The sequence below is a fragment of the Nymphaea colorata genome, chromosome 5 (genome assembly GCF_008831285.2).
Source record: "Nymphaea colorata isolate Beijing-Zhang1983 chromosome 5, ASM883128v2, whole genome shotgun sequence".
NCBI classification, from domain to species: domain Eukaryota; kingdom Viridiplantae; phylum Streptophyta; class Magnoliopsida; order Nymphaeales; family Nymphaeaceae; genus Nymphaea; species Nymphaea colorata.
In genome coordinates, this window is record NC_045142.1 from 9967745 (window position 1) to 10039833 (window position 72089).

The 72089-nt window shown below is 35.4% G+C and overlaps 3 protein-coding genes and 1 long non-coding RNA gene across 4 annotated transcripts; all 4 read right to left on the reverse strand.

Moving 5' to 3' along the window:
- Positions 1 to 2856: 2856 nt before the first annotated feature.
- Positions 2857 to 6019, reverse strand: LOC126410056 (uncharacterized). Its single transcript, XR_007573346.1, has 2 exons — positions 3892 to 6019; positions 2857 to 3118 (listed from the first exon to the last, which is right to left on the reverse strand). It is a non-coding gene; the product is annotated as an uncharacterized LOC126410056 (long non-coding RNA).
- Positions 6020 to 20600: 14581 nt separating this feature from the next.
- On the reverse strand, positions 20601 to 26185 carry LOC116254672 (uncharacterized protein At2g39795, mitochondrial). The gene is made up of 3 exons (XM_031630209.2): positions 25951 to 26185; positions 25251 to 25594; positions 20601 to 21220 (listed from the first exon to the last, which is right to left on the reverse strand). The coding sequence occupies exons 1-3, from the start codon at positions 26092 to 26094 to the stop codon at positions 21049 to 21051; spliced, it is 660 nt and encodes a 219-aa protein (XP_031486069.1). The 5' UTR covers positions 26095 to 26185; the 3' UTR covers positions 20601 to 21048.
- An 8139-nt stretch (positions 26186 to 34324) lies between these two features.
- On the reverse strand, positions 34325 to 38756 carry LOC116254460 (uncharacterized). Its single transcript, XM_031629857.2, has 6 exons — positions 38554 to 38756; positions 37133 to 37637; positions 35625 to 35967; positions 35149 to 35247; positions 34646 to 34766; positions 34325 to 34509 (listed from the first exon to the last, which is right to left on the reverse strand). Exons 1-6 carry the CDS (start codon positions 38729 to 38731, stop codon positions 34325 to 34327), a joined length of 1431 nt encoding a protein of 476 aa, XP_031485717.2. The 5' UTR covers positions 38732 to 38756.
- Positions 38757 to 45750: 6994 nt separating this feature from the next.
- LOC116254893 (uncharacterized) lies at positions 45751 to 55779 on the reverse strand. Its single transcript, XM_031630529.2, has 6 exons — positions 55540 to 55779; positions 49187 to 49691; positions 46962 to 47304; positions 46400 to 46498; positions 46149 to 46269; positions 45751 to 46017 (listed from the first exon to the last, which is right to left on the reverse strand). The coding sequence occupies exons 1-6, from the start codon at positions 55718 to 55720 to the stop codon at positions 45833 to 45835; spliced, it is 1434 nt and encodes a 477-aa protein (XP_031486389.1). The 5' UTR covers positions 55721 to 55779; the 3' UTR covers positions 45751 to 45832.
- Between the last annotated feature and the right edge of the window lie 16310 nt (positions 55780 to 72089).

Genomic DNA, 72089 nt, shown 5'->3' on the forward strand with positions numbered 1-72089 from the left:
TGTTGTAAGAAAACCCTAATTCCCTCAACTTTCCTTGTGGAAATGATGAAACCACTTAAAGAGCATTTGCAGCATTCAGTTCTTAGAGCACATAGTCTCTTGTTGTAAAATAAATATTGTGATCATAAATCTTGTTTATAGTTCATCCCGTCAAACACTGGACACAATGATACCACCATTTTTTGAAGCAAGAACATATTTTCCAAAAATGTGTTATAGAAGCATATGTTTCAAAAATAGAATGATTTTCCCAAATGATCTCCCAAGAATATTGCCCCAATCTTAAACTAAATGCAACAACAAACAACAATGGCAGTATGTTGAGAATCAGACAAGGATTACCAACATGGCAGAGGCTTACTCCACACTGGTACTGTGCCAACCACGTATAGAAAAATTGAAATAAACCGAACAACATCCATTGGCTGATGAGTTTTTTTTTTTTTTTGTGTTTTAAATTTTGCTACACAAAAACCTGTCGCAAATGGTGCATTCTGTAACTAGAAATTATGGTGAACGATTTGTGGTCGCGAAATACACAATTTGTGACACATTTTAGTATTGCTAAAATTCAAATTTACCATCTAACATAGACATTGGCTGCCCAGTTAGAAACCAGATCAAGAAGTCAGGGTCAAAAACCAAACCCATCAAATGTTTCTATTCAAAGTGTATTTTCCTTTTTAGTCTAACCTTACCAAAGAATAGGTTGGGGTTGATTGTTTTTTGGGTTTTAATAGTGTTTTTATAATAAACAAAAGATGAATGGTTTTCATATCATCAACTTTTTTATAATAAAAAAAAAAAACAACAATTTTCAACTTGACTCAAAGCATGTTTTATTTCAAAATAGTTTTTATAAATATATTAGAATGTTTACATCTTATTTAAAATAATTTTGTAACAAAAATTAAAGGGTCAGGATATAAGTGTTTGGTTTTTACCAATTTCTCTCTCTCTCTCTCTCTCTCTCTCTCTCTATATATATATATATATATATATATATATCTATATATATATATATATATATATAGAGAGAGAGAGAGAGAGAGAGAGAGGGGTCAAACTTGTGGACCAGTGGTAAAAAGTTACTTTGTTTTTTTGTTTGGTTGCTCACTGTAGAGGCATCAAAGGAGGGGAGGAATGTACGGATTCCAACCTGGATGCATGTTATAAAAGGGCCAGGCAAAGCAGCACGATTCACCAGAACTTGGTCTCTAGCCAAATTGCCACTTTGCCGATAAAGCTTTACTGTTCAAACAAAGGAACTCTTGAGAATCATCAGAGCATGACATTGATTCTTGAACTCCAAAAAGGGGAGGGAAAAAACAAAGGCTGTGATGCCCCAGCGCTCACTCGTACTTGGCATCAACTTCTCCAAACTCTCATGTCTAATACCTCTCACTTGCCAAACTACTGCCCCTACACCTCTCTCTCTCTCTCTCTCTCTCTCTCTCTCTCTCTCTATATATATATATATATATATATATATATATATATATATATATATATATATATATATATATATATATATATATCAAAGATAGTGTACCAAAGGAGTAAAAAAAGAACAAAGATGAGAAAAGATAACTTGAGATACGCCTTAAAAGCAAATCTTTTAGCAAAATATATGCATTTAACCACTCTCTCTCTCCTTATAGTTTATAGACAGTGGTACCAAGAAAGAGGAAATTTGCTACAAGATCTTACACGGGGAAAGAGAGGGAACATTCATGAAGAAAAGGGAGAAAAAATTGCTATAGCAATCTAAGCAGAAAAGCTCACTCTCTCTCTCCCTCGTTTATAGGTTACACGCAGTGAGCATTTCCATGTCGATTGTCGAGGATACCAAGTAAAGAAAGAGGAAAATTCTGTAACATATCAGGTAGGCCGGAACACCCAAAACGAACAAATTAAGCGACAAAAACTCGTTATCAAGATACGAGCAAGAGGAAAGGATAACAGAGACAGAAACGAAAACTTGGTACAACGATCTGCTGATCACCACCCTCCCTCTCTCGCTCTCTCAGATACAAAACAGGGAACTAAGTAGAGTTCTCGCAACCCATCTTCCTTGTTAGCCAACAAAACTGCAAGATTTCAGTTCGTTTCATTAGAAGACGGAAAGCAGAATCAGCAAAGAGACGCATTCCTGTCTTGAAATTTGAAACAAACAACGAGATCCTGTCTCACACTCCACTTCACAAGGCTTCGCCTGGTCCAATTGACAAGACCCTACAACGACAGATACAGATAGAGAGAGAGGGAGAGAGGCTACTATAACACTAAACTCAGGCTGCCAACCCTTATAGGGTTCTACAACAAAAGAAGAGCCAAAAGGCTCGAGTAGCCAATAGGGCATGTTGGAAGGATCCCCCCTCATATATACGACCAACGTGTACCTCACCATTAATATATGCAGTCCTCTTCATCTTTACGAACTTTATCACTGCAAAAGCCAGCATTCAATGCCGAAAGATTACTATAAGAGAGAGAGAGAGAGAGAGAATCCCATGTTACAAGAAATGATCACGAAAAAGATCCCAAGGGACACAAAAAACGGACGAACGTTATATTAGTCTGCATTCTTTAACGTGTTGCAGGAAGAAAAAAGGGTGACGGTGTTGCACCTCATGAAATGAGCCCGCAACAGACAATTCCGCAACGTTCATAACCATTCCCATCAAGACAAAAAAACACAGGGAAAAGAAAAAAAAGAGAATGGGGACCGCCCAACCATGGAAGATCCAAAATCTATAATCAGTGATGATTGTTATCGATATCATCTACTTAAATCGAGAACTTCATTGTCTTTCTCCCTTTGTTCTGTTTGTGTTTAATCAGAAAGCTCATTCCTTAGTTTGAACTGAGAAACTTCACACTTTTCTGCATTATAACATGCTCTGATATTGCCATGATACTTCTATAAAGCATTTTTTCCCCTTTTCTAGTTACATTGAAGACCCATCAACTTTGGTTGCTAAAGAACAAGTTACCCTTTTCTCCCGCTAAAGATCTTTTCCTTCAAGATAAAACCATGGAAAAAAAAGAGGCAGAGTTGTCTTGAAATCCCTCGTGTTCATCCAAACTTGTTGCGAAACTGTTCTTGTATTGTGGCCTACAAGAAAAGAAGAGGGGAAAATAAAAAATCAGAATGACTCTCTTCACTTACAAAAATTTCACACTTGTAACTCTTAATGATTCTCTGGTTTGACGTTGTTGGTGGTAAAGCTTTGTTTATTTTTCTTTGTTGAGAAGTCCATGCACTCCATTAAAAGCAGAAAGAAATGACGGAAAAGCAGTTTTATTCCTGCTTATACATGCCAAGGCTCTACTTATAATAAGGCATGAACTACAAACTGTTATATATATATATATATATATATATATAAAAGCAATGAGCCATGGATGCCCACGGATCTCGGAAATATTAAAATGGGAAGCCGTAAAGAATTGGGGAGACGCGGAGGGTGATTTAAGCAAATAAAAAAATGAGTTCCAACAAGTCTTTTCAGGCATCGGGAGGCACAAAAGATGGAGTGGCAAAAAATTGTTTAATGGTAAGACCAAGTACGATCCCACAGCTTCGAATTCTCATACTGGAGAATTTTATTTTAATTAAATGTGAGCCAAAAAAGAAGAGAGAGAAGTTCTGGTTTGTCTCTCTCTCTCACTCCCTCTCTCACAGTGGGGCAAGCAGACTCTGAGAGGGAGACGATGCATGGTGTTTTCGAATCTAAAGACAAAAACTCTTACTCTGGTGTATTTCCGTAGAACACAATCTGAAAATTTGGGGAGGAAAGGTCATGAAATCATCATCATGATCATGTTCATAAAACTCGGTTTTGAAGATGAACACGGATAGAGAGAGAGAGAAAAGGTAATCTTCACCTGTCTGATCTTCCTTAATGCGAAGCTTTTCACGCTACTTCTATTCACAAAATGATCTGTTTGTACGATGGTATCATCATCATCTTGTTCATGTTAGTCGGTTTTGAAGATGAACACGAAGATATATATATATATATATATATATATATATAGAAAGAGAGAGATCCCTTCTAAGACATGTTGAGAGAAATGAAAGAGGTGAAACTGAGGAGAGAAGGGAGGAAGGGAGCTCCCTTCAGTCCAAGTATGGGGAGCATAGGGTGAAATTTATCTCCCGCTTCATTCACACAATCACCAAGTAGTGCACCATTATTGTTTCCCTTCATGATTTCACTTGTTGCTAACTTACTCGGCATTTGAATGAATGAGTCGGCAGATAATTCAACCCTACTGCCATCCATTAATGGACTGAAGAGAGCTCCCTTCATTTTTCTGTTTCCTTATGTTTCTCTCTCAAGACAGAAATGTCATCATCTTCTTGGACAGACATTAAAAATTGTATTCCTTCCTATCCAAACCATGAAAAGCAAGCAGGGTTAAACAAAGAAAAGCTTGCAGATCCCTCAACGTTGACTGCAAAATCAGAGATAAACTCAAAATAAAACAATCAGTAGGTTGATCCTATCAGAGATTTTCACTTTCATCGCCTAGACAAAGGCCCCAAAAGCAAACTGAAACTATGCAGAGAAAACTTCAAGCAGACACAAGTATAAAGAAAGGAAACAGCATTAGACCATGTAAGAAGACGCAGACGAGATGCACATTATCCGTTTCGGCATGCAAGAAAAAGAGAACAGCATTGAACACAATTGGAAGCTTCAAAAGCAACTGACACAAAACAAGATCTTCACACCACATAGCCATTAACGAATATAGCCATTAACGAATAGTACATTTGAATCCTGGTTCTGAAAATCAGACAATACGATCAGAATTCATGAAGAGAAGACCAGTGACTGTATATACAAAACACGACCTTTCATGGCTTCAGCAGCCCAGCTAACCAATAACCTTGAAGCCCAATAGTCACATCTTCTCCCAAAATCACCTAAAGCACAGTAGTTCTGTAGCATCCAACCTAATGAGACAAGAATATCAGACTATCTATTCTAGATATACCCACTACTGCAATTGTAACATCTGTTTTTTCCCATGTCCAGATCATGAAAAGATCCCTTCATTTCCATGTATATCCTTTTCAGGCAACGACTAACATTGAAACCATAGAATACCACAACAACAGTTTTCATGCTAGAGAGAGAGAGAGAGAGAGAGAGAGACGCTATACTTGAAACGTCCCTACTCCCTACCATGGAGTAAGTTTCTTCTTCTTTCTCAATAACAGAAATGGTACCATCATCAACCCATCGCCAATATATGATCAAGATCTTTTGCATCATACTAGAACTAGAGAATAAGAACCCTAACAGGCCATCTCAAGGATCAGATTCCACTATGTAACGATGGACCTGCAATTCGAAAACAAATCCACCGTTCCATAAAAACTTCAGCACTCATGAAGAGAAAAGGCACACGTTTAAATTGTCATTTTCTAAGTGAAAACCAGAGCTACGTGAATCCCACCCCTTCAACAAACAAATAAACAAAAAAAAAAAAAACAAAGCAAATAAATAAACAAACTAGTGGCAGAAGGCACCAAACTTCAAAATAACAAGCAAGGTCAAATACCATCAAAGGCCTCGGAGAACAAACGAGATGGAAGAGGCCGGACTACAAGTAACAGAAAGAAAGGAAGAAACCCCACATTTTCACCATCACCTGGCTCACAACTCCTTTCCCTCCCACTGAAACCCTAGATCTTCATGGGCGCCATGGTTCTTCTATATATGGAAGCGCTGATGCAGGAAGGGTAACAGCATCCGCCCACAAGGGAAGAGAAGAAAATGGGAGCAAAACAGGCAATTACATAACGGAGCTAAAAGGGGAAGGAGCAAATAAATCGAAAAAAGAGGAGAGAGCCCCCATTCCTGCAATTATCCGCGGAAAAGGGGTAAACAAACGAGGTGTAAACAGTCGTTGAGTCGTTTTCACATGGAAATCAGGGTGAGTTTTTCCACAGACAGAAAGTGACAGAAGAAAAAGTATCAAAGGAAAGAGAGAGAGAGAGAGAGAGAGAGAGAGGCTGATGTAAGAGCACAAGAACTGTTGGTGCTGCTGTAAAGCCGAATAAATAAGAAAAGGGGCGGGGAGAAGCCATTTGCATTCAAAAACACTTACATAAACGGAGGGAGCTTGTCAGTCTAGCAGATATAGAACTGCCAGTGTTCACATAAATACTTATACATCTATAATACATACACAGAGCGAGAGAAGTAGCAGATGCAGAATTTTTTGGAACTATTTGTTTAGAAAAAAAATCCAATAAGAAATGGATGTTCAACTTGCTTTAAGTACTGTTTTTGGGGATTATTTAATTGTATACTTGTTTTCTATTCTTCATGTGGCCCAAAAATGGAAAAACTAGAAAAAAACTAAAGAATAATAATAGAGGGGAGGCAAGGGAGGGTGGAGGGAGGACCTAAGACTGACAGAAGCAGTGGCCGTTCGCCATTTAAGACAAAACCCTCTGTGCTGTCTCTCAGTTAAGTGTGTTAAGTTGTGACGTGATTGGTGTGCCTGCATGACCAAATTGCCCTCCCCCACTGTATCAAGAAGCAGTAAAAAAAATATTGATATATTATTATAAGAAAAGAATCATTCCTTTCCCTTGGTGTCCCATCTAGCTAGGTCTTGTATTGTATAAAAATCATATTAACGATGCTACTACATGTTAGGGAATGTTACTTCTATGCAACATGTTTGTCTTCCTAATTCTTTAACTGGTGCATTCAAATTTGACTTCAGATTAGTCGGTTTTCAGCAATAAATAGAAGTGGGTAATGGTTAGAATCCAGGATTAAAGGTCTTCTTATGTTTTTAAGTAACTTGGGTCCTTTTATGGAGTTGCAATCAAGCATTTAAATCAAAGACAGAATTACCATTAAAAGCAATCCATTCCTTCATTAGAAAAGAGAAGAGGTAATAGCATAAACTTTATTGTTGGGAAAATGTCAAGCAGGAGAACTTGGTAGCAGCAACTATTTGAGAATAAAACGTCTAGAAGTATCAGTTCATGTTGAGGATTAAATGTGTTTGGCCAAGAAAACTTCTGTTCATGTTGGATTGTTGAAATGCAAAAACTACATTATGCGTTACTGATGCAATAAGTACATGAAAATAACCCATACTTTGATTGTCACATCAGCGTCAGATGGGAGGAAAAACTAACTGCTCTCATTCTTCTTAGCGTTTACCTTTAATATAGCATCACACTCATATAACCGTGCAACACTATTAAATCAACATATTAATTATAACAACAAAAAGAAATATATTTTGTCTGCATATATGCCTCCAGATGAAACAAGGGCCATTAACAAAATCTGCAAACACATAATTTTTTTCATCTTATAAGAAACTCCCGAACATGTGGTCCTCCTTAGCTGCACTTCTTATAAATCAACATTATTCTCTGCTCATTTCAGCTAATTTTTAAAGATTCCATAGATCAAACGTGAGAAAGCCATATATAATAGATATTGTGGTCCTTCTTCTTTTAAGTATAACCAACATCCAAGCTTCTACATCAATTTGAATATTGAAATTACTTTGTGAGCTAAACCAGTTTCATTTTAGGACTAGTTTTTCAAATACTTTCAACCTCTTACGATAAGAAAATAAGAAAGTGAAAGACAAGAAAACAGCCTTAAAATGAGTTTGATTGAACTCCTGATAAGATATATATATATATATAAATATAAATATATATATATATATATATATATATATATATATATATATATATATATATATATATATATATATATATATATATATATCGAGAGAGAGAGAGAGAGAGAGAGAGAGAGAGAGAGAGAGATGGGTAGGTCCCAAACGCTTGTGTGGTAGACCCAATAAAGAATCACCTTAACTATTAACCTTTTGATGATGGATGGTTTAGGAAAAAATAAAAAAAAAGGTAGGATATTTAGTAATATTAATTTTTCTCATGGTTTTTCCTCTTAATCACTCATCTGAAAAAGGTAAACTTCCAAGATGATTTCTTGGTCTAACATCTAAAGGTTTGATACTAACAATTTATATATTTGTGTGTGTGTGTATATATATATATACTAATTCTGAAAAAATACAGGCCAGGTGGATTTTCAAGTTTCCTTTCTTACTAAGGTCCATCAACTCTAAAGGCAAGGAAGAGGGCCGTGAAAAGCGAAAAAAAGTCCGAACGAGAATGGGTAATAATAAAAAAAAAAGATATTTAAAGAACCAGTTAAAAAACGAGACTGGTTTGAATCCATCGCCCATATAGATATAAAAGATCATTAGACATTGCTGCTGCCCAATTAGGTCAATGACATAAAACTTGGCAGCCGGCCATTCGTGGTCTGCCATTATCTTCCACGACTCTGAAGTTCGATCAACATAGCAATGCTACTGTGTGTCACAAATTTACCAGATCCATTAATAATGGAAGTTCTGCATGCAATTTCCATGAATAATACTTAATATCCATCCGAAATCTAACTACCCATTTGATGTTCACGTGGTTCACCATGCGCCGTCTGTTGAAAGGAGAAAGAAGCAGTTCACTTCTACTGCCCGAGTATTCTGCAGGGTTGCATTATTGTGCCTCTGATAGGATGATGATGATGTTGGAATATGGCCATGAGATTTGGGACACGTACTGTCACCTTCACGCTCCCTCCCGCAGATCCATGGCGGACTGCCCTTCACGGACATTCACAAACGGCCGGACAGAAGCAAACTCAGCAGTACAATTATCACTGACTGTTAGTCATCGGCCCCTTTCCAGTACCTTTTGCCTTGATGACAGTGACAGAATGCCATCTAAAAATTGAAATTTTGCCGGGAAATTTCTGTATCGGTATATATTGGAAAGTGTAATATATGTGCCTGTCCTTGCCGAGAAATAAATATAATGGCTTCACTCGATCTGATGTATCTTTTCCTGAGATAAAATCATGTGTTACTAGCCACATTTTGATGCATTTGTCATGTTTCTTACACAATAGAATGATTTTAACACTATTTGGCCTGAGTGGTGAGCAAGTTATTAGTTTGATTTTTGTAGATGTTACTTTTCTCAACTATAAATGATGAACTATAAATGATGACATGCACTCGGAGACAAGGGAAAAGAAAGAGAGCTTCAACCTTCCACTTGCAGTGAGATGCCTTCCTGCTCACCCAAACAAAATGATATAAACAGCTTGTTTTTCATCAGATTAATGTTAACCACAAGATATTTCGCTTGGATGATTTGGGCAGACTGGAGCTGTCGGTCCACCACTCTAATGCACTGAATGGATATCAACCAAGTATGTATATGTATTTATCAAATTACATTAACCATCTTTTTTCTTAATGGCTTTGGTGCGAAAAATAAGAAGCAGATAAAATTTGGAGGACACCATTCAATCATTCTATATGTATTATATATCGCAAACTGCACCGATCCAACCATGGTTACAATCTTTTGAACCTCTGGGGAGAAGCGGGTCCTCCCCTACTTGAGCAAAGAAAAGAAGCGTATCTGTCTCTCTTTCTTTAGTATGAAACATTTCAAGGTCAGCAGGGTCCACCTTTTAGTCATAGCTTTGCTGTACTCAAAGTTTTTGAAGAATTTTATTTCAGAAAATGTTTGATGGATGAGACTAAAGTTGCTCGTACATTTGACTCATGCATGAGCTAGCCATGATTTTTGTTAGAGAAATGTTATAATTAACCGTTGTTTTTCATTTTCCCTTCTTTTTGAAACACCAATTTGGCTAAACTATTAAGACCTTGATTCAATGACGAGAGCAAGAACGACGGCACGTAATTTTAACAGAATTTTAGTTTGAGATCAAAGTGTTTCTTGTTTAATGTTTATTTAGAAGAAACCACTTAGTGTAAAACCACCATGATCATACTCCTATGTGTTCAAGGTTTTAATATTACTGTGGGGTCAAGGTAGACCTACTGTATATTCTTCAACTCGAGCATTGCAGTTGCTGGTGTTTGCATTCAAGAGAAATAATACTTCAAAGCATGACAATGATCACAAGATTTGAATCTCGACCTTTTAAATACGAATCACCTTACTGTGTAGTGGCGCTGCGTTCTTTGAGGCAATTTGAGATCAAAATTAATCTTTTTGGTGTTGTCATTCATACATGGCCTTATGATTGCATAAGCTATATGTGCGATGGTGGATGTTTGATTCTACACGGCAGATTAATTTGCATATCAACAAACTTCGTATCTACAAAGAAAAACAGGACGGATAGTTTATGATCAGGAATCCATGAGCTTATAAATTTTTGGGACCAATGCGTTGAAGCCTTACAGCAGATCTAGTTCACATGAAAAAAAAAGGCAACTCAGTTCTTCTTCAAAATCCATGGAAGATGCAAAGTTTCATCTCTCTCTCTCTCTCTCTTTTGACAGTAAGGGCATAACATAGCTGGTGGTTGAATTGGAGGAGGGAAATCCCTGCAAGTAGTTTAGACTCGGGAGAGTTTCTTACCATTAAATAGCACATGAATCATTTAAACAACACTTCTAAAAGTACCAAAAAAAGAAAAATATAGAGACTTTGAATCTTTGTTGAAACCTATGAACTTAAAATCCAAGAATCTAAAATCCCAAAATCTCAGGTCACCTTGAATCTGAAATGCAAGATATGCAAGCACAACTTTAATCTATTCAATGTCCAACTTTGTAGACGGCTTCGAAAGGGTCAGACTCAGACTATTTTCCAGCTTTATCAGATTAAGAGTCGCAGACACTTTTCCCAAGCTATCAAACGCCCCTATATCCCACCATTTGTCTCAAACACTAGCTTGTCTGCTTCCTCTATTGGTGGTTAAACTTTAATAGGTTAAAAAAAGGTTCTTGGTACTTCGGAAATGAAACTATTAAAATTAGAAAGCATTAAAATATAATAAGTACATGTTAGGGGTAGAATATAAATACTGACACACATCTGCACGCATCATTGGCGACACATGATGAAAATCATACACCCATGTTACACACACTTAGAGATGTGATTTGGTCATGAGTGTGTGCTACTAGGGTTTTCTTTCTCTTTTTTTTTTCTTTTTTTGTCTCTTTCTTTATTTTTCTTATAATTATTTTTCTGTTTCTCATGCACAAATTTTTTATTCTAATATAGTTATTTTAATTATTTAAATTCCATTCTTAACACCTTTATAGTCCTAAATCCACAATTTGTAAAAAAGAAGAACGAAGCCCCCACCCCCTAGGAAAGCCTCCTAATAGACTAGAGTCCCTATGCATTCAGTTCCATGTCGCACTCTACCTCCATAAGGCACAAGCGAATAATTCTCATAGAATCGAACTTACAATGTACTGTTAATGCGCCACTAATCTGTCTGTCTAGCTAAGCTATGCCTCTCGGGGTTAAACCTCTAGATCATATATCACTCTAACATTCTTAAAACAATGTTTTGCAAAATGGCTACCCCATCGTTTGGACCATCATGCACTAATCTCTTCTTTAATTGTTAATGTGTAGTAGTCTCCTCTTAGTGGGCCTAGGCATCAGGCCCGGCTGCAGCCCATGATTGCGGCCCAGGCCTGGCACAATAAAAACTATATTTTTACTTACAATATAAAATAATATATAAACATAATTAATCATAATACATATATATCAACAAAAATAATATAAAAGACATTATCGAGCTGAATTGGGCCAACTTGAGCGGGCCCGACAACTTATTGGACTGTTATGGTGCTTAAGTCGGGCCTAAGTTGGGCCAGGTATTGGGTACCTGTTAGTTACACAGCCTGAAGCATAGACTAACGTATTAGACTAACAAGAGGAATTAACCTTCAACTAATAGCTTGTGTGAAAAGGAAACACTGTTGCAGACGCGTTTATGTAACTACAAAAGGAAAGGAACAATTAGTTTACACATGTTAAGTTCTGATCAAACAATACTCAGCACTCACCATTAAAATAATAAAAAACCAATTTAAAAATCTCAAACAAAGAGTCGCAGTTTTTCAATGGTATCCATCCTAGTAAAGAGAAACCGTGATTTTTTGTGCAGATTTTGAGCATTTTGATGAAATAGCCCTTACTTTATCCATAAAAGAATAATATTTATTTCTCTACAGCTTCGAGATTCAACATTTAAAACTTGTGGTTAAGGCCTTTTACATAAAGCCAACAATATGGACTTTTTGATGTAAATGCATTCTCTTTTTTATGCAAGTTAAATAAAATAAATTAATGATGCATCCTTTTCAGAATGACAAAATTTTAATATATATATATATATATATATATATTACAAGAACAACGTGATCTTTGCATTGATTCCTAGATCGTTAGATATGAAGACCATATTGATATTGTTAGTTCCAAGAAAAATGCTTGACAGAAGAATATTGATTTCTATTAATGAAAGCCAGCAGAAACACCTTTTGGCAATATGTGTAGATTTGTTTATCTTTTGTTAAATGTTACACTTGACAATTAGGACCCTTTTCTCCGCTAACAAAATTTCAATGATTTTTTTAAATAGATTTGAAATATCTTCAAAATAGTTTTTATGCCTATCTACATGGCAAATATATAAATGATTTTCTCATAAGATTTCTTTCAATTAGAGCTACTTAGCTGAAAGAATAACCCAAAAGTATATGCACGTTAGTAAGCACTTTAAAAATATAATATAACCTCCCTCCCTCTCTCTCTCTCTTCGCGGGTTGGGAAGGAGGCAAATATTGGGTGTGTCTCCGCTTCGATCCCGGTAGGGATTAAGCATTGAGAGTTAGAGCCGAGAGGTTTTTCCTCTCGTTCTCGTGATAAGGTTTGTTGGTTGTGTGCGTGTACACACACAGTAGGATTTCTTCAGCCAACCAACGGACCATAAACATGTAAGCTGATGTGTAGGGGTGAACAACTTGTCGAGCTACTCAAGAGCTGAACTTGTTAAAGCTCGGCTCGTGAACGAATTGAGTCATTTGCTTAACGAGTCGAGCTCAAGTTCATGAGTCGACTCATTCAAAACGAGTTGAGTTTGAGCTCAACACTTAATTGCAGAGTCGAGCTCGAGTTCAACGCATAACCATGAATATCAATTCTATTCAAATGAATTTGTCGAACCTTAATCGAGTCGAGCTCAAGCTGAACATTCTATTCAAACGAGCTTGTTGAGCCATAATCTAGTCGAGTTCAAGCTCAATGCGTAACGATGAATATCAATTCTATTCAAACGAGTTTGTCGAGCCTTAATTGAGTCAAACTCGAGCTCAACACGTAACTGCCGAATCGAGCTCGAGCTGCTTCCGTCGAGCTATTCTCGAGCTTGATTAGAGTTGAGCTCGAGGTTCCATTAATAGAGCTAAGCTTAAACTGACTGAACTCTGGCTCAACTCGGCTCGTGTTCACAACTACTGATGTGCGAGGACGGAACATCTGGATGACTTGAAAATCATAAATTCTATTTCTTATCCTAAGGAAAGCAAAATGCTACATTGATCAAGTGTTGACACTATCTTTCTTGTAAAATTTATTTACAAATTTGTCATGCAAGTAAATATGAGGCACCTTTTAAACGTCCATGACAAATGTATAGATTGATGACATGAAAGAATTAATTATATTATGTGCATAAAAAATGTTAATAGTGGAATCGTTTTATCAAAACTGCCATTGCTTCAACTTGAGAGAGAGAGAGAGAGAGAGAGAGAGAGGTCACACATCATAGGTCAAATACTAAAAGACTCCCCAAAGTTCAAACAGAAAGAGCTAGTTTTTGTGCATCCTATTCATGTGGATATGAACCCAAGATTTCTTGGGAGGAAGCATATATCAAATTTGGGTCTTAGTTTTAAATGTATAAACATGTTTTCTAAAGCATAAATGTTTTGCAGCGCTTACAAAAATACTGAATTTTTTGTTAGTGAAAAGTCCAAGATTTCTAGAAACAATTAGCTTGAATCAACGCATACTACATATGCTTAAAAATCTTTTCGCATGCGTTTATTTATGTCCTCAATCTAATCCCAATATGCTAATTCACTTATCACTATTTATTTTACTACAAAAAATGTATTCGTTCAATTTATTTTAATAAAAACTTATTTTTTTTCCAGTTTTTTTTTGGTGGGGGTGGGGGAGAAGGAGAGGAGTGTGGGGTGTTTGTGTTGGGGGAAGGAGGTACCCAAGAAGCAGAAGCTTTTCCAAAGCTCTACCTCCACGATTCAAGGTTTGCTTTGAGATTTAAGTACTACCATTTGCAACTCAAGGGAGTAGGAGTGAACAACTTCTCAGGAACGAGTTTGAGCCGAGTCACTTGCTTAATGAGTCGAGCTCGAGTTCATGAGTCGACTCGAGTCTTAATCGAGTTTGTCGAGCCTTAATCAAGTCGATATATTCAAACGAGTTTACGAGTTTGTGGAGCCTTAATCGAGTCGAGCTCGAGTTTAACATGTAACAATGAATATCAAATCTATTCAAACGAGTTTGTTGAACCTTAGTCAAGTCGAGCTTGAGCTTAACATGTAACGATGAATATCAATTTTATTCAAACGAGATTGTCGAGCCTTAATTGAGTCGAGTGCGAGCTCAAACTCAACACGTAACTGCCGAACCGAGCTCGAGTTGCTTCTATCGAGCTATTCTCGAACTCAAGCTTAGTGGAGCTTGAGGTTTTATTAGTCGAGCCGAGTTCGAGCTGACTGAACTCAGGTTCAACTCGGCTCGTGTACACCTTACAAGGGAGTAGCACACATGAAAATCGTACTGACAACACAGTGTTTACATGCCATCAACTTAACTAGCCATGCGCTGCAAAACCATGGTTAGATGGTGTATTCTTACAGCCGCAGATATTTATGTGTACACTGAAAATGCATGTCTTCCCAATTAACAAGCTGAGATCCCTCAATTCATGCATTTAGAACATGAAAACAAATACTTTTCCAATTCCTTGAAATTGATACGTTATACGGATTTCGTGATATCATGATACCTATAGCTAAGCAAGAATATATGATCTACAACTAGTTTTCTACTAAAAAATGGCATTGAAGTTACATAAGATAATGGATTGGTGCTTACAGAAAGAACAATGGATGAGTTAGAATTATCCAATAAAGTTGATAAAGACTAGTGCGTATGAGGATGCACTCAATAAAAAAGTACCGCTTCACCAAATAGCTATGTGCCACCACATTTAAAAAGAGTGCATATATGAGCTGAAATCTTCAGGCTTTACTGATGCTCTGGCCTTTCACATAAGCAGGCCACCAAATAGCTTCTTCTCAAGCATTCATATGTGCCACCACATTTAAAAACAGTATACATAAATTATATATATATATATATATATATATATATAGAGAGAGAGAGAGAGAGAAAGAGAGTCACCCACTTTGCTTATAGGGATCGTTCAATACATTATGATAGATGATTAAGAGAAAAATCAAGTATTAGCTCAAACATTATTCTCTTTGTTTTTTTTCTTATGTCATATATATATATATATATATATATATATATATATATATATATATATATATATATATATATATATATATATATATATATATAAAAGGTTGGGCTAAATAATCTTTAGAATTGATTCATAATAACACTTACAATAATGGTACCAACAAAAGCGAGCATACTGCATTGGCTTTCCGAAACAATAAAAGCAATTCCTGTTTTAGGAAAACTTTTCTTTGAAATTTAAGCAGCCAAATGGAAAATCACAAGTTTGAAATTTGAACTTGTTTGTTGTTCGTTTAAAACTGTCTCAAAGATTAAGATAGATCCATAAAAACCTATATATAAAATTCTATCAATCTAACATAAATTTTGGGGCAGAATGCCAAACGCCCTCCTTAAGACATATGAATGCCCCTATATGAAAATGGAATTTAAAATCCCTAGTTTTGTCAAATCTAAGATTTGGTTTGTTAGAACTTCCATTTATTTTTATTTCATGAATATGAAGTCGAAACCTCCCAACCTGTATCTATAAATTCTTAAAATTAAAACAAAACGAATAGTTTAAACTCATAATCTAAAAATCTAAATTTAGACAAAGTCATCAATTTTATAAGGTGGGGTCCCATGATAAGCTAAAATCCAGTCCTTCCCCTAACTTTCAAATATTATTTACTTAAAATATTATATTTACCTGGTTTTATCCAATTATAGTACTTTTTAAATTAAAAATCCTTTTCTAGTCAGAAACCGTGGCAACTTGGTCATTTGAGAAAAAAAGATGGGGAGATTTTACGTATACGGCCGGGTGGGGATGCACAATCCCCGATTTTGGCTCTCAGATTCCGAAAAAATCGCCACGGACTACGAGACGAGCGATGAGTTGGACGGCCGTACTCTTGAGGGGAGAGAGCACCAAATTCGAAGGGTCGCAGCGATTACTCGGTAAAGATCGGGGCAGTCAAAAGTACCGGCAGCTGGGCCACCAGATTTCTTTTTAGCAAAGTTTACATTTATACCCTCAAGAGAAAAAAGCAAACTTAGGTTGCAAGAACGACCCTGCGACAGGGTAAAGTTGACAATTTCCGTTATAGACCTGTCCTTCCCGTTCACAAGTTGCAGGTCTCCCTCACTTTTATACGACTTTCAATTTGAATCAGTAACGTATCGGTTTACCTACCGATACGGTTTGTCAGTTCTTGCATGTATCAGTCTTACCGTGTTATTTTTTTTATTTTTTGAATTTAAAATCTGATTTAAAGTAATAGTTCCATCGTGGCATTTAGTCCAATTACGAATTCAATTATTTGTTTTTACGTTTTCTATATTCTTTATTTATAGGACTCAAGTTAGGTACGCATTTGCAAGGATCAAGGTAATTTTGGCGTTACAACATTTCACATGTGACGGTAAAACATATGAAATGTTATGAATTAATTGATATATTTAGAAGTGCTAAAGTGACATTGAGCTTTTCTCATTATCCACCAATTACACAATACGATTTGGAGGAAGTGTTTCTGAATTAAGATATATATTTAAAGTGTCGATGTGATCATGCTTCAAGTGCAGACTTAATTTCCTTCCAAATGCATTTTTCAAAAAAAAAAAAAATTATGAAGTTTGACATCATCCAACTTAAGAAATGTTTTAGGTAATTTGCGTTAAAATCAGATATGTATAATCACAACATTTTCTATCTCTTTTCTTTTCCTCTCTCTCTCAACCTTTTACATGAAAAAAAAACCAGTCTACAATTTGTATACATACCACAAGCGTGCTATGGGCTGCCCAATAGTTAAACAGGTCTCAATTTTTTTTTCACATTATTTTCTTTTGGCTCTCTAGATCTCCCTCTAATCGGTCTTCATCTAAGTGACATGGATACGGCAAAATTGCCATCGTACTCGTGTCGACAGGCCGACATATAGACATGGATACGACAATACACGACACAACTTAAAAAGTATTATTTTTGAATTTTTTTGTATTAATTTTAAAGATTTACACATTATTTTTTCGTATTAATTATCCAAAATGAATTTTGCACATGTATTGCATTTTTTTCACTTTTTTTTATTAATTTTGCAGATTTTGTATAGAATTTTACACACAATATATTTAGTTACATATCTTTTGTTGTATCCTCGTATCCTCAATTTATGAAATTATCGTGCCCAAACCCTTCCCTACACCAGTATCCATGTAACTTAGGTCTCCTTTCTCTGTCCCCAGTGAATGGTGCCTGAGCTCTCTTTCTCTTCCTTTTAAAAATTTATATGTAAATTTAAAAATTTTAGTTTAATATATATAAAATTTTTTAAAAATTTCTATTTTGGCTTTGTTAAAATTTTGAAACTATAGTTTAATCACTGCGACAAAAAATTCTTGGCTCTGCCTTTACTTTTGATATGGTTTATTTAGATATTTTTTATTGTTTATTTGGACCTGTGAAGGCATGAACCCTCAATGTGGATCTCAAATCCATGCTATGTAGATTTGAAGTCGTGGCCCCGGCCTTAGAACCGTGGACCTGAGATCCGTTTTGATCTAAGATTATCATGGACCTGATCTCAAGTCCGTGGTAATCAAACGCAACCTGAGAGTTCCTGCCAGTGAGGACAATGTGCAGGAGAAAATTGTCCATGTCCATGAAACCTCCACTTCATGCAATCGCTCGAGGAGCTAGATAACTTCAAAACATTGTTAAGATATGTTTCATTAGATAAGTCTTGTCTAGAGGTACCATCAATAAGTAGGTCATCAAACAATCACATATTGATAATGCATCTTTACATGGTTTCACTTATGAAGAATTGTATTTTGGATCGTCCACTTGGACAACTTGTTCATGAAGATCCAAATTTCCCAACTTATGCATGCAACTAAGAAGATTCTTGTCCGGCTTAAAGCAGGCAACAAGTACATGATTTTTCACTGAGCTCATACTTGCTCAATATGAGGTTTGTTGGGGCCAAGATGTATCGATACATCTCTTTTTGTGTTTCAAAGAGTTCTCGTTACATGGGTAACATGTCTACATGATATCATCGTAAGTAGGTCTGCGCATCGGGCCGCTTATTTCTCTCCGGTAACTACCCGAGCTTGGACTGGGTTGGTCCGCTACACGGCGCGACTATTAATGGGGTCGGGCCGAGCCAGATCATAAGAAATAATTCAAAGAAATACATGTGATCACTCAGATGAAAAATCAAGGAAAGGAGTTTGCATAAAGGATTTTGAAGCCCTTCATTCATGGATTGGAGGGTTGTCACAGTTAATTCTTAGGAAAGCCACTACTGATTTCTTTGAAATGTTTCACATTTCATTGTTTCTATAGTTCATTTCAATCTGATTATACGCCTCTCTTTCTGTAGAATAGCTGCACGGTTGAGCACTTTCACGATCTTATGAACTAGTCTTCTCCTGTCATCTTTGCATTAGCATGTGTTCTAGATTCTAGCCATATCTAGAGGTTGCAACACCATTCAATACCTCAGCCTTCCCTGTTTGACACGTTTGTAAGACAACCAGAATAGGTAGGTGAAAATTTCAGTTTCTCCAACACATAATGGACACTTATAACCAGAGCACTTGATCAGCATCTCCACAACGAAAACAATTTTGATGGTTCTTATTTCTGCTCTTTCTGATGTCATTCCTGTTGCATACTGCCTAGAAGCTGTAACATTGAAATGACTAGTTGCCTTAGTGGCAGGTTTCTTCCTTTTATCCTTAGAACTAGGCAGTCTGTACAGCCTTTTCAGACTTTTATTTATTCCCTTGGATCCCTTGGTTATCGCTAGACTTGACCTGTCTTTCTCTGTAACAATTCATGCAGGTGCATTTTGATTCTATGCAAGGTGAGACGAGGTTACAGTCTTCCAGATTTCTGAAAGCCGACAGAGAGCAAAGGCAGCTCTCCCTGTGCGTGTGTGTGACAAAGAGCAGAGGAGGGAACAATGATTGAGGAAGACGTCACTCATTTCGGCTATGACCAATTATGAAGGAACTGCTTAACTCTACATGGTAACAACCCACGGTCATGGGACAACGATTGTGGAAAAATTGACTGTTCACTACTTGGCTTGCCATCTGGTTGGTGCAGAATGATCTAATTTTTCAAGAAAATAACTGGACCCTATGTGACCATCTTTCGGTATTATGTTGATGTATCAACGCCTTGTGGCGAGAGATGTTCTGATTCCTAGCAGTCAGGGTGTCTTCAGATCTTCTGTTTATGGCCTTTCGTTTCTGTTTATGAGCTCTGGTTCTAGATGATAGTCACTGTATGGTTGAGCTCTGTTTTCTTGTTCTAACTTCCTGTTAGGAGTATGTTTTACTAATGTTGAAATGAGGAACCCTCTCTCTCTCTCTCTCCCTCTCTCCCTCTCAGTCTCTCTCTCTCTCACTGAGATGAGATACATGGAGACAAGATCGCACAAAAAGGAATACGCAAATAAAGATGTTCCGAAGACATTTGACGACAAGTTGATGCATAAGAAACAACATTTCCGCCTTGCCTGGTTATAACCTGATATACATCAAACGAATGAATTCATATGGAAATAACGTTAGGGCAAATTCCGGAGCAAACAAAGATCTCCTGCTCTAGAGATTCTGCCAAATTAAATCGTACGCAGAATAAGCTTAGAAAGACATAACTGTCTTAACTTAAAAGCAGGGAAATATCCAATTTTCTAACTTAAAAAATTTAAGTGTTCTCTTAACAGTTGGATTGGCAGCCAGCGGTTTGGTCCTGAGCAATTGGATTGTCGACATTTGCTGGGATGTGTGCATGTTCACCTGCAGAATGGCTTGTATTGATAAAAAAATACTGCTTTTATTGATCCAATTAACAATAAAAAACCATTTGGTTAGGATGCTTTCCTAGCATTTCAAAAAAGTATAAATGGCCCATGAAGGGTTATAGGCAAACTGGTAAGTAACTCCATCCTGCTAAAACCCGAGACTTCTTGGTTATAATAGTTGCAAACTAACCAAAAAAGGCAGCTATCTTATGCAGCTCTTTTCAGGATTTGATGTACTCTTGACCGCAGCCGACAGTCTTTAGCATCCTACATTGTTGTACCCACATGCTTGTCCGCTCAAGCAGCAATGAAAACTGAGATTGGAGGTGTAAATGCCATCTGTTTCTACCATATCTACTAGAATAGTAGAATGAAAATTAAAATTGTTAAAACCGACAGCACCAAATCTACCAGGTATTCTCATGATACATGACAAGCCAAAGTGTAGTCCGGGATAAATGTGACACATTACGTGAAAGCATTGATCTGATGGAAGCAGTTCTAGGTAGAAAGAAGCTTCAAAGCAATGGATGTTGATGATGACACCAAAGGTTTAAGCAATTCTGTGCTAGTAGCAATATTGGCATATCCTTGTGGAGTGGGACTTCCAATATCCAAGGTGAAGGGCATATGCTGCTGCGAGAGAAAAATGAGTAGGCAGAGTATGCACCAAAACTTCCTTCTCAATATGCAAGGTCTCAGCTCAAGAAAAGCCTCAAGGAGAAGCAGTCTGTGAAAATGTAACTGCCCAAAATGTACAACTGAAAGTTGAGTTCAAGATGTGCTGCGTTTGTTGATGAAGGTGCCAACAGTTTTAAACCAGCGCATTAGACGCCGATGATCTTTGACATAGAGCCACGATTGGAGAAAAGAGAAGAGGCTCTCATTTACACCACGTTTCTCGATGTAGTTGTGAAACACATCACGTAAATTTTCATCTAAATCCCTGAAACGTGTAGCAATTTGATAGATGAGATTCAAAAGCAGTTGACAATTGACATCCCACAACAGGAAAAACACAATGGTTTAAACCAACGAGCAATTCAGTAAAAAAGAAAGGTTGAAATTTGCCTACTTTCCAAAATGGTAATAAAGTAATGTCACTGTTCGGTAAATGGTTAGCTAAGTGCCATAATCCCTTTCAATGAGATATGTGGTACACCTAGAATAAAAAAAAAGCTTGGGCATCAAGAAGGTTATTACATCTGTAAAGACAAAAATAACAGTCCTGATAGTATTGATACAAGAACCTGCTCGACCAAGTCACATTTGATTCTCCGTTTCCATGCCGGGAGCAGGAAGAGGATGGGTGCTTGATAAGTTGGGTAAGTCCTCAAAGAAGGCAATTTTTCAAGCAAATGCTAATGTAGGAATAAAAGAGAAGCCTACAACTACAAATTTTATTAAGAGAACAATCCTTTCACACACATAATGGATATCAAGCATCACATATTATGGATACACCATATTCTAAAGGCTTAAAATAATTTAAATAAAACAACCAAAAGATAAACTCCACCAAAGTATAACAACCAACCTCACTTGTCCAAACCGGAAGTTGGGCACAGGTTGTTTAAGACCCTAAAAAGAATAATTGAGACTAGTTGGTCTGTGTCGGTCCAAGTCAATTGATTATACACAAATAAATTCATACACTTACAGAGATATTTGTATGAAAATATATACAGAAAAATATTTATCTGTGCAAAGAATGAGCCTATACATTTATAGCTCAAAGATTACTCAGACGACCAACAATTAAAATGACTAATTGACTAGTCTGACCAACAAGCTGCCAGTTTGAAACACAAGTCACTCAATAGCTCACTCAACCGACTTGTCAGGCTAGTAGATATTTTGACAACCAACTATAAATTGCTTGATGTGAGACACGAGTTTCACTTAAAGTAACATAGATATATAAATGCACATTGATTTATTTGAAAATGCACAAGCAGATGGGTTCTACTCATTTGTAGCATCTCTACCTAGGGCTATAGGTAAGAAAAGTTAAACTTTGGCTTGTATTAAAATTTACAAAAACTAGATCCAGGCTCAGAAATATGTCTGGTTAAAATACACAAGTTTGTTGAAAGCTATGCCAGTTTGTTTAGGAGTCTCTCCTCTCTCTACTTAGGAGAAGCAGCCAGCCCAATAGGTAAGTTCTTTACCTTGAATGTATCTGACAGGTTCAAGCACCTGTCAATCCAATAAGCACACAGCCCAGCCCACCAAACTAATGTTCACAGGATTGGTAAAGCTTGGGCAGAAACTGGCATTTTTCTTTTTTAAAAAAATTATGGAGCCTATTTGGCCAAGGCCCAAGGCTACACTTGGATGGCAGTTTTAAAACGTTAAGAGCTGAGCATGCAGCTACACAAGAATGGACCAATCTGTGTGTGTATGCATGCGTATTTACTCATTACCTAAAATATTAGAACATAAATATTATCTCAAGTTTCTCATCTTAAATAACAATTTTAATCACTAAAACAAATGTTTCATATAATAAAAATAAGTTGAAATTGTAACTACATATAAAGGGAACATGGACTACTAGTCTCAAAGCATAATCAGGAGTCAAAGTCTATTTTAATTCATTAAACTGCATCATTTACAGTCAACATGATGTTACAGCAGCTATTAATTGATTTAGGTCTCAATTACAGTCAACCTAACAGTCATTAAGTGATGAGGTTTCCCAGAAGCATTGTCACAGAAAACACGTTTTTTTTTTTTAAAAAAAGTGCATATAACATGCAAAAAATAAGTCAGTTGTATAAAACGGCAATTAGACATGCTTTTTTTTTTAAAAAAGACACCATAAAAAAAAACGTGAAAAAAACACATATTACACGCGTTTTTTCATACTTTTTATTAATTTTTATTTTTTATAATTTCCAGGATTTATTAAATGTTTTAAATTTTTTAAAAATTTGAGATTTTTCCGAGATATTCAACTTTGCCATATTATACCCGAGAAATTCCTCGCCGTATAATATCTGCACACGATATATGTGACAATACCAAGAAGTTAATGAGAATGACAAATGGAGTTGCTAGGGTGGCTAAGCATATGGATAGATGTAAAGATGTTAACACTAGTTAGACTGTTAAAAGATGATCAGAATGAGAGCTTAGCTTGTTAGGGTGCTTAAAGCAGTGTTGTACGTATCGTACGATAGGGGGCCGTATCATACGAAACGTATCGGCGCGTTTCAAAAATGCGATACGACACACCACCTGTATCATACAGTTACGATACAGGCACCGTATCGTATGATGCAGCTACGATACATTACGATACGGTTACAATACATTATTATACAAGTACAATACGATAATTTTCCTGTTTTTTTATTATTTTTTGAGAATTTTTTTATATTTTTTCTGATTATTTTTTTTAAATACGATGCAGTTACAATACGTTACGATATTTTACGATACAACATATCTTAAAGCCAGACTGATACAGCTTACGATACGCTTTTTACAGCATTGGCTTAAAGTATGAAAGTCCATAGATCCTTTGATGTGTCTCCTATATCAAACAACTTTAAGTTAAAATAAAATTTTGGGATCTAATCAAGCTCTTTGACATCCCTAAACCTTAAAGATATATCATACATTTGCTTATCAGCGTGAGGATTCATTGATCATGAAATTGGTTCTTCACCTAAAGAGGACAATCCCATCAACCCATTCTATCTACCCATTTCCCAACTCTTCGATTTTATGTTTCCTCTTCCACCATCTTCATGTCTCCGTTTCTTTGAAGGCCCATCTACTGTTCCAATATGGAGCAGATTTGAATATGATTACTATATTGGTGATGTACAGAGCAAGTGCCCAGCTGACCTCAGCTTCTCTGAGCTGACATCCAGGAAAGAAAATTGCACAAATAGCAAGATTGTTGGAAAGGACCACAGAACTGTCTTCTTGATTCACTGAAAAAGGTGGTGGAACAGAAAATGAGAAAAGAGTGCTATATGAGGTTAGACATGAATATTTGAGGTGCACGCCAAACTGTTCAGATTTGAGTAACATGCTTGATGTTTGCCTTGTCTTGTTTTTCATTACAATTACAAATGTAATATTTCTTTCGGATAAAAGATATTTGGTTATTTTCCTTGTTGAGCAGTTGATGGAAGTCATTACTGACATATCAGTTATCGAACAGATACACCACCAAAAGCTTTCAACAGGGGAGTTCTATGCACTACTGAATTGCAATACATTTGGATAAGAAGAGTATTGGTGGTATAAAGAAGCTATCCCCAGTAGGGGTCCATACTCCATAGCTGTTTCACATTGATATAGCAGCAGACACAACGATCTAACCATTTTTATGAAGTATAAAGCTTAAAGTATGAATGCATAGAGGAGCGTGGAACGGCAGTTAAAATGGAGTATTTCACATGAAATAGGCTTCATATTTATGGAGCATAAGATTAAGGGTACAATGGTGTCTACAGTTTCCAAACATCAGAAGCCACATTTATATGTGGTAAATTTGAATACTTCTTAAAAGCTCATCTTTCATTTTGGGATTAACGGAACGTTCTCACCAGTAGCTTAAGCGGAGCTCCATACAAGCTGGTGTGGGCAGTTGCCCACGCCAGCAACGAAATTTTTATTTATTTTTACATAGATTTCTTACAATTATTTACTTACTTATATATGTTGTGCCCCTTCAAAAATAAAATTTCTATAAGAGTGCCCCATAGCCAAAAAATTCTCCCTCCGCCACTTCACACCATTTCACATTTTCCCATTTCGCCAAACTGAAATTATTACTACGAGCAATTCTTACGTGGAATACTATATAGCAGCAATTTATATTTTCGTTTTCCCTCCACATACTCTAATTTCCAAGCTGGCTATCGTCTTGTTGACACAAGAAAACCTCATTGATAGTTCAGATCTCAACAACATAAGAAACTAAACAAACAGAACATGGATGAAAGGAAACGTACTGGAAACTTGGTCCTTGATAACATGAAGGTATACAAACAGCCTGTGCAGTCGGCACCTTCTCCTTCTTCCTGATTGACACAGCCTGAATACCCATTGCATCCGGATAGAGGCTACAGAGAAAATGCAACACTTCGTCGTTCCCAGGTTTTTCGATATCCACGTGCAAGAACAATTGGCTTATATCATCCCCACCGGCTTCCTCCTGTGCATCTTCAGGGACTAAGTTGGCCAAACGCATAACAGAGATACGAATCTCTTCCTGCTCATATGTCCTCCTTAAAACAGGCCCATCATTATCCAATGCACCTTTCACTATAGTGTATGGAGTAGGGGGGTTAATTTTCTGCAATTCAAAAAACCAAAGAGCCAAGATCAAAATTCCATTTCTTCCTTCCAGAGACAGACATGGTTTGCAGATTCAGCAACACCAACTAAAGATATCGTCCTAAAGAGCAGTTGGGCAGTCGAAATTCCTGATTTTTGGAACTCAAATACTAGCTAGTCATCACTAAGTAAATTAAATGCACAGCAAAAACCATAAAGCTGAAAGGAATCACCCCCCAACAATAATAGAAACATATCAACCCATCAATGAATTCAGCAAACAGTTAGATGTTTGTACTAATTATTATAAATGGTAGCAAAGCGACGAAAAAATAGGAAAGAAAATGTAAAGAAAACCCCTTTCTTCTGGCTTACCGGAGGAGGACTCATCTTGGACACTTCGAAGTAGTGGTCCTTGAGGGATCGCAGAACGAGAGAATCCACGGCGGAGGAAGAGGCGGCGGTGGATAGTCCCCTCCTTGCTAACGCCCACTGACAGGCTACGATCCTCTTCAACATCTCTCTCTCTCTCGCTCTGTGTCTCTGTGGGAAACGGTTTGGCCTTGGGCAATCGAGCGAGGGAGGGAAACCACATTCAGGGGCATTTCTGTCTGCTGTGGAAAAGCGAAGACGGCCAATCGGGTCTATCAAACGGGCCTCGTGTCTACAGACTCGCGCCAGATACCGATTCGAATCCCAAGAAGTAAAAAGCGGTTCGCAAATCGAATGGAGAAACGGACCGTTTGGTGAATCGGCTGATTCGTCGACTCAACTGAATATGTTTCGAATTCTCAATGAATAATATAAAAACCCTTTTTGATATATAAAAATTAATAAAAAAAGAAAAACATTAAAGCGTTCAAACGATGATTAAAAAATGACATGTGAAACTACGAAAGAGAGGAGAAGTATTTCATTCAACAGAGAAAAAACTCTCATTCAATTCAATCCCTTGACTGACACGGTATAAGGTGTGCTTTGGTGTCTTTAATGCCGGACTTCAACTTACATATATCGGTGACTATTGTTTTTAGTGATTATTTTTTTTAATATTATGAGTTAACACCCTAAGATTCAAAAAGGATAACTAACACCAATCCCCTCAAAAACGAACAGTTGGTTTCCATGAGAGTGGTTGTTATGTAGAGACCAGTAATGGCAATGTAGAAGAGTCTTCTAATAGGAAAGTGACTGGTGGATCGAAAAAATTCATGACTTAAGAGAACACACTGAGACGCAACTGGGTTTAGTGAGGAAGACTCGCATGGCTAGGCCCAACACCCAAGTCCATTTTCCATTTCTCGTGTGCATGTATCTATGCATGCTTAACGCATTCTGACTTGATGAGTAGAAGGATCCCACGACCACAAACTATGACTGGGATTTCTCTCGTATACAACATAAGATCAAAATAATTAGTCACATCTTCGAGGGGTTGGTAGGAGGCTGATTGGCAGTTAGTCTTACTTTGAATTCTCATAGCGGCAACTCTCTATACTGTAAGAAAACCAAAAGAAATACCGATATACAAATTGAAGCATAGCAGGTGCATCACCAAAAGACAAGGAAAGTTAGGAGGCGTCGGGAAATGAGATTAACCATTCACTTATATTGCTCATAAAAAAAAGAAAGTCATAAACAATGTAAGTTGTACATTTCATTTCTTGGGATTGCTGTGATTTGATTGTTTTTAAAATTCATTTAAAGAATTGGAAGAAAGATAAATGGGGATTGGAAACAAGATCAGGTACTTTGAATTTCTTGAAATATGGACGAAATGAAAGTTCAACTCTTTTATTAAAAGAGTGTGCTTTGTGGAGCTTCTAACAGTCTGATCGATTTATTTATATTCCTTTGCTGTGCATGGAGAAGTAACAACACGTACATATGGAGGACATCATTCATCCCTAGACAATGTCCCACAGATTTACATGGAAGCACAAGACTGAACAAAGCAATTTCATATCAAACAACACCCTTTTCACTTCAGAACTCGAAATCTGAGAAGAAATGAGGAAACTGGTGCTTAGTTCTTCTTGGAGGCTGCCTTCTTGGGCGGGGTGGGCGTCTTTGGTGCAGGGTCGTGGCGAGCATTGGCCGATGGATCAGCATAGTCGTTGATGGTCACCACCCGTCGATCCACCTGTTCTTCCTCCATTGACCACCCTCCTGCAATGCACCTTTTGCAGTTATGTGCTCGACCCCGAGTATTGGGAGACTGAGTCCCACTCGCCAAGCCAAATTTTTTTCTTCAAGGGACACTAATTCACATATTTTTATACATGAAGACACACTTACATATATAACAAACAAAGTAAATATTAGAAGAACTGAATGTAAGAATGAAAGAAAATTGAAGGGCTGGTGTGTGGGCAACTGCCCACACCAGTCTATATGTTAATGTTACTGCTCCCGCCCGTCTGTTTAATTGATTGATAGGTGGACAGAGCACCATAACTGCATTTTCTTTGAATATATGGTTTTGGATACCGATCAGTAGAATATTATTGGGTATTTAATATCAGGTACCATTCAAACAAGGACACAGTCAAGTGGGGCCCGCATGAACCCTGGATCTACCTTAAAAACCTTTTTTTTTAAATAAAAAAAAATTACATGTAAATTTTTGAAAATTGTATAAAATTTTTGAAAAATGATATTTCGATTGTGTAAAAATTTAGAAATTTTAATTTTGTTTCTCCGATGAAAAAATTTCAAATCCACCCCTACATTTAAATAGAATAAAAGTGTTTGATGACCAGGAAGTCCATATGTTTGATGATCAGGAATCTTTATTCTAGATTCTTTTTAGTTTCGCATTTATTTGTTCGTGAAACTAAAAAGTCTGCCCATCTATAACAACCGTTGAGATTGTAACTGCTTATAACTTCAGGATGTTGATGTTAATTTCATTTTGGTTCCATCTCAAGAGAGTTTTTTTAGAAAACGAAAGAGTTGTCTCCAGATGAAAACCAGGATTTCACGAAACTGGGTTTTCTGTGTAGATAAACACGCAAAAAAGCATGATATTTGAAAGTCAAAATATCGTTTTGACCGTGAACCCAAACAGGGCCCTAATGTTTTAAAAAAACCCATATTTTTTAAAAAAAAAATTGCGAAGTCAAGGTATTATCTTATCTGTTATGCTGATCAATCAACTGCCTTTGTGATTAGTGTCAACAGGCTGCCAGCTGCTTCTTCTTGCTTGATTGCCATATACAAATCTTTTTGCATGAACGGGAGTTTCACAATCCACCATCCGAAAGAGGCTCGAAAGTTTCCCTATTATAGGTCTTCGACTGTACTTTTAGGACTTGGGTATCAAAATAGATTGTGCCACTTATGTATAATCTAGGGATGTCAATATATTCGATTTGAATAAAATATATGACCCATCTAATCTAAAAAAATCGGATATAAAAAAAAGTTTAATATCCGATTAAGAAATCGGATCAGATTCATATTTAATAAATGGCATCCGATCGAATTTGGATTCGGATATACATAAATTCGATTAGATTAGGATGTAGATCCAGATCGGATTCATTTTTCGACAAGTATCTAATGCTGTTAAATTTTGAAAATTGGCAAAATCCAGTTCAAAATTTGGATTCGGATCCAGATATAAATATAAAAATCAGATTTGGATCGGGTTCAGATTGTAAAATCGGATTTTGGATTCGGATTTGGATGTGACTTTTCTTTATTCGAATTCGAATCCAAATATGTGAATATCTGAAAAAGCAGATATGATTAAAATATATCCGATCTGAATCCGATCGATTGACATCCCTCCCCATTCTAACCAACCATGCTATGTCCCTTGAGACAACAATGCTTTAAACATATTTCAATTAGCAATTTTATGCAAATGTATGCTATTATACTACAAACTTATGCATGTGTTCAAAGAGTATAATGTGGTTTTTGTTATCAAATTAGAGGCACACTTCGAGAAAGATCTTTTTGAGGATTTGATGCAGCAGCTTTTGACGTTCTCGATAACTAATTCGTGAAAAAAAGTTCATAAATCATGTGGTTGAATCTTAATAAATGATCCCCAACAAGGCTTTGCGAGTTCATGAATTAATAAAGCTCTAGCGCAGCGATCTTAGCTTCAAGAAATGAGGATATATCTAGAGACCAACTACCCCGATGCCGTTTGCTCCTCTAATAAACTTAAAGAAAATAAGATTCAAGTAATGAAGTTTAAGGAGAACCTGAAGAGAAAGCTGGAAGAAGCATGGTCTGAAATAGGAGCAGAAGGACGAGTAGAGAGAGGAAATGCTTCTGTTCCATGATGAAGATGGTGGTGAGGATGATGACGATGCCTGCAGCGGACCTCGATCACGGCCTACCAAGCTACTTTAGATTTCGACCTTCCATGGTTCATCATTATGCCTCATTTATAGAGTTTGGACACCAAGCCACATATCACAAGGCTGTTCACAGATAAGCTGTCGTTGACATATATATATATATATATATATATACACACACAAACACACACACACACATATAAACTAGACCCCTTACTTTTATGTTAAAAAATATAGTAAATAAAATGTGAACATTCAAACGTGTTTATAAACAGTAATTCAATGAAAATCATGTTTTATTTCAAGTTACTTTTGTAACAAAGATTTTGATTTGTCTACTACCAAAATTTTGGATGCTATAAGAGCCGTTCATTATTTTTGCTGTTGAAAAAAAAACCATGATTAAAGTAAAAAAAATGACTACCTTAATACATGTTTCTCATCAAATCACTCTTAAAATCATATACGTAAGGTTGTCTGAAAAAACACTTTAATAATGATTTTTAGTAGGTTTGATTTTGTCTCTTACTTCAGTGGTCTGGTATTTACCAATATATATATATATATATATAACTTCACTTCTCTAGATCATGGCAGTCACTAAAGAATTAGGAGTGCGGCCGACAGCTATAATTTAAGGTTCCTATATAATGTACACTAAAACATGCCAAAATATGTCTAATCGTATAAATACATGTAAAATATATGTAACATATACAAAAATGATAAGTTAAGACCATCAATATTTTTAGAGCTTTTTAAAATCTGACTTAATGATTGGTCTGCAGAAGTTTTTTTTGAGTGTTATGAACTTTAACATTTTGCATCGATCTATATGTATGGACTTATACAAAGCAGATTTAATTGCGATTGAAAGAGAAAATGTACTAGAGGGAGACATTATTGACCGGTTTGTCTTATATGGAGTTCTACATTTCTTATACCATACTGTTATCGAGGCGAATGTGATAGGGTAGAGCTAGAAATTTTTTATGAAAAGGGCCGAATTAAAGTTTTAAAATTTTGATATCATTTTTCAAATTTTTTATATAAAACAAGTGAAATTTTCTAAAATTTACGTGTAATTTTTTTTTTTTTAATTTTGAGGTGAGGCTAGGGCCCATGCGGAAAAACCCCCTGGCTCCGCCCCTAAGTAGAGCGAAATATTTGATTAAGTGAAATCTTACAGTGGAAAATATGGAATTATATGTGCAACAAGGTCAATACATCTGGTCTATGTAGGGTTTGATTAGAGGACTGGCAGGGTACTGTTTTGGATCTTTAATATTAGACCCGAGTCTTGATTAGTATATGGAGTTATTCAGTGCCAGAACAACTAAACTTACATGTTTTTCTTTTACTTTATATTTTTAGTCAGACATGGATATGGCTCTTGTTACAAAAATCCATGTAAAAATTAGATCTAGATCGTAATAGAATCACAACCTGCCCAGGGATCCATATCCAAATTTAGCAAGACCTATCATCCTTTGGCACGTTGGGGACACATCGCGTGTATATACACCTGTTCCTTGAGGAGCTAGTTCGGATTATAGTCACAAAAAACTTTATCGTGTTTCAAATGGCGAGTTTTTTTTTTGGATATAATACAGTGAACTTGAAAAAAAAGAAAAAAATAAGGCAATTTTTTGTAAATTAAAAGGTTAAAAAAAAAATATAGTAACACAAACATAAAAAAATAAGTTGATTAAAAAACTTGAAAAAAATAGAAAAAATACGAAAAAATGTGTTTTAATGTTTCTTCCTAGTTTTAAATGGCTAATTTATTTATTGCATTTTTTTTCGTGTTTTTGCAAAAAAAAAAAAGCTACGTTTTTTTTTTTTACTATGGTCTGAATTAAATAAATGCCTTATCTTCAAACCCATGTAATAATTCAACTATGTCGATATAAAATTAGGCTTTTCCTATTTTTTGTTTTTTAATATTGAAGTTTATTCAAATCCAATTTCATATGAATTTAACTGATTCAAGTCATACGCTCGTGCCACCATTATCCTAATTGGGCCAATCCCCTCTAAGTCTACGAGTTTGTGATCATCCACTTTTTGTGACATTCATGGTTCCCATGTCATCTATTTCAAAATGTTATTTGTCGATGATGTGTCGGTGGGACTATTTTACATGCAAATAATAAATTTTAAGTAGAGAAAAGCTAATTATGTTTGCAAAATATATGCTTCATCTTGCAAATTTCTTCATACCCAGCTTTTGAATGGTGTAAGAAAATTAAAGCTTCAAAAACTGGTAGAAATATGGAACTACGTGCTTACCAAGGTATATCAACATATTTGACTTGGATCAGGAATCGTTTCGAAAAATCAGATATATATAAAAAAATTCATATCTGACTAAGAAATCAGATTGGATTCATATTCAAGAAATGACTCGAATTCGGAGATACACAAATATCCGATCAGATTCAGATACAAAATTATTTTTCAACAAATATCTATATCTAATGTTCTTACATTTCAAAATTGGGCAAATTCGGTTCAAAATTCTTAGTTGGATTCAAATATGAGTATAGAAATCAAATTTGGATTGTGAAATCAGATTTCAGATTTAGATTCGGATATGATTTTTTGTTAATTTGTATTTGAATTTACAAGTATATATATATAAAAAAAAAACAGATATGGTTATGGGTATATTTGATTTGAATATGATGCATTGACATCCCGAATTGCTTTCATTATTCTTTTGGAATCATATGGTGTTTGAAATTGAATTCGATTTATAGGGCATAATTGTGTTTCAAGTTGTATTTGCCGGCTTATAGTTAAACAATCGATGAATTTTTTCTATATAAAATGTCTTTAAATTGAAGTTGGAGACTTTTCTGGCCAGTTTGCTTATCAGTGCAGCTGATTTACCTTGCACAACCTTTCCCAATGATAAAAAAAAATGTTTTCAATTTTAAAAATTAAACAAGAACTAAAAACTTAAGAATCGGAAAAAGAGAAAAAAATCAAAATAACACAAAATAACAAGACCCAATAGCACTATGCTAATTTTCAGGGAAGTTAGAAGACGAAAGAGAGATTATCTTTTACTTTTGCCGTTTACTTCCAGTTAAGGTCTAAAACAAGTATTAGGAAAACGTATTGTAAAATTCATTTTTAAATGTGCAGAAGAATTTCATGGGCTTTTTTTTTTTGGTAAGTGAAGCACTTGCCACACTTTTCTCGAAGCACTTTAAAAAAAAAAAATGCAGGTTGTAATTTTCTACATCATTTTTTCTGACAAAAGAAAGAAAAAAAACAAAAGGAGAACACGAGCTTGAACGAAATTTAGTTTAGGGTAAAAATTTGAGGATTCAATTTGAATTTTCAACTGATTTCGGTGATTCGCGAAAGAATTGCCCGACTTTTTTTATAAACCTTGAATCGGCTCTTGCCGATTTTAATCAGCATTCGTTCTCACAACAATCGGCAATTGCCCACACAGACCCACAAAAAACACTTAGTTTAATAATGACACAACTTTTCTCATTTTCGTATTGATGTCCCTTAAAAATTTAAAAATTATTAATACCCTTTAAGCTACAAAATTTTAGCTCCTGGCTAGATTTTGATAAGCACTCTCATTGTAGACAAAAATTAAGTATTATAGCCACATGTAAGCATGCACCAGCCAGCCCCATAAACTTTCTTTATTTCCATGTTAATGCCTCAAATATTTGTTATGTGTATTGGTGCCCCTTAAAGTGTGAAAATTTTTGAAGAAGTGTCTCTTGAGTCTTGACCCAAATACTAACTCCGCTGCGATCGAGTTTTGCGTAGCCAGATGTTCACATATTCGGATTCAAATACATACAACGCAAAATATCTGAATCTAATTGATATCTAAATCTGAATCCGAAGTTTGAACGGAAGTGTAAGAGCAATTAATATATAATATTTATTTAGAATTAAATGATTTGAATCTGATCGGAATTTACGGATATCGGAATCTGAATCTGATCCAATTTCTTAATCAGATACTAATTTCATTTTCATATCCGATTTTTTTTTGGACTGGGTTAGTCATAGATCTTCCCCAACAAAATTTTCTTCTTTGCAACCGGTGCACATCATCCAAATTGTACTCGAACCATGTCCTGGTAAGTACATCTATGCACGCCCAAGAATAACAATTGGCATGCCTTTGTGTTTGTTGCCCTTTTATGATTTTTTTTCATACTAGTGATTAGAGAATTACCAGATGCAAAAAATGAGAAATATTAGATTTTGCATGTAAAAAAATGCAATATGCTTTGAATAACTTTCATTTTTATTAATTGATTCGTTACACATCATGATCATGATTTGATCAAAAGAATTTAGTAAAATCAACGAAACGTTATATATATATATATATGCATGGAGCCGAGATGCTATCTTCTTCATAGAGAGATTCCATTGATTCATCAAACATCTTTGAGAGTTGACAAAAATGTTCTAACAATATCAAGAAATTCTTCCGGTCGCTCTTCATGGGGCAAGTGACCACACTTCTTCATCACTTTCAAGTGTGAACCAGGCATGGCTAGAGATAGACGTTTAGCGTTCCATGCAGGAACAAGGCGGTCATGATCACCGGTAATAATCAACACTGGTTTTCAATGAAAACAATGAATCAGTTTTTGAACTATCTTGAAGCATGAACTCATTCCTAAAAGAATAAGTGAACTAATTAAAAAAAAAAAAACTTTGAAAAATACTAAGAAAATCGACATGCATATTGTTACCTGGACATGCAATCTCAGAAAGCCTTCTCTTGCATGGTGCCATTTTCTTAGGCTTCGTACTGGTAAACAATGCTATGATATATTCCAAAACCGCCTTTTCCCAATCCTTGGCTCTTAATGGCTGCAAATAAAGAAATAATATCATCAAACTGTTGGTTAATCCAAAAGAAAATGTTCACTTATATTAGAAAATATTGTGATAGCGGTGTACCGGCACATTAATGTTAACAAATAAAAACAGTAAATCAATTAAATGTATACTACTTCATATTATGTATTTTTAAAAATTAGTAACTAAATATAACACACCAAACTTCATCCTTTTCTTTTCGAGCTAATGTTATTAAGCATTAGCTCAGTACATTAACCACTGCTAGTCGAATTTAATGTCACTCATAACGTTGCACAAACAATTAGATATTAATCAAAGTTCTACATATATAATTACTCAAAGAATAATGAAATTAAGTAAAGGATCATATGTTTTAGGTAGATATACTCACTTTTAGATAACCATAAATATCATCCTCCGTGACTTTGCTTGCATCATACCAAGAACTCCTAATGGATGTTTCGCAAAATCTGTCAAATATGAACCTTAACTGCAACCACATTCAAGAAAAAGCCTTAGCAGTCAAACCCATCAAATATTTCATGCAAGATAAAAAAGAAGGATCGATCCATTACAATTCTAAAGCATTGGGAAAAACTCATAGAAAGAGAAAGCATGTATTATTAAAAAAAAAATTGTTTAAAACATTAAAAACTGATCAGCCTAATAAAACATAAAAAAATATGTTTTCCTTTTTTAACGCCAAAAGCGAAAAGAACATGTTTTATTCACGTTTTTTACAATTTCTAGTCTCTTACCGTTACAAAATCTGGCCGTTTAAACCCCGAAAAAGATATTTGTGGCTACTTATAAAAAACTTTGAGCCGATCAGTGGCCTTCAATGGTCTGCTAAACTTTTAAACTCACCGTAAGAATGCCGAAGTAAGAACGCAGAATTTCTGAAAGGAGGTTCCTGCAGAAGCAGGAGAGCAAATACAGAATCCTTTTGATCATCGAAGCTATGACTACTTGCGCTAGAAAACGCAGTGCACGTAGAAGTAAAAGAATGCCACGGAACATGTTCTCCCGATCGCTCCGGCCAATTTCTGCATTTTCCGGCCTCCGATCTTCTCTTTCATGTAGATCTCTTTGATTGGAATTAGATGAGAACAGAGGTGCAATAAGCGCAGGACATACGAGGATCAGAGCTGCAACACGTTCAGGGGCTTCAAAGTATGCATCGACTGCTACAAGACTTCCAGCAGAATGCCTGCAAAAAACCAAAATCATACTTCTCAAACATCTGATGATTGTGTTTGTAATTTATCTGAAGCAAAAATCGAATGAGTAATCATTAGTTACTCATAGAGTTGGCCTTAGTTATTGGTGGATAGATAATCATGGTTTAAGTCATTTGGATGTCAACTCTCTGCGCAAGGCAACGCATGCATATGATTTTGGAGCGCCAAACAAGTTGAATAATCAGATCACGAGCATTGAAGTCAGTACTCTGGTGGCAAAATGACGAAAATACCCCTAAGCTAAAAAAAGATACAAAATTAAAGAGATCCCCCTATAAGGGCAAAGTTGGAAAAGGTGGACGAATGGAACAGTAAAAATTATTTTAATGAAAACATGAATATACTAAGCATAGCCGTTGATCATGTGAGAGACTTGATTACTAAATGGATCGGCCTGAGCTTCAACCTCAGTGTCCATGGAAAATGGATGCGAAGAAAGCGACTTTTGGGCAAGATACAAAGTCTTCCAATCTCAGAGTGGTTTCTTATGTAACAGTTTTGAGTGTAATAGTCAAGTGGTGTGTTTCTTTTTTTCATATATATATATATATATTGGTGCATCATCCATGATTCTTTGAGAGACTCTTCATGCATGTATCACCAATGACACCTTCGGTTTATGACATATTAAAATATAAAATATTAGAAGTTTCAAATATAGGTAAACATTGAACCGGGCACCTGACAAGTATAAAGCTGACAGTCGGGTTTAGCTCGATAACTAAGCGGGCTGAGCTTGGGTGCCAGTAAGGATTTTGGGTGAGCCCAAGCCCAAGCCCAAGTTTGTGGAGTCTCGGGCCAGCTCGATGCGAATTGATGTGTAGCGCCTTCAAAAGGGTAGCTAGATCATAGCCACAGAAAACATATATTATTAAAAAATATGTTTAAAATGTTAAAAATTGGTTAGCAAAATAAAATGAAAATAAAAATGTTCCTTTTAAGAAAAACATCCAAAACGAAAAAAACTGTCTACTCCATTATAGACAACTTTGTAGCCGTATAAAACCTGGCCGTTTAAAACCTGAATGCTACCTTTGCTACTAATCCGCTTTTGTGTTGGGCCAGGTCCGGCAAATGGTCCTTCGATTGGAAATGACAATTTTAAAGGAAAGATGATCTAAAAACTAAACTCACCCAACTAAAATTGCCTTGTCTGATCCCTTGAGCTTGTCCATGAAAGAAAGTGTAACAAGAGAAGAGAAGGCAGTCGAGTAAGGACTCAAATGCGTGGAAGCCGCCATTAAAGCAGAGCTCGGCTTAGGAGGGTAGTCCACCCTCGATGTCAACCCAAAAGCAGGTCTATCAAAAGCAAGAACACTGGACCCAACCAGATGGGCAAGTGGCTTCATCACTTTGCGCCACGAAAACACAGTTGCCCCGAAACCATGGAGAAGGATCATGGGCAGTCCTAGTCTGCAGCTTCTTGAAGAGGAACACTTAGATTCTTCCCATTGATCACCTTCTGCACTACTGATCTTATGGTGAATGCTGACTCCCATGAACTCGAAGAAACAGCTATCCGGATCCGCCAGCAGCAATGGGTCCAGCAGCTCATCCTGATCAATGCCGGCCACTGTTTTCTTCTTCTTCTTCTTCTTCTTCTGCTTGATTTGCCTTCCGATGTCCAGCAACTGATTATCTGCAACCATGATGCGTAGCATAGTAATTACCTCTCCTTGAATATTCATGGAAAGTGTCTGAAAAAAATTTGATATTTCGTACCCCCGAAACATGATTTTAACAATCATGAGGAATTTTTGATGAAATTCACACAGTTCATTACAGGGGAGGAGATAGAAAATTCAGGTTAAGGGCGCTAGGTATAAAAATTTTAAAATTTTAAGAGGCATCAATATTGATGTAAATAAAAAAAATTGCTTAGAATATCAATATAAAAATGTGCACTATAAAGCTAAAATAAAGATGTGTTTGTTTCATCAGGACACCCCTACTAAGATTTTTCTTAATGCACACCTTTTTAATGCAGTCTGGAATATGAAATCCGAGGCTATTAGACATTACCAAGGGACCTATCTTTCTGCCTGAAGCAAGTTTTACCCTAGATAATTTATCTATATTTTGACTGTCCAATAGTTCCTTCAAAGGGTCGACAACTTAATTCACAATGGCAGAACGACTACCTACAGACAGACGTATAGATAAATTGCCTTCCACGTAAAAACCATTAGACTAACATCTGTAGTTGGCAGCTCAACGTAATCACCAGTGAGTAGTGACTAAGGGGAGTTTGATGAATGCGAAATATTTTTCTGGAGTATTTGCATGAAACAATTTATCTTCATCGTACACCATAACAGCAAACACAGGAAAATAGTCATAACCAGAATTCTTTTTCTAGTCTAACAAAGAAAACGTATAGTTTTTTCGGGAAAAATTTTCACCCGCTGATTTAGGACAATAAAAGTAACGAAAGTACGTAAGAACTTGTCAATCGCCAAGATATTAGGATGGACATGGAAAAGCTATCCCTTATTCCCTTCTTTGTTCTGCCATTACGGAAGCTGCGTGCGTGAACGTGAAAGCGGCCGACTAACCTGATATGATTTCGTCCCGTCCGTCGAGTCCCCGGTGAGCCGCGCCCCACTCCAGATGCACGGTTGGAGACTCTGCGTTTGGATGAGCACGTCGGAGAACGACGGTCCTCTCTTCGGAGATTCCGCCGTCGACCAAGCATGCCATTTCTCTGGTGCACCGAACGACGTGGGCAGCCATTGATGACGGAGGGTTTTCCGGCCGGCAACACTGGGAAGTTGACGGAAGAGACCTAAAGTGTTTCAAGACAGAATGGGAATTTATTAACGTGATTGAGGAATGAGTAGTCAAAGTAAACAAAAAGTCAGCAAAATACAAATAAAGAAGAAAAAAAAGATTTGAAAATAAAAGAAATAGTGATAAGGAAAGAGAGGGAGTGAAAAGGTAGTTTGTGACGGAAGAATGCGAAATGCACCTCAGCCTTCCGTGTTGATCTCCGGATGAGGATTTATTGGCGTGGAACCTAAGAGAAAAGGTTGGGTGCTACAAGAAAGACATTGTTTCCGTCTTCATCGGTTTAGGAGCCACGTTTGAATTAGATATTCTATCTTGGATTGTTGGTTTGAATCCAAGAGAATTTCCATACGGTGTTTGCTTCCATGAAATTCTGCCTATATGTTAATGATAAGGAAGGTGCTAAAATCAGACCTGGGTGCCGGGCCAACCGTCCGGAACCCCATACTCGGCCCGGTTTGGGCCGTGTGTTAATTTCTATTTGATAACTTTTAAATAATATTTTTTATTATTAATATATATATATATTATTAAAAATATATTTTACATTTAAAAATTTTATTTTATGTTTTAAAAATATATTTTTTTATTATAAACAGGTCAGGTTTAGCCCAGGCTCAAACTCGAGTTTCGGACATTAGGCCGGCCTGAACCTAGCCAGGACCGTCGGTCAAAATGTCATTGTCAAAATGACCAAAATACCTTTCAAAGAAAACCACGTGAAAGGACATATATGCATTTGGGTGTTTGACCCAAACACCTACCATGCTTGCTGTAATTCTCAAGTACTGTCTATCAAACTATAAAAGAGAAAGCATTTTGATAATAGAATGAACCAACCTAAGACATGCACCTATTTACCAACCAATTTTTTTTTTAAAAAGGACATTTTGAGGTTTTTATTTTTCTCAATTTCCATTTTTTGGTCCTTATAAAAGGGTCTTTATATTGGGCATTTTGTATTTATTATACAAAAAGAAATTCTCAAGAGGGTGGTTCATATAACAAGTTTTGGTTTTATATCGTTTCTTCGATTCTAACCTTACATAACATGAAAAAAATTGGCAAAGTTATAAGGAAGTTTCATAGCATCAACCCTTTCTACAACAAATGATAAGAAACATCAATACAAAAGTTGAAGCATATAAGAACACCACTCTGATACATCAAAAGTATCCCTAAACCTGAGGGTGGCTTCGGCCTTATTATTATGGAAATAGCTTTTCACTCACTCAAAAGAAAGAAAAAAGTTTAGGTCGTATAAAACATTTTTTTACAAATTTTAAGAGGAACTTATTTATATTCTTCAAAATTTGTCGTTTAGAAAAATCACAAAGACGACTTGGGTGATATGGGGTCAAAGTCACCAGCCACTTCTTGTCACGTGGTTGGTGACTTTGACTTCCCATAGTGGAAGTGGAAGACCATAACAAAATAACCTGTTTCAAAAAAAAAAAATACTGTAAGTTTTGCATTTTTTAAAAATCCATGGGACTCTTAGTAAAAATGTTTTATTTAAATATTTTGTCTAAGTAGTTTATATGTTATGCTTAAGAAGATGGGTGTGAAAGCCCGCCCTTTGCCCCCCTCCCATGCAACAGTTGATGAGAGGTGTACTAATTGTAATCTTTTAACTGAATAGGCACTAATATGTAAATATATGCACTTGTATATCAGTTTTTGGAAAGCAAAGGGTGTCATCTCTCCCTCTCTCTCCTTCTCTTTCACTGTAAAACTGCACAACAAGTCGACCTAGCTCAACCTCTGCTCAAACTGGCTCATCTAAACTCAGTTTGTTTATAAATGAGTCGAGCTCGAATTCAAATGTATGCTTCCAATATTAAACGAGTCGAATTTGATTTGTAAGAACTCGACTCAACTCAACAATGTAATAACTACTAAATTATAAACAAGTTAATCAAGTTAAACTAGTTAACTAGTTAAAAAAAGCAAGACATGCTTAACATAAACAAGTCGAGTTCGAGCTCGACGTTCTATTGTCGAATCGAGCTAGAACTTGTTCCATCGAGCTCGACTTGAATTCGAGCGCAAGTCTTCTGAGTCGAGTCGAGCTCGATTTGGCCAAACTCAAGCTCGACCAGACGTGTGTCCAGCTCAACTCATTTAAACTCATTTAAAAAAATTGGATTCAAATAAGAGGAAGACAGGTGTGCACATGTGTGAGCAATTATTCACATAGACCCACAAAAAATGCTTAATAATTTATGTTGATACGTGAGGGTAATTTTTCTAATTTACATATTGATGCCCCTTAATAATTTAAAATTTTATTAGTAAACCCTTAGCTAGAAATTGTGACTTCGCCCCTGATTCAACGTTGGATCCAACATCTAAGGAGTTCTGACTTAACCGTATCCTATGTATTTGGATTGATTCAGATTAGAACTTGAATAATGAATCTATTTTTAAAATTGCGTTTGAATCCAACTAAAAGAATTAACACCCAATATTTTACATATAGCTAGCTGAATTAGATTTTTATCCATATTCCAGTTAGATGCCGATCACATACTTAAATTTAACTATACATCTGTTATCACAAGTTCAAATCCAGTCAGTAACCGAGTTCAGATATCTTTGCCAGATTCAACTAAACGATCTCGGACTTAGATAAGAAACAAAAGGAAGGAGCCTGGCTTGACTAGCGAATTTTTTTAATAATACAACATTATTTATTTCTATATTGCTTATATTTTCATGTTTCCATCGAACGCCAACTTTGACAACACAGCATGGTCCTTTAATTTCAAACTGCATCATGATTTTCAATTTGACAGAGTCCGAATTCAGAATGAATTTCAATAAATGCTACCCAAGTGAAAGAAAATGACATGCTTCCAAGAAAGAAAAGGAAGACAAAATTTGTTTATTGAATTGTCCATCAATAAGCCCCACCAAACGGACCCTGGGCATCCTATGCTCGGCTTAACTGAGTCTGCAACTCACAATGGAGCGTCGTACTTAAGTTGAAGGGTGCACCACCGATATACCTTACACTAAAACAGCTCAAGACTTTAGAATAAGGAAAATTAAAAGGACTTCAACCTATTTTCTAAGTAGTGTGTTGTTAACCTCGTTAACTCGGTTCAAAGATTGCAGATTGAATCGTTTTGTTTGTGTTTGTCCTGTCTGTTATGAATTTGAAGGCTTGCAGCATAGTTGACAAACCCAAGACTTGGACTTGGATCGGCGGATGATCGAGTTTGTAGGTTAACTTTGTTGACTCGGTGAATTGACTCATCAACTGAGTTGAGTTTTAAAATAACTTGAATCAGGCGAGCCAGAGCGGAGTCGGGCTGAGCCAGGCGCGAGTAAGAAGAGTGTCTTACTCCTAATAAGGAATAAATACCTTATAAAATGACTGCGTGGAAGGACAGATATACATATGGGTGTTAGTTCCAAACACCTACCATGCATTGATATAATTGTCAAGTTCAGAAAGCATTTTGATAATAGAATGAACCACCCTAGTACACGCACAATATGCGCCAACCAAAAAAAATTTAAAGAAAAAAGACATGTTGAGGATTTTATTTTTCTCAATTTCCAATTTTTGGTCCTTATAAAAGGGTCTTTATATTGGGCATTTAGGTGATTTTGTATCTATTATACAAAAAGAAATTCTCAAGAGGGTGGTTCATATAACAAGTTTTTGGTTTTATATCATTTCCTCAATTCTGCCTACTTTACATAACATTGAAAACATTGACAAAGTTAAAGAAAAGTTTGGTTTCAAACTCCGTAGCATTAACCCTTTGTACTGCAAATGGTAAGAGACACCAACATACAAATTGAAGCATATAAGAGCATCACCCCGAAACATCAAAAGTATCCCTAAACCTTAAGGAGATAAGGGGAAGGAGGGTGGCTTCCGCCGCCTTCAGTCATACTATGGGAATAGTCTCCCGCTTACCCAAAAGCTAGAAAGAAGTTTAGGTGGTATAAATCCTCCTATTCAAATTTTAAGAGGAATTTATTTATATTCTTCAAAATTTGACTATTAAAAAAAATCACGGCTTGGGTGTTATGGGGTGGAAGCCCATAACAAATAACCTGTTCCAAAAAATTACTGTAAGTAGTTTATATGTTAGCTGTTTGAATATTATGCTTAAGAAGATGTTTTATTGGACATGTCTATTACTAACTCTTCCCTTGTTTTGGAGCCTTGATCTTCCTGACTGTGATCCCTTTTTGTCTAAGTAGTTTACATGTTATGCTTGAGAAGTCAAAGTCACCAACCACCTGACAACATGTGGTTCGTGACTTTGACTTGAGTTAAGATCTTTTGTCTAAGTAGTTTATATGTTCTGACTTAACCGTATCCTACGTATTTGGATTCAGATTAGAACTTGAATAATGAATCTATTTTCAAAATTGAATTTGAATCCAACTAAAAGAATTAATACCCAATATTTTACATACTAAATTGAATTAGATTTTTATCCATATCACAGTCAGATGCCGATCACATACTTAAATTTAACTATACATCTGTTATCACAATTCCAAATCCAATCAGTAACGAGTTCATATATCTTTGCCAGATTCAACTAAACGATCTCAGATTCTGGTAAGAAACAAAAGGAAGGAGCCTTGCTTGACTAACGAATTTTTTTAATAATATAACATTATTTATTTCTTTATTGCTTATATTTTTATGTTTCCATCGATCGCCAACTTTGGCAACACAGCATGGTCCTTCAATTTCAAACTGCATCATCAATTTCAATTTTGACGGACAGTCCGAATTCCAACAACTTTTCATAAATACTCCCCAACCCAAGTGATAGAAAAGGACATGCATCCATGTCAAAGAAAAGGCAGAGAAAATTTGTTTATTGAAATGTCGATGAATAAGTGGGCATCCGGTCGAGTACATGATAGGTTAGTACTCGGCTTAACTCGAGTTCGAAACCTGAAAATGGGGTGTTGGGCAAGTTTGATAAATTGTCAAATCGGCCTAGGTTGGTTTGACACGACTCGATTCAACATGATAACTTATGTTTAATATTATTTTTATTAATATGTATTATTTTATATTGATAATATATTTTAGATTTTAATCAAGCCAGACCCAGTTTTGGGTTTTGAGTAGTCAGGCCGGGCCAGCGTTGCAGTAATTGGCTATGGCTTGGCCCGAGTCCAACTCCTTATTAAATCAGACTAGACCAAGCCACCCGATGCACAGCCTGGTGGTGTAGGGGTGGCTTAGTCTACCTGTTGGGTTAGGGACCTACAAAAAGTAGGTCTTTGGTTTGATTTTTATTGGGTTTATATGTTTGTGTGGTTGAAAATGATAATTAAGTTGAAGAGTGCACCGCTGCTATAATATATATATATATATATAATGAAAAGCCATCATACGTCTCTCTCTCTCTCTCTCTAAGTCATGTCTAAGTTGATGGGCTTTACTTTTTTTTTTCGTCTTCTTTTCCTGAAAATTCACAAATAAACAATCTTTGACACTGTAATTGACAAGTACCAGTTTAAAATGATAACATAAACGAAAGTTAAACATATTTAAGAAGAGCGTCTTACACCTAATAAGGAATAAATACCATATAAAAGGTCCTATATGATGCAAAATTTTTCTGTTTTATACCCTTCTTTTTGGTAATTGTAGAGGCTAAAAATAGAAGGGTGATATATATTTATACATATCTGACTTAAGAAATATGTTGTATGAATTCGGAAGAAATTAACTTTCATATCGGAGGTAAAAAAGTGCTTTAGATCCATTTTGTTATTCTCCATTCATAAAGTGTGCGTTTTTGCAATTAATTTAGATCAAATGTTGGGCAATTATTTGGAAAATTCTTTTTTTTGGATTTTTTTTAATGTATTAAATGATCAGTTTGCAGTTCCCATTATAGAGTGGGAGGAGCTTAAGTGATCATAGCCTATCACGAATTGAGTGGGCAAGAGTCCCATGGGTTAAAATTACATCATAGTTCATAATATACAAGTGGATGTAAACATTGTATGGTCAGCAAACCATAAGTCCAGTGCAAAATTCATGTTCCACATGTTTATCACTTTGTAACTTAAGAACAACGCACCTCAAATTAGTTCATGCCTTTGCTCTTAATTACATGGGCACCCAAATGAGTTAAGGGCCCAAGGCTCAAGTACTCTTCAAAGCCAGATCTAATAAAGTTTTTTCTTACAAATTGACCCTTTAAGATGTTGAGCTTACTTGAAATCTTAACACAAATTGCGGATTAATCAACTAAGAGTAAGATGTATTAGCCTTATCGACATGCTTCTTCACAGCTTATCGTTGATAATTATATTAAAAGACCAATATGAAATATCATCTACAACTTTGGTAGAAGATATTTACCTCAAGGGTTGCAGCATAGCTGGTCGGACTGGTGAGCCGGTGAAAACCTGACCATCAGTTTGATTCCTGTGGATACTATTCCTCTGGACTGCAAGCGATGTTGGTAGGTGCTGCTCTCGAGTTGAACTGATTTACCTTTAAGTTCGCACATGTCTCAAAGCAACCCTGGACCCTAAGGGTAAGAGGGAGGAGGAATGGGCTTCAACCTCTTTGGGGTATCTTTCTGATAATTGGACCTAAAACACAATCCCACGTACACAATTATTGAAATGTAGGACAATAAGACAGTTCAACTAAATGCTTATGAAAGACATCCTCCCCAACCAAATTTTCTTCTTCCACGTTGTTGAAATTGTGCTTGATCCATGTCTTGGTAAGTGCATCTATGTATGCCTAAGAATAACAATTGGCATGTCTTTGTTTTACGTATGATTTTTCATACTATTGATTAGAGAATTACTAGATGTAAAAATTGAGAAATATTAGTGTTTGCATGTAAAGAAATGTAATATACTTTGTGAGAATACTTTCATTTTTATTATTTGCTTCATTGCAACTATGAATACAAATGGTTACACATCAGGATCATGATTTGATCAAAAGAATTTAGTATAAATGGTGGACAATGTTTTCTTTTTCGTGGAGCCAATGCGAATCTTCCTTGTGCAACTCCAATGAATTCATCAAACATCTTTGAGAGTTGACAAGAAAGTTCTAACAATGGCAAGAAATTCTTCCGGCCGCTCTTCATGGGGCAAGTGACCGCAGTTCTTCATCACTTTTAAGTGCGAACCAGGCATGGCTAGAGACAGACGTTTAGCGTTCCATGCAGGAACAAGGCGGTCATGATCTCCAGTAATAATCAACACTGATTTTCAATGACAACAATGAATCAGGTTCTGAACTATCATGAAGCAGGAACTCATTCTTAAAAGAATAAGTGAATTGATTGAAAAAAAACTTTGAAAAATACAAAAAATTCGACATGCATATTGTTACCTGGACATGCAATCTCAGAAAGCCTTCTGTTGCATGATGCCATTTTCTTAGGCTTCGTACTAGTAAACAATGCTATGATATATTCCAAGACTGCCTTTTCCCAATGCTTGGCTCTTAATGGCTGCAAATAAAGGAATAATATCATGAAAATATTAGTTAATCAGAAAGATATTAATGAAAGTTCCATATATATAATTACTCATGGAACATGCAAATTAAGTAAAAGCGTCATGTCTTTTAGATATGCTTACCTTTAGATAACCATTAAGATCATCTTCCGTGGCTTCGCCTGCATCATACCACGAACTCCTAATTAATGCTACGCCAAATCTGTCAAATATGAACCTTAACTGCCACCACATTAAAAAAAAAACATAATTAATTAGAACTCAAACACTCATAAATTTCATACAAGATAAGAGCAAAGGGATCGATCCATTACAACTCTAAAGCATTGGATAAGAAGCCATAGCCACTGAAAATGGGCATTATTAAAGAAAAAGTTTGAAAATGTTAAAAGGTGATCTGCTGAATAAAACGTGCAAAAAACATGTGTTGTTTTTAAACATTAAAAACGAAAAGAACCAGATTTTTTTTATCGTAGTTTTTGCATTTTACTTTTAAGATTTTGGCTACCTCGCTTTTTCTCACCGAAGACTAATTGCTTTAAATTTCCGTCAAATACAACTTTGCCCTTTCATACCCTTACAAAATCTCGCCGTTTAAGATCCAAAAAAAAAAAAAATGTGGCTACTTAGAAAAATTTTGAGCTTATCAGTGGCCTTCAATGGGCTGCTGAACTTTTAAACTCACCACAAGAATGCCGAAGTAAGAGCGCAGAATTTCTGAAAGAAGTTTCTTGCAGAAGAAGGGGAGCAGATACAGAATCATTTTGATCATCCAAACTATGACTACTTGCGCTCGAAAACGTAGTGCACGTAGAAAGAAAAGAATGCCACGGAACATGTTCTCCCGATCGCTCCGGCCAATTTCTGCATTTTCCGGCTCCCGATCTTCTCTTCCATGTAGATCTCTTTGGTTGGAATTAGATGAGAACAGAGGTGCAATAAGCGCAGGACATACAAGGATGAGTGCTGCAACGCGTTCAGGTGCTTCAAAGTACGTATCCACCGCTACAAGACTTCCAGCTGAATGCCTGCAAAAAAAAAAAAAAAACCACAGCGGGTATAAAAACGGGTTCTTTAATGTATAAACAACATATGATTTACATATATGATAGAGTATACGCTCCCTATGTATAAGGACAGACCCAAATTTTTTTTATGAGGGGCCCCAATTCAAGTTTCTAAAATTTGACCCAGTACTAAACATCTTTTTTTTCAAAATTTTTATATAGAATAAGTGAAAATTTAAAAAATTTTACATATAAAGTTTTAATTTTTTTTTTTGAGTGGGGCCATGGCCCTTGCGGCCCTACCCCTGGCTACTGATATAATTCTTAGTCAAAGACACTTCTCTCTAGCGGTTGGGGAAAAGACACAATATCACTTCTTGAAAGGAAAAGAGCGATTGACATAGTGCTGATTTCATATAAGCACGCCAGAGCTCCAGCTTTCAGCTTCTTCAAGAGCAAAGCGGGGGGTTATATACACCTTTCCGTGTATGCATTTTTCATGTGTCATTTTAATAGTAACAAAAAATATCCACCACTAATAAACAAAAAAAAAAACTGTTTATAGAGACAAAAAAAAATCACAAAAAAAAAACATCGTCTTTTTTCTGTCTCGCTCATAACATTATCTCATACATCTGTCATTATCTCATACCTTTATTGTTATCTCATACACATTATTTCATACATCTGTCATTATCTCATATCATTGTCGTTATCTTTGACTTTTTGATATTATCTCCTACCCATCATGAACTCATACCACTTTGTCATTATCTCAAACACTATAAGTACGGAATAATGACAATGCTATGTCTATGATATAATTACTAATGTATGAGATAACAACATGATAATGACATAAGTATGAGATAACAAGTATAAAACACTATGAGTTTATAATAATGATAGGAGACATGAGATAACGGGTATGAGAGAACAACATGAGTATGATAATGACATGAGTACGAAACATGAGATAACAACATGAATATGAAGTAATGACAGAGGTATGGGATGACGACATGATTATAAATTTTCGTTGTGCACATGTAATGTTTCAACGTTAAAATAATTATGCATATGGATAATAAGGTCTACATTGGGTGTATACTTGTTATGTACACTGAAGGACATACAGAACACGATCCCCTTGAAGAGGTGGCCAATGGGTCCCGTTCCGTCGCTTCTTTGGTAGGTGCCAAAAACTTAAATGGCGATCCACCTTGTTAGCGCGAGAGATTACACCACAACAATAAATTAATAAAATATTGAAAGGATTGAAACTAATAAGAATGGTCCACAGTAAAAAAAGGGATCCTTTATTAGTAAGTCTGATGATCGCTGGTTCATAATGGAATAACTCGTGAAAAGTTGATTGTGTTTCTGATTTGTCTGAAGCAACAATTGAATGACTAATTATTAATGAATCATAGGCTTGGCCTTAGTTATTGGTGGATATAATCATGGTTTAAGTCCCTTACATGTCAACCAAGCATTGCATATGACTTTGGAGCACCATACAGATTGGTACTCTAATGTAAAATGACTAAACTACCCCCAAGCTTAAAAAAAGCTAAACAAAATATAGAGATCCCCTATGAGGACAAAGTTGGAAAAGGTGAAAAAAATGTTAAAACAACAGTAAAAGTTCTTTTCAAAAAATAATAAATACTCACTCAGCCTTCCTTTCCCCTTCTCCCAATTCGACCTTAAGTTTATAGTTTTTTTTAATGTGTAGCATGAACTTCAGATCCAAGTTATTGAGAATTTCTCAAAACATGTTTCTTTTTTTCTTTTTTTTATGCAGTCTCGGTTTTGTGATTAGAGGATATCAAACCCAAGAGAAGGAAAAATATTGAAAATGACAATTTTAAAGGAAAGATGATCTAAAAACTAAACTCACCCAACTAAAATTGCCTTGTCTGATCCCTTGAGCTTGTCCATGAAAGAAAGTGTAACAAGAGAAGAGAAGGCAGTCGAGTAAGGACTCAAATGAGTGGAGGCCGCCATTGAAGTAGAGCTCGGCTTAGGAGGGTAGTCCACCCTCGATGTCAACCCAAAGGCAGGTCTATCAAAAGCAAGAACAGTGGAACCAACCAAATTGGCGAGAGGCTTCGTCACTTTGCGCCATGAGAATACAGATGCCCCAAAACCATGGAGAAGAATCATGGGCAGTCCTAATACGCAACTTCTTGACGAGGAAAACTGAGATTCTTCCCTTTGATCGCCTTCTGCAGAATCTGCACTGCTGATCTTATGGTGAACGCTGACTCCCATGAACTCGAAGAAACAGCTATCCGGCTCCGCCAGCAGCAATGGGTCCAGCAGCTCATCCTGATCAATGCCGGCCACTGTTTTCTTCTTCTTCTTCTTCTGCTTGATTGGCCTCTTGCTGTGCACCAAATCCTCTGTAAACATGATGCGTAGCATGTTAATGAATTACCTCTCACTCAATATTCGTGCAAGATGTCTGGAAAAAACTTGGTTCGTGTGATCAGGCGTCTCCCGAATACATGTTTTTAACGATCAGAAGAAGAAATTCAAATAATTCATTATGTGTGTGTGTGTGTTTTTGTGTTGTTTGTGTAGCTTCCTTCGGAATGAATTCAAAGCAAGGGGCTGGTGGTGTGATACACTAAATAAAAATTTTTAGAAGTTTTTACAGGGGCTCATTTTTTTGAAAAATTTACATGGGCAAACTAAGGTTTTTAAGAAAAGGAAAGGTCTTGGCTTAGGAATGTCAATGGATTGGATTCGAACCGGATATATTTTTAATTATATCCGTTTTTTCGAATATTCACATCAATAATAAAAAGTCATATCCGAATCCGAATCTAAAATCATATTGTACAACATGAATATGATCCAAGTCCGACATTTATATTCATATTGAAAAATGTAATGGTTTGATATTTGTCTAATAATGAATCTGATAGGATGCCATCTGTTAAATCTGAATCCGATCTGACTTTTTAATCGGATATTAACACATCCAATTTTTCCACATTGGTCCAGTTTGATATCCAATTCAAATCAAATTCGAATAGGAATAAAGAAAAGTCATTTATCAAAATGAGTAGCTAGCTTGGAGAAAATTTGCATTGCACTCACATATAAAAGAACTAAAATGGATCCATTAAAGTAAAAGGAGAGTCTTTGAATGGAGAAAAAGAGAATTATAAAAATATTCAAAGATTTAAATGTACATATTTTTTTTTAAATTTCTAAAAAATTTAAAAAATAAATTATCGGGCCCGAATAGACTTATCGGGCCCACAAGGGCCGGCCCGGGTTCCCTTTTCCCCTGACCCGGGCCGGATCGGGCCGAGGGGTACTCAGTGGCGACCAAGCCTTGGTTCCACTGTCAATGACATATGAAATACCCTATCTTTTTAAGGGGCATCTGATATACCTAGTATCAGAATCAGGAAAATTAAGGGGCATCTGATATACCTATAATCAGAAAAGTTTAAGATTCAAAATGATTATTTTTGAATAAATTATAATTATTAAACAAACAAAGTATTTTGTTTTCAGAATTAAGAAACTAAAACTTGAAATTTTGATTTCATTCAAGTTTGAGGAGGAATTATGATTGTCAAATTTTCATTTCATCAAAATTTCAAACTACAAAACACCTATGAATAACGAGATCTTTTGAAGACAATAAATGAAAAAAAAAAACCTACTTTTTCAAAAATACCTGAACCACCCTTTTGAACTGTTGGGGTGAAAGATGGGGCACCCTGTGCTCGTCCCCTACATCATGACCAAGTAAAAATACTAAAACAAAGTTGACCATAACAATGTGGTGCACACAAGATATGTAATGACCAAAATACCCCTTATAAAGTGAAAACGAAAGGTTTTGAAAAATATAAACAATACATGGAAAAAAGTAAAAAGACTGAATAGTACACTTTATTTTCAAAAAATGTTTAAAACACACAAACCCTGGAGTGTAATAAAATGGTAATCCATGCACACAAGATATGTAATGACCAAAATACCTCTTGTAAGGTGAAAATGAAAGGTTTTGAAAAATACAAACAATACATGGAAAAAAGTAAAAAGACTGAATAGTACACTTTATTTTCAAAAATTGTTTAAAACACACAAACCCTGGATTGTAATAAACTGGTAATCCATGCACATAAGATATGTAATGACCAAAATACCCCTTGTAAAGTGAAAATGAAAGGTTTTGAAAAATACAAACAATACATGGAAAAAAGTAAAAAGACTGAATAGTACACTTTATTTTCAAAAAATGTTTAAAACACAGAAACCCTGGAGTGTAATAAAATGGTAATCCATGCACACAAGATATGTAATGACCAAAATACCTCTTATAAAGTAAAAACGAAAGGTTTTGAAAAATACAAACAATACATGGAAAAAAGTAAAAAGACTGAATAGTACACTTTATTTTCAAAAAATGTTTAAAACACACAAACCCTGGAGTGTAATAAAATGGTAATCCATGCACACAAGATATGTAATGACCAAAATACCCCTTGTAAGGTGAAAATGAAAGGTTTTGAAAAATACAAACAATACATGGAAAAAAGTAAAAAGACTGAATAATACACTTCATTTTCAAAAATTGTTTAAAACACACAAACCCTGGATTGTAATAAACTGGTAATCCATGCACACAAGATATGTAATGACCAAAATACCCCTTGTAAAGTGAAAATGAAAGGTTTTGAAAAATACAAACAATACATGGAAAAAAGTAAAAAGACTGAATAGTACACTTTCTTTTCAAAAATTGTTTAAAACACACAAACCCTGGATTGTAATAAACTGGTAATACATGCACACAAGATATGTAATGACCAAAATACCCCTTATAAAGTAAAAACGAAAGGTTTTGAAAAATACAAACAATACATGGAAAAAAGTAAAAAGACTGAATAGTACACTTTATTTTCAAAAAATGTTTAAAACACACAAACCCTGGAGTGTAATAAAATGGTAATCCATGCACACAAGATATGTAATGACCAAAATACCCCTTGTAAGGTGAAAATGAAAGGTTTTGAAAAATACAAACAATACATGGAAAAAAGTAAAAAGACTGAATAATACACTTCATTTTCAAAAATTGTTTAAAACACACAAACCCTGGATTGTAATAAACTGGTAATCCATGCACACAAGATATGTAATGACCAAAATACCCCTTGTAAAGTGAAAATGAAAGGTTTTGAAAAATACAAACAATACATGGAAAAAAGTAAAAAGACTGAATAGTACACTTTCTTTTCAAAAATTGTTTAAAACACACAAACCCTGGATTGTAATAAACTGGTAATACATGCACACAAGATATGTAATGACCAAAATACCCCTAATAAAGTGAAAACGAAAGGTTTTGAAAAATACAAACAATACATGGAAAAAAAGTAAAAAGACTGAATAGTACACTTTATTTTCAAAAAATGTTTAAAACACAGAAACCCTGGAGTGTAATAAAATGGTAATCCATGCACACAAGATATGTAATGACCAAAATACCCCTTATAAAGTGAAAATGAAAGGTTTTGAAAAATACAAACAATACATGAAAAAAAGTAAAAAGACTGAGTAGTACACTTTATTTTCAAAAAATGTTTAAAACGCACAAACCCTGGAGTGTAATAAAATGGTAATCCATGCACACAAGATATGTAATGACTAAAATACCCCTTGTAAAGTGAAAATGAAAGGTTTTGAAAAATACAAACAAAACATGGAAAAAAGTAAAAAAACTGAATAGTACACTTTATTTTCAAAAAATGTTTAAAACACACAAACCCTAGAGTGTAATAAACTGGTAATCCATGCACACAAGATATGTAATGACCAAAATACCCCTTATAAAGTGAAAATGAAAGGTTTTGAAAAATACAAACAATACATGGAAAAAAGTAAAAAGACTGAATAGTACACTTTATTTTCAAAAAATGTTTAAAACGCACAAACCCTGGAGTGTAATGAAATGGTAATCCATGCACACAAGATATGTAATGACTAAAATACCCCTTGTTAGGTGAAAATGAAAGGTTTTAAAAAATACAAACAATACATAGAAAAAAGTAAAAAGACTGAATAGTACACTTTATTTTCAAAAAATGTTTAAAACACAGAAACCCTGGAGTGTAATAAACTGGTAATCCATGCACACAAGATATGTAATGACCAAAATACCCCTTATAAAGTGAAAATGAAAGGTTTTGAAAAATACAAACAATACATGGAAAAAAGTAAAAAGACTGAATGGTACACTTTATTTTCAAAAAATGTTTAAAACGCACAAACCCTGGAGTGTAATAAAATGGTAATCCATGCACACAAGATATGTAATGACTAAAATACCCCTTGTTAGGTGAAAATGAAAGGTTTTAAAAAATACAAACAATACATGGAAAAAAGTAAAAAGACTGAATAGTACACTTTATTTTCAAAAAATGTTTAAAACACAGAAACCCTGGAGTGTAATAAAATGGTAATCCATGCACACAAGATATGTAATGACCAAAATACCCCTTATAAAGTGAAAACGAAAGGTTTTGAAAAATACAAACAATACATGGAAAAAAGTAAAAAGACTGTATTTTCAAAAAATGTTTAAAACACACAAACCCTGGAGTATAATAAAATGGTAATCCATGCACACAAGATATGTAATGACCAAAATACCCCTTGTAAGGTGAAAATAAAAGGTTTTGAAAAATACAAACAATACATGGAAAAAAGTAAAAAGACTGAATAGTACACTTTATTTTCAAAAATTGTTTAAAACACACAAACCCTGGATTGTAATAAACTGGTAATCCATGCACACAAGATATGTAATGACCAAAATACCCCTTGTAAAGTGAAAATGAAAGGTTTTGAAAAATACAAACAATACATGGAAAAAAGTAAAAGAATGAATAGTACACTTTATTTTCAAAAAATGTTTAAAACACATAAACCCTGGAGTGTATATTTGTTGTGTGCACTCAATCTCAATCTAGATGGCCCAGGCCATTGGGCCGTAACCGGTGTTAAAAGCCACCTCGTTTTTTCCCTGTCTTATGGCCGAGCTTCCCAACACCTTCTGGGACACCCAACACCTACCTCACTCCCCTAATAAATGCATGTTTTTGCTTGGATCTTTTGTTGCACTTTGTTGTTGAAAATTTGAAGATATAAGGCTTAAAATAAAATGGTAAATAAATTATTCTTGAAAAGCGTTTGCACAGAGTGTTTGATGAATGCAAAAATAATACATTTGTTTAAAAGGTATATTCCTAGGTGGCCATATATATATATATATACATATATATATATATATATATATATATATATATATATATATATATATATATATATATATATATATGATAAAATTGTTAGCTAAGGAGTGTCTTTATTTCATATGGTGAGATCTGCAGTGGTCTTAGATCCCCATGGATTTATAGCCAGTTTTAATTTTACCGTTTTTTTTATTATTTGAATTTTAGATTACACTTTTAAGATGCTGCTGCACACCTTTTTATGTAGCTTCAACTCTCAAATTCGAAGGTATAACATGTCTTGTTGTATTGAAGCAAGTTTTACCTGAGACAATTTATCTCTGTTTTAAATGTCAAATCTAGTTTTCGGACAACGGTCCAAATTTAATTTCAAAAATGGTTGAAAGCAGGAGAGAAAGTTATATGAGCCATTCAACACAGTAAAAGGAGGGAAGGAAATTTTGGTAATTCATTAAAAAAACGTCCTTCATAGTCTTTTTACTTTTTTTATTTCTAATTTTATATTTACAAAAAGTTTTTTTTTTCAATTGTTTTTCAATGTGTGTGAACTAAGAGAATTTTAGTGATTAATTATATTGGTGCACCAAAATTAATGCATAAGGCATATAGCCAATAACTAGTGCAGACATAAGTAAAGAAAAATCGCCTTCAAGTAAAAGCTTCACCTTGCGTGAAACACTTTACCTTCATTAAAGACCATAACAGCAGACACAGCAAAATAGTTATAACAGTAATTCATTTTCTGGTTTAACAAAGAAAACGTGTAAGGTTTTTTCGGGTTGTTTTCCCGACGAAAATCTTTCGTCATTTTACTTGTAAATGTTTTTCACCCGCCGACTTTAGCAAGATAAAAAGTAACAAAAATAGGTGAAAACTTGTCCAGAGCATCAATATCGGGATGGACGTGGAATTTCTTCCCCGTTCTGCCATTACGGAAGCTGCGTGAACGTGAAAGCGGCCGACTAACCTGATGCAATTTCTTCCCGTCCGTCGAGTCTCCGGCGAGCCGCGCCCTTCTCCAGATTTACCGTCGAAGATTCGACGTTAGGATCATCATGTCGGAGAACGATGGTGCTCTCCTCCCCTGGGATTCCGCCGTCGACCAAGCATGCCATTCCTCTCGCGCTCTGAACGACGTGGGCAGCCATGGATAACCAAGAGTTTTCCGGCGGCAACACTTTCGAACCGAGGAGAACCAAAGCTTGCAGGAGAGAGAGAGAGAGAGAGAGATGAATCTCTTGATGAATCACAGAGAGAGAGAGTGAGAGAGAGAGGAATCTGCTGCTTGTAGCAGGGCAGGGCATGGGCACGTATAAATAAGCGACCTTTGCCGTGCGAAATGACGAAAATGACCTGCCCGTTTTCCTTGTTTTCGGAATTGAAATCCGGATAAGTATTTATTGCGTGAACCCCGTGAGAGAAGGCCGGGTCCTCCAATAAAAACCACTTTTCCCCGTCTCAAGGAACCCGTTTGAATTAGATATTACGGACCTTATGTCCTAGTCCAAGAGGAATTCCGCACCGTGTTTGCTACCATGAAATTTCCCTGAATTTTCTATCCCAGAAGAAGTAGAAACAGTAAGTTCCGGCACAAAAATGCATTTCTTTGTGTTTGTTTGAGGAAAAACTGTGATTACACGAAACAGAGCCGTTTAGGAGTCCTACCAACCTTTTCACAAATTTAAAGAAGAGTTTGTTTATCGTTTTCCAAGATTCCTATAAAATTCACAAGAATGACTTTGGGTGTTATGGATTTTTGTAGAAGCCCATAACAAATAATCTGCTCCAAAAAATCAATGCGGATTCATTTTGACATTTTCATTACTAGTTTTATGTGTATTTTTTGGTGCTTTGATCTTTGGGTATATGTTCGCTCGTTTACTGAATACACAAATGGACAACCGCAAAGGAAAGGACAAAAGTTGAAATTTTTTAAGAGAGGGTCAAATTAACTAAAGTTTTTAAATTTTGATTATGATGAAATATCATTTTTTAAATTTTTATATAAAACAAATAAAATTTTTTAAAATTTAAAAGATTTGTTTGAACCATGCAACCCTACCTTTGGGCAAGGGTAGAGTAATAACTCTCCAAAGGTGTGAAACGCTACCGCCGCTCGCCAGTTGACAATAGACATGACAGCCGCCGCCCTTCAGTTGACAGTAGACTTGACGGTCGACAAGAAGTGCATTAATATGTAAAATTTTAATTGAATAAGTATTAATATGTAAGTATGTGCTGAGTTTTTGAGAAGTTAAGGGTGCCATTCCATTATATATATATATATATATATATATAAACTGAATTTGTGCCTGCACTAAAACAGATTAATACCCAATATTGACGTCCAACTAAATTAAATTTTTATCATATCCCCATTAGATATCTTTCACATACTGAAATTTCAGTATAAATCTGTTATCACAAAACCAAACCCAATCAGTAACCGAATCCATATATCTTTGCCAGATCCAACTAAATGATGTCGGATTTATATAAGAAACAAAAGAGGAGGAGGTTGACTTGTCCAAGAAATTTTTTAATAATATAAAAATATATATATATTTTAATTTTTCTGCTTCCATCTATCGCAGAGTTTTCACACATGGTGCTTTAATTTCAAACGCATCTTCAGTTTCAATTTGATCGAGAGTCCCAATTCCAATAAATGCTCCGTGTGGGGAAGCTACCTTCTATGGATGTGTTCATGGCCAGACTTATGATTTAATGGGAACATATTTGAAGAACTTATATTAAAAAAAAAAACGATTTATAGTTTGATTTTTCTTGGCTTTGTATTTTTTTATGTTTTAATTGGTGGGACACATATTTAAGTTGAAAGGTACAATACTGTTCGATCGTTAGCATTGGCATCGGGCCTAGCCGCAGCCTCTAACTGCAACGGGGCCTCAACCGACAGCTTGGTTAAAATTAAAAAATATATATTTTAAATATAAATATAATTAGTCTTAATAAAAATATTATAATTATATATATAAATCAATACAAATAATCTAAAAAGTGTTTTATATAGGTGAATCGAATGGTTGACAACTTATAAGGTTGGCCCAGTGCCTGTATTTAGGGCCGAGTCGAGTCTGGTATCGACTACACGGGTAGAGCAAGAAATTTTTTATGAAAGGGCCAAATTAAAGTTTTTAAATTTGATAAAATTTTCTAAAATTTAGATTTTTTTTTTTTTGGAAAAAGGGGCAGAACCCATGTGGACCCCCTTGGTTATGGCCCTGTCGGGGACGGACAAGCATTGCACGTGGAACACAGTGTGCTTTACTGTGTTTATGTTGACGGGTAAAAGTGTTCAAGGAGCGGGGCGTTTGGGACAAGCAAGTAGGAGTCATGATAAATATGAAACACTGTTGTTCCACACGCTTAAGAAAACGCCAAGGTGAACACAAAGAACCTGACAGAAACTAAGAACATGGTCAATATTGGCTCCTTTCTGACTAAGTTCCAAAATATGATGAGGATGCATGGGGAACACACGTTGACGAGTGGCAAAGGCACGTGTGGACTGGTAGGTAACGAGCAATTGTCCACGCTATCCCATTTAAATATATGTCAAACCCTTTATAATTTTTATTTATTTCATAATCACAAATAATGTGTGGGAGTTTTAAACAATGACGTTTTTTTTATATAATACCACACGCTTGAAAAAACGTAAAAAAATGAAAAAAATATCATAAATTTTTAAAAAATTTAAAAAAATTAAAGTAAATAAAAAATAAAATAAATGAGAAACTAATGACACATACATCCAAAGATAAATAGATTTATAATAAATAAAAAATAAAAAATAAAACTGTTTAACATTAAAAAAACTAAAAAAATACGAAAAAACTTAAAAAAATGTATTTTTGTAAGTTTTAAATAATCATTTAATTTATATAATTTTTTCACATTTTTTTGAGAAAACACGTTTTCTTTATTATGATTTATTTCATGGTCACAAATAACATAACATATTAGAGTTTTAAACGACAATGTTTTTTTTTATGATACCATGAACTTAAAAAAAAATAAAACGAGAAAAATATGATAAATTTTTAAAACTAAAAAATAAAAAATAAAATAAATGAAAAATCAATAGCACAAACATAAAAGATACGTAGATTTGTACTAAATAAAAAAACTATTTGACATTAAAAGAATTGAAAAAAAAAAAAAGGAAAAAGAACATGTTAAAAACGAGATTTTTTCATTTTTAATGTTTTTTTTTAAAGTAAAATTTTTTAAGTTTTGAACCGCTATTAAATTTATCGTGTAAAAAAAAAACCGCGTTTTATGGATCTTCTCTAAAACTGAAAATTTGAAGTATTGGTGCCGCTTAGCGAAAATTTTTCTCAGCTGTTGAGTTGACATTTCAAATCATTTTAACTAATGGACAAAAGCTGTGGTACCTCTGGGCGACACTTAATTGGCCCACGTATTGGCGTAGGCACACTTTGTATTCAATTTAATAGGCTAAGGCTACTATATACTTGAATTTGGATTTGGATCCGACTAACATAAGATCTTACACTCATATCTAACTGCTCAGATCTGCGATTAGTTTGTAGTTATTGGGCTCCGATCCAAATTTGCTTAAGAAAATGCGTGCCAAATCTAAAACTGATTAACACTCAGATCCGGATTTCTTTGCCAAGTCCAACTAAACATATTTGAGATTAGATCCACAACAAAAATAAATCAGATATATTTACATCCATAGCTACACTTGCCATGCTAACGAGGCAATTCATCATTCCTACCATGGATACTAAATTGGCGCTGCCTGAGTGAGAGCCGAAGTCTTTCTCTTTCCCCCAAAAAGTGGGGTGAGTGGGGGTTGAGGGTGCGCTTTCCATGCGTTCTTATGTGCTATGGGCTCCCTTATATATATATATATATATATATATATATATATATATAGTTAGATCATACAAATCATACATTAATAATCTATTTTAAGCCCCAAGTTTCAGTAAAAGTATCGCTGACGTGACATGTGGCATGAAGAGAAGCGTCCGCTAAATCGTTTAAGTTGAATCAAATGCCCGAACGTCGCGTACTCTTCTCTTTAATTAATGGCAGTTGGCAGATTTGGTGTAACAGAGACCCATGCCAATCACTGGCGGAGCTAAATTTTTTTTTTTAAGAGCACTGCTTTTTATACCTATGTACTTATATGTATAACAAAGTAAATAATATTAAGTAATTTTAATATAAAAATAAAAGAAAATTGAGAAGCTAGCGTGGGCAACTGCCCACACGAGCCTGTATGTGTCTCCGCCACTGATACCAATTCCTATGACATATAAGGCTCCGATTCAGATTTCATTATATGGTTATGATCAAATATCAGAATCAAATTTGATTATAAAACGAATTCAAATACCATTACGAAGGAATTCAAATTTCTTATCAAATTCAACTAAATTGGCAAAGCAACAAATCAACAATTAAGTGGAAGGAAACGCCTCAAGAGGAATCGTATAGTTGGTTGGTATGGATTTATAAGGAGGCAGGTTTTTGGTTCGGACTTCAGGCAAGGGAAACGGTGGGGTTTTCGGGCTTTTTTTTTTTTCAAACAATAAGTTGTTAACCTCTCGCTCACCCGAAATTAAGTAGAATGAGACTTAACAACAACTCTGACGACATATTTCTCTCATCTTAAATGAGAGAGTGGGCATAGTTAGGAAGACATCACTCCCTCGCAGTTGGGGAACTGCAACTGTAACACCTTTAATATCTCTCCCTTCTCTCGAATGACAGACAGCAGAGAAACAAACCAGGGGCGGAGCCAGGAATTTTACATGAGAGAGATCGAATTAAAGTTTCTAAAGTTTGACACGGGCAGACACATCGTTTTTTAAAATTTTTATATAAGACAAATAAAATTTTCTAAAATTTACATGTAAATTGAAAAAAAATTGAGGTGGCCAGGGCCCATGCAGGCCCCCCTTTGCCTCCGCCCCTGAAACAGACCAACCTATGTAGCCTGAAGTAAGGGCGAAAATGGCCTGGATTTGAATTGGATTCAGCCTTTAGTCAATTTGATTCAATAGCACTTAAATCCATTTCAGATTAGCATTGGAGCCTTGCTTTTAAGACTAGATTTGTATCCAAACAGCACAAGACCTTATATTTACGTCTAAATATCACGTAAATATGAGATGAGACCCTTATATGATACTCCTAATCACATATTAGAATCAAATTTAATTATAAACTGAATCCAAATACAATTAAAAATAGAACCCGACAAGAGGTGGCGCAAAAAAAAAATTACATGTAAATTTTAGAAAATTTCACTTATCTTATATAAAAAATTCAAAAAATAGTATTTCGGCCCCTAATTCGGCCCATCTCATAAAAAATTTCTGGCTTCGCCCCTTATTTCGTCCACACCCAAAATGCACATATTGCCAAAAGCTAGGTCATATTCGAGATTGATGTTGGGACCCAGTTGGTAGGTCTCAACGCCAGAAGATGTGTCATCAAGCAAACTATGCACAAAGGAGAAGCAGCTAACTACATTAATAAGGATGAATTAGTGAAGTTTCCTAATCAATGTTCTAAAACAAACTTCCTATCAACGTATGTCTCATGCTTATTATTTATGTAACAATCTAAAACAAAGTTTTTACATCACATCATAAATGAGATCAAGTGCAGAAAGTATGCACCAAAGTGGTGGGGTTATTTTTTGAATTTTTTTATAAATTAACTAACATTTTAAACTTTTTTCCAATTCTTTTTATTTTTTTAAGTTTTTTTTTTTAATTTTAGCAAGAATATTTTGGTGGCATTATATACACGTCATTTTTCATACACAAGCATGTGCACCTTTTGTTCATAATTTTTCATACACATGTATGTGCACGTAACCGGCTTCGCATCACAGACTGCTTTTAATATTTACAACTTCTTCATAGGTTGACTGACCGATACACCAAACGGCTTCTCCATTTCTGATTTACATTGAACCTTTTCAGGAGTGGAGGTAGGTGTAATATGGGCAATTACCCCACAAATATATATATATATATATATATTGATATTTTTTAAGCATTTTTTATTTAAATATTGATATTCTTTATAAAATTTAAAATTTTATATCTAGTGTCTTTTGACTAGAGTTTTCTGGCTGCGCCCCTAGAACTTCTGCCTACCGCTTTTATTAAAAAAAAAGGTTCATGGCAGCCCAAGGGGAGGGCCGAGGGGGCCCCTGTCTCTCCGTTAAAAAATTTCTTTTTAAAAATTTGCATATAAATTTTAGAAAACTTCACTTGTCTTATATAAAAATTTTAAAAAATTATATTTTGGTATGAGGGGAGGCTGGTTTGGTAACATTGATTCATAACATTGACGTTTTCAACATCTTTAGTTTCGTAAGAAAAATAAAATTAATTTTATGGCGGTTAGATTTATCAAAATTGTTCTAGCTAAACAAAGAAGATGCCCACGCCAGAGTCGAAAATTCTCAGCTGAAAAACAAAAAAAAATTTAGAAGTGTTTGATACATGCACATAAAAACAAAATACCAGAAAAAATGTTAACATACCCATCAATCGCTCCCTAAATCTTTACCGTTTAAGGGGCATTTGATAGCATTGAATTTGAGATCGTCAAGATTTGAGAACCATGGATTTAAGATCTAACCTTCCCCTCTCATCATGAACCCGGTTATTTCCCAATGCAAAAAACTAAACTAAGAAACTTAACCGTTTATCTTAGTTCTGACTTAAGATCCTTGGTCCGCTGAAGAATGGATCTTTTTACCGTATCAGCAAAACCATAACATGTCAGTTTCATATCAAATCCACAGACTTTAAATCTGAAACAATCAAACGCCCCTCAGAAAATAATTCAACAATCCAACAAACCCTTTGAGTCGCTATGAGTCCACTTGACTCCAGAATTTCATTTTCTTCCCTGCTCTTAGACAAACAAAGGATGCATGCATCGGGGATAGATCTCATCTACAACATTAATTCCTCCCTCGTTGAATGAACTGGTCAAACATGGCATGCTCTTTCTTTAATTAATGGCGGCCCGCAGATCTGGTGAAGCACACAAACATGCATGCAGATTGTTCAGAGTGGGCCTTTTAAAGAAGTAGTTAGAAAGCAGGTTGGGATTCATCAAGTCGGGAAGCTAAAGTTTGGTGTGAGATTGAATCGCATTGTTACAGTGGTATCAGAGCCTTTGCTCCTTTAACAAGATATTAAATCAGCTTCAAATTCATTTAGATTTGAGTCCAACTAGCACGAGACCGTTTTACATGTAAATATTGGATCGGATCCTGGTTGGATCCCTTTCACATATCAGATTCAGATTCAAATTTCGTTAGGAAATGAATTTGAATGTGATAATAGAAGTTGAATCCGAATCTTTTATCAAAAGTCAGTTCTTCCAAGTTGGGGAGCTGCAACGGTAGTCACATTAATTCTGGTGACGAAGAGAGACATGCCGACCTGGCTTGAACCATAGTTGGCAAAAGCATCGGGCTGACTCGGAAATTGCCAGAGTCAGCTCGGATCACCAAAAAATCCGGCCGCGAGTCAATGTTGAACTGACTTGCCACTGACTCAGCCCAACTTGGCTTTATTCGGCCCGCATGACTCTCCCTAACTCGCTCGATTCAGCTGTAGTGATTTACATTTATATGAATACTCAACTCAGTCAGCGAGTCAACTCACTGACCCGGTGACTTGGTCATCTGTCGATACGCTTCCAAGTCACAGGTTTGCCAACTATGGCTTGAACGAGGGGCTCAAATGGCCTGGATTTGAATGGTATTCGACCTTTAGTCAATTTGATTGAATATGATTTAAATTCATTTGAGATTTGGATGGGAACCTTACTTTCAAAACTAGATTTGTGTCCAACCAGCATACGACCTAATGTTTAGGTGTAAATAATAGGTAGATCTTTATTTGATCCTGATCAAATATCAGAATGAGGTTTGATTATAAAACGAGTTCAAATACCATTGAAAAGGAATCCCAATTTCTTACCAAATTCAACTAATTGGCACAACAGCAAATCAATAATTAAGTGTAATGAAACACTTCAAAGAGCATGGTATAGCTGGTTGGTAGGGATTTGTGATGACATGTCTTTAGTTCGATTTTTGTGGAAACTGTCTCTGAGTCTTAAATTGTGGGATATAGTATCTAAATTTGAAGGGTATACTATTGTCATTGCTGATGCCGACACAACCTGGGACTAGAGGCAGGGGAAATGTTGGGGCACCATTCAGTCTTTTTTTTTCAAAACAATGAGTTGTTATCCTCTCGCTCATCTGAAATCAAGTTAAATGAAACTTAACGACTGTGACGACATTTTTTCGTCCACTTAAATGAAAGTAGGCATATTTGGAAAAGCGTCACTCCGTCGCAATTGGGGAGCTGCAACTCTAACGACGTTAATGTCGATCTGTTCTCTTAAATGGCAGCTTGCAGTTTTTGTAATGAAACATGTATTTAGCTTTATTCCTGTGAGCGCTATGTTTTTGTGTCTTAAATTATAGTGTCATGGTATCTAAAGTTGAGGGTTGTACTGCTGTAAAACGATTTGGTATCCTTTCGACCAATAATATTTTGTAAGTTTTTTAAAACCTAAAGTCTTAAGTTTCTTGCTTTGTAAAATCAATTCTTGACACTTGACGTTTATAATTTTTTTGTTCCTCAGAAATTAAAAGATTTACTTTCCGTGTTCAATTTATTAAAAAAGGGACCTCAAGGCATTGGAAAAGCAAGTTTCACCAGTGCTCTGAATTTTTGTGGACGTTGGGAAATCCAAACGATCTTTCTCTCTTTTCCTATTCAGAGCGAATCCAAGGCAATATCACATCACATCGGAGACTTCAATATTTATAACAAGTTATTTCATTCGTTCACTGATCGGTATACCTATTGGCTTACCCATTTCCTATCTCCTGCCGCCTTCCAACTAGACAGCGGAATCTGGCACCAAAGGGTCAAATTATAATTTCAAAATTTTGAAGAAAGCAGAAATATAATTTTTCAAAATTTTTTATATATGTTAATTGATAATTAAAAAAAAAACCCATGTAATTTTTTTTTCTGAAATTTTGATTTGGGGTGACAGGAGGGCAGCATTGCTTGACATCTTATGTAGCAGTGTTGGTTGTAGAGCAGCACAAGCATTTAAGGACATTTTCTCTTCTTGAAGTCTTCCAATCTAAATAATTACTTCTTATAATGACATTTTCTCTCATCTCTTGGGTGAGAACGAATCCAGCGCAGCGGAATGTTGTCTATTGATAACTGCTGTGTATTCTGCATGAAGAAGGCTGAAAGTATTAAACAACTTTTTGGAATGCAACCATGTCCGCAGAATATGGATGATATTCATTGCAAAGCAATTTAGCAAAAAAAGCTCCATCGGGCTCTTCAATCATTGATTTACTTAAGCATTGGTATAGCCATAGTTTGAAAGAGTGATATGGGGAGTTTAGAAAGGTAGAAATGCTGCTATATCCATGGTAAGAGAACCATGACTCCTGCAGGATTGCTGCAACAGGTTTGGGAATCGTGTGTGATCAATATAAGCTTGAAATGTTGATTATTTTTATTTGTATATTAATGTATCTTTTAAAAGAAAAAATGAAGAATAGCAAAGTATGGCCAATGGTCGAAAAAATCACTAGCTATATGTTAACAACATTGAGCTACAATCTCCATAACATGAAACTACTCCAATTACTTTATAAATTGACAAAACGTCAATAATTATGCTTTCATATCAGAACGATGACTTGAAACTCATAACTTAATATGCAACATTTCAAAAAAGTAATCATTTTCTCTTATTTCTAATGTCTAACATATTTGCAAATTCCTTAGAAAGTTAAATGGGCATTTGCATGTAAGTTGTTTCTTAAATGATGTCCATTCATGATTATGCAATATCTTTTTCAAGACATAAAAGTAAGTAATCCTTGTAAGAGCAGTAGTAAGGCTTCATACAAGACAAGTCAAGCTCATGCTAGGCCAGTTCGAGTTCAAATTTAGTTGGAACTCAAGGTGAACTCCATAGAACAGGCTCGACCTCGACTTGACAATACAGTGTCAAGTTCGAGCTCGATTCGTTTAACTTGTTTAACTCGTTTCTGTTAAACCTGTCTAGTTTCTTTTAACTTGTTAACTTATTTAACTTGTTTAGTTACTAATCACTTGACTATTCTCTCATTATATTTAGCCAAGTTGGGCTGAAACGAGTACAGTTATTACAACTCGAACTCGACTCATTAACGTTTTGAGCATACATTTGAACTCGAGCTCAACTTGTTTATAAACGAGTCGAGTTTTGATGAGCGAGTTTGAGTCGAGCTCAAGCTGACTCGATTTGCTGTGCAGCCCTGATAAGAAACCTCTCCAAGTCCTTTTAGAAATCAAGATCACAAAAAAAAAAAGTAATAGTGAACTGGACAATATGAAAAACAGCATTGAAGCTGTACAATAAGCGCATGCGAGTTAAAAAAAAAATCTGAAAGCTACGGCTGCGATAAGATTTGTTTATTATCCATCACGGCGTGTCCATCATGGAACCAATGATATTAAAAGCAGCATATCAATAGGTATACAAATGGGTGATATCTAGTCATTTTCTCGGTTGTATCAAATCCTATTCCAATGCTCAATCCTTCACTGTTGCGGTTTGCTATGAGGATTTCGACCCATCCATTTCCAACCTCACACACAGCTACTCCAACATATCAAGCGCAGCTAGTTCTCAAGGAGGTTGGTGCAACGGTTGGGACTGAGTAAGTTTCTTTTTGAAATAGGGTTTTGAATTGATCAAGATTTCATTTGAATCCAATCGCATTGTATGTGGCAAAAAAGCTGGATTTAAATTGAATCCAAACTGTTTATCTCTTCTCTACATCGAACCCATCGCCGATTCCACACCATGGCCTTCACCTTATATTTATTGTGCTAAAAATATCTCCAACTACGAATGAATAGGCATGTCAACAGATTGGATTTGAATCAGATATACTCTCAATTGTATCTTTATTTTTTTTATATACATATACTCTAATTCAAATATGAATGAAGAAAAGTTTATATCAGAATTTGAAATATGATCTTACAGTCTGAATTTGATTTTTACATTCATATCTGAATCCAAATTTTGTACTAAATTTGTCTATTTTCAAAATGTAAGAGCATTGGATATAGTGGGTACATAATATTTATTTAAAACTAAATTCGACCCGAATCTGAATCTAAATCCAATTAGATATTTATGTATATCTGAATACGTCTGAATCCGATTAGATATCAATTCTTAAATCCGAATCCAATCAGATTCTCAAATCATATATTATTTTTTTTCATGTGCTATTGTTTTGGAATAATTTGATCAACATCAAATTCAATCAGATATATTGACATCCCTAGCAATAAACAAAATGTCATCATCATCGCTAAGTAGTTGAAATTTTATAGTAAAATAATTAAATCTTTCGTCTACCCTTGAGCTATACCTATGCAAAGTTAGACAGCCCCATGCTCACACACTTGTTCCTGGGCCATAATCTAGCGACTATATGTGAGATTTGGCCCCACAAATTTATGAGTTCAACAAGGACCAACAGACATATCATGTGAAAGTTTCCATAAACGTGTGACGTGAAATCCAATGTTTGGAGTTCTTCCAAGCAAATTTAGACGTGGCATTTATGATGCACAAGTTGATTTGACCATCTTTGAGTAAAGTTTTTATTTATGCAAAATTAATTTTTCTTCAAGTAACCAAATGTAGTCCACGAGCAACATGACTCATTGCCCATGCCCATGAAAGAGCCGAACCTCGCACACAATCCGCTCTTGTCCCCACAAAGTACATGGTATGCTTTCGATGTTTTAGGGTATTACCCTGTGCTGCGCTTTAACCCAGTTTCTTTTGCAATACATGAGGTTGACGCTCTTTAACACTTGAAACCAAAACTGACAACTGCTTACCAACTCTCACACCAAGCCGTTGCACCAACCCCTTCAAATACAACCTTTGAAATGTCATGGAACCCTTTATTCACGTGGAGGTTTTAGGGATCCAAAGGTTGCCATATATCAAGTCATTAATCACTGAGAAAAATATTTGTGGTGTTATATTTAGTCAACATATCTTAAATATTGAGATTTGGACGTCACTAAATGTGTGATGCACTAACAGTACGACTTAGTCTTTACCGCTATATCATTTTCTTTTGCATGGGATTCGATATCGTCTATCCCATCTCTAATGGAGTTACCTGTGGGTAGATAAGATCCTTACTTTTCACTTGAATGTGACTCAACCGTTGGTTAATGAGAAGTAACCATCAAATGAATATTGTGAGGACTATTGTGGGCGTCCGTCAAACCCAGATTTATCTGGCAATTATATTGAGGCTTGTCTGTTTGTAGGACTCTTCATATTGCATGCTTTTCTGATCAAATCATGATTTTCTTCCTAAGCTTCCTTCTTTTTCACATCTCATGTCAAAATTTGACACACTTATTGTTAGGCAGAACGTCGATTTTACAATGAGAAAAATGTTCTTGGCTTTTAGAAAGCAAGTGTTTGGTGAAGTTCTGAAATTGTGATTATGCCAATGACTTGGTTTAAGAAACTGCCTGTTAAATGCCAACTTTGACAAGGATGCGGTGTTGTATATGTTAGAAAAGAAGCTGCTATACATTCCCCAACAGTAATATATACGAAGAACACTTTGGTCCTCAATTCTTTTGACCTAACACCAACTTGAAGGCTGGTGCATGATGCTTTTATTCTATATGAGGTTGTAGATATGTTAGTCATGTCTTTTTTAATAAAGACATGCATTGAATTAGTTATCTTTTATCCTTGTACCTATTTTTTCAAGTTAAAGACATTAAAAGTCAAAGGCTTACACGGTTTAAGATTAACTTGATAATGGAAAACATTTTCATTCAGGGATGTCAACGGATTGGATTCGAAATAAATATACTCTTAATTGCATTTGCTGTTTCAAATGTTCACATATTCAGTCGGATTTGAATACGAATGAAGAAAAGTCAAACCCAAATCCGAATATAGAATTTGACTTTATAATCCGAATTCGATTTTCACATTCATATCTATATCCAAATCCAAATTTTGAACCCAATCAGGCTGGTATATGAGCATTGAATACAAGAAATTTTTTAAAACAAAATTTGATCTGAATCCAAATTGATATCCATGTCCATTCGAATCGGAATCCGAATCTGATCAAATGTCATTTTTCAAATGCAAATATGATTAATTCCTTAATTGGAATTATTTTTTTTTTCATCTCCAATTTGTTTGGAATGGTTCGGTTGGATATCCTATCCAAATCAGATATATTGACATCCCTAGTTTGATTAAGCTAACATAAGGTAAAGTAAGTTTATAGTAAAAAAAAGTTGAAAAATTATATATAAACTTAGTTTTCACAAAAAATGTCATTTACCATGTTCCTTGATTGCAATTTTCAGACGGGATCAAAGCTAGAGAAATTGGTGTTTTGTTATTCAATTACTAATTCAAATCTGACTCCATAATTAGATCAGGTGTAGAAAATGAGTTCAAATTCTAGTTGAACAATTGGATCCTTTATGCAGTTTTGCAACTTAATATTAATATGGACCTAAACCAATCTGGCATCGATACAAATTAATCACATGTAAACATTGCATCTTATGCCTATAATCTGGGTTTTGTTTTGAAAAATTTAGATAAAAGTCCAAATCGAAACTCAAGTTGGTCAGATTTAGTAAGCAAGATCCTGTCCCAGTGGAAAGCCGTTACATCCCCAGCCACAACATTTTCCATGTACATAGATGCAAGCATGACTACAGCATTGTTGGGTGCTGCCGACGGATCCTATGCCGTCGGAAAAGCTTCCGTAGGCAAAAGCTTTCCCAACGGCTCGGGCCGTTGAGTTGTAGTGGTGGCCCTCGTATGGCTTGGACAGTCGAGTGATATCTATACCGATGATTAGTTCACCGCTACAGCTTTTTGCAACCAAAAATAAAAAAAGGTTCTCCTATATGAACCTGATAGTTTGGCTATATTAAGTTGTCTATAGAAATATCATTGGCTATTCATTCGTCTGAGGACCTATTCAAACATTATAAAGGACAAACACAAGTTTAGATCACATATATACAATCAAGGCTAATGTCTGAAGCCATAGTAAATATATTTACCATTTGATCATTGCCTTTATTCATATCAAAAAATTGGATCCAGTCTGAGTTACAAACCTGTAATCTGATCAATTAGAGCTTTAATCACATTTAACAACTCTACTCACACTAAAACAGTCCATACGGATTGGCATATTCTTACGGTGCTTAGTGCTAAGCTTCTAAATTCTAACCAAGAGATACTAGAGAGGCCAAAGGTTACGTTTGATGCCTTATTATGCTAAATGATCCTTTTGTTTGTGCTTTGGTATGGTAAAATGCATTGAGTTCATTTTCTTATCATTAAAAATTTAGGAATGTAAGCAAACCAGCAAAGAATGAGTCATCTCATACCGTGGTTCTTTGTAGCACAGCCAACCTATAGCTAAAACATTCTAGTTCCAAGCAGCAACAACAATCCCTGCAGCAACTATTCACAACTCAGATTGTATTCTAGCTCCATTGAGGGCTAAACACAGCAGAAGTGATGAAACAATAAATTTAATAGCTAGAAGAATGAGGAAAAGTTAATTTCGTAAAATCATATTTACAACATATAGTTCAACGTAGAACTAAATTTTAGTAGTCATACTGTACACGAAATCTAACATGTTTAGTTCCAACTTTTTAACACAACGTGGACGAGTAAATGACTCCATGGCATTAAAAAGGTAAAGATAAAAAAAAGAAAGAAAACTGTGATGATACGACTGTTAAAGATGAGATTTACCTGATTGTGGATGAGGAAGGAGTAACAAGCAATTGTCAAAGCCTTCAGCAGAACATGAGTTGCTTTCAAGAACATTGATACATATGACAATAAAAAGATAAAGCATGATAAATATTAAATTAAGCAGAGAGCTTGATATGCATAACCAAATATAATAAGCTAAATAGAAGCCAATATGTTTGTAAAGTAGACGAAGTAGCCAAGCAAAAGATCATCTGCGTCCACATTCATAGTTAAGATCAGAAAATTTATCCAAAAAAATGTGGATCAAACTTACCCATTTAAGAGTGGAAATGCTAGGATGCCATCTGCCGGTATAAGAGTACTCTTATTGTTGAAGATCAGTTCGTCCTCCTGACTCTATTTCTTCCTTATCAGAGGAGCAATGAAAGGATGGGATTCATATATCTTCGCTACCCACAAATGAACGAAACCAAGCTGATGCAGAACAACAGAAGAGTTTAAAAAACAGAAAGGAGGATTTCAAACCTTTTGACAAAGTTGGTCATTCACACCTAATTCCATACCCTGCCACAATAACAGGAACAATAAGTGGAACTTGAAAAATGAAAATGAAGCAAAATTTATCACCAAATTGGTCCCCAGTAGAAAATTGAAAATGAAGTACAAAAAACGAATTCGCAAAGCAGATGACACTCGGCATACTCTGCCGCTAGGGAAGAACCATGTCATTGTCAAAGAACACACATTAGATAAAGAAATGGGCGAAAGAAAGAGAGAGAGAATCGCTTGCTGAAGGGAGTAGAGTCGCTATTGCTGCCTTTGCACGTGATGCCCTAACACACCCTAACTCAATCACAAACCTATGATCAATGCAGAAGAAGAGGGGATAAGGAGGTGGCATTCGAGCTCACCTTTTTCCTTTCTAGACCCCAAAAACCATATCCCCAAGAACTCTACTCTGTTGCGCTGGGGAAGCCTTCTATTCCAAGGGAGAGACATTTTGCCTTTCTAGAACCAGAAAACGAGAGACCCAAGAAGTCTTTGCTCTTCTACGCTTGGGAAACCCTCGATTCCAAGAGGGAGACTTCTTTTAATTCTAGAACCAGAAAACAAGAGGCCCAAGAACTCTCTGTTCTTGTGTGCTTGGGAAGCCCTTTGGGGTAGTGCATGTGTCTGTTGAAGACACTTGAGTCCAATGTGTACTGGCAGTTCAATTTTGAGCGCATATGAGAGAGAGAGAGAGAGAGATAGAGAGTAGTATTGAACACATTTCAGTGAAATGCAATCTAGCTGAATATTTCCCTCCATGTGAGAGAGAGAGACATAGAAAGAGAGACTAGTATGGAACACATTTCAGTGAAACGCATTCTAGCTGAATATTTCCCTCCAAAGCCCATTTTTCACAAGACTAACTAGTTAGATATGATCCCTCACCATTAGAAGAAGGCCAAGTTCTAAATATTCAAAAGTATATTATGTCTTGCTAACTTCTTTTGTATTAGTTGTACAACAGATCACTTAATAAATGTGTTGTGTTCAAAAATTTATTTAGAAGTGTGATATCTAGCTTCTTGTAATGTCTTATAGAGTTTAGAAGTAATGAAAGAAATA

Excerpts from the sequence above, each read along its gene's own strand:
- LOC116254672 (XM_031630209.2), bottom strand. The coding sequence starts at position 26,094 with ATGTTGAAGAGGATCGTAGCCTGTCAGTGGGCGTTAGCAAGGAGGGGA. Across the intron at positions 25,595-25,950 it reads CCAAGATGAGTCCTCCTCCG|AAAATTAACCCCCCTACTCC; the intron begins GTAAGCCAGAAG and ends TTTGAATTGCAG. Across the intron at positions 21,221-25,250 it reads TATCAAGGACCAAGTTTCCA|GGATTTAGATGAAAATTTAC; the intron begins GTACGTTTCCTT and ends TACACGTTTCAG.
- LOC116254460 (XM_031629857.2), bottom strand. The coding sequence starts at position 38,731 with ATGGCTGCCCACGTCGTTCGGTGCACCAGAGAAATGGCATGCTTGGTC. Across the intron at positions 35,968-37,132 it reads GACAAGGCAATTTTAGTTGG|GCATTCTGCTGGAAGTCTTG; the intron begins GTGAGTTTAGTT and ends GGTTTTTTGCAG. Across the intron at positions 34,767-35,148 it reads ATATTTATGGTTATCTAAAA|CCATTAAGAGCCAAGGATTG; the intron begins GTGAGTATATCT and ends CTTTATTTGCAG.
- LOC116254893 (XM_031630529.2), bottom strand. The coding sequence starts at position 55,720 with ATGGCTGCCCACGTCGTTCAGAGCGCGAGAGGAATGGCATGCTTGGTC. Across the intron at positions 47,305-49,186 it reads GACAAGGCAATTTTAGTTGG|GCATTCAGCTGGAAGTCTTG; the intron begins GTGAGTTTAGTT and ends TTTTTTTTGCAG. Across the intron at positions 46,499-46,961 it reads CTTACTTCGGCATTCTTGTG|TTAAGGTTCATATTTGACAG; the intron begins GTGAGTTTAAAA and ends ATGTGGTGGCAG.